General features: G+C 44.5%; 1 protein-coding gene across 5 annotated transcripts; it reads right to left on the bottom strand.

Annotated features, from left to right (window-relative positions):
* Positions 1-2,883: 2,883 nt before the first annotated feature.
* On the bottom strand, positions 2,884-59,342 carry LOC141100708 (deoxyribodipyrimidine photo-lyase-like). Of its 5 annotated transcripts, XM_073589351.1 has the most exons (12): positions 58,655-58,957; positions 58,391-58,482; positions 46,209-46,363; positions 45,552-46,021; positions 45,200-45,345; positions 44,938-45,120; positions 44,641-44,799; positions 44,140-44,338; positions 12,467-12,619; positions 9,147-9,268; positions 8,591-8,750; positions 2,884-5,098 (listed from the first exon to the last, which is right to left on the bottom strand). In XM_073589351.1, the coding sequence occupies exons 3-12, from the start codon at positions 46,331-46,333 to the stop codon at positions 4,944-4,946; spliced, it is 1,872 nt and encodes a 623-aa protein (XP_073445452.1). In that variant the 5' UTR covers positions 46,334-46,363; positions 58,391-58,482; positions 58,655-58,957; the 3' UTR covers positions 2,884-4,943. The 5 variants fall into 5 exon arrangements, with proteins under 5 accessions (XP_073445452.1, XP_073445453.1, XP_073445455.1 ...); XM_073589352.1 differs by lacking the exon at positions 46,209-46,363 and having other exon boundaries at positions 58,275-58,482; positions 58,655-58,951; XM_073589354.1 differs by lacking the exon at positions 46,209-46,363 and having other exon boundaries at positions 58,655-58,949.
* Positions 59,343-72,089: the final 12,747 nt, after the last annotated feature.

A 72,089-nucleotide genomic window follows, 5' to 3' on the forward strand; every position in this document is an offset into this window, starting at 1 on the left:
TGGCTGGACCATCATTGTAAACACACACCTGTACTTTGTATCTCCCCCACCTCATTGTAGATTGTAAGCTCTCACAAGCAGGGTCGTCTTATTTTGCTTTAATTATTGTATTGTTAATGTTGCTACTTAAGACTGTTGCTAAACTGTAAAGTGCTGCGGAATATGTTGGTGCTATATAAATATTATTATTGTTATGGGGGGACTTTATCTACCTGGATATTAACTTGGAAACTGAGACCTGCGAAACCCATAAAGGCAACAGGTTTCTGCTAATTTTTCTTGGTTATTTTTCACAATTGGTGCACAATCCAACCAGAGGAGCAGCATTTTTAGACCTAATACTATCTGATAGACCTGACAGAATAACAAATCTGCAGGTTGTCGGGCATCTAGGAAATAGCGACCACAATATTGTACAGTTTCACTTGTCTTTCGCTAGGGGCACTTGTCAGGGAGTCACAAAAACACTGAACTTTAGGAAGGCGCAAAGTTTGACCAGCTTAGAGATGCCCTTAATCTGGTTGACTGGGACAATATCCTCAGAAATAATACAGATAATGAATGGGAAATGTTTAAGAACATCCTAAATAGGCACTGTAAGGCCTGTTTCACACATCTGTTTTTCCCCATCAGTCAAAATCCGCCGTTTTAAAAAACAAACAAAAAAAAAAACGGATCTGCCATTTTTCTTGGCGGATCCGTTTTTCCCCATTGACTTGTATTAACGGCGGATCTTGACGGATGGTCATCCGTTCGATCCTTTTTTTATGGATCTGCCAAGATTTTGCCGTCCGCTGAGAGGACAGGACGGACAATGAAACGTTTATTTCCCCGGCCGGATCCGCATTTTCTATTGCGCATGCCCGGGAGAGTGATGAGTGAGTATACTCATTACTCGAGATTTCTTGAGCATGCTCGGGTGATCTCCGAGTATTTGGATGTGCTTGGAGATTTAGTTTGTCGCCATAGCTGCATGGTTTGCGGTGCTAGACAGCCTGAATACATGTGGGGATTTCCTAACAAACAGGCAACCCCCACATGTATTCAGGCTCTCTAGCAGCCACAAATCGTGCAGCTACGGCGACAAACTAAATCTCCGAGCACATCCAAATACTCGATCACCCAAGCATGCTCGGGAAATCTCGAGTAATGAGTATACTCACTCATCACTAAAGAGGATTCTTTACTGTTAGGGCAGTGAGAATCTGGAATTCCTTGCCTGAGGAGGTGGTGATGGCAAACTCAGTTGAAGGGTTCAAGAGGGGCCTGAATGTCTTCCTGGAGCGTAACAATATTGTATCTTACAATGATTAGGTTCTTTAGAAGGATGTAGATCTGGGGATTTATTCTTAACAGGATGGACAAATGTCTTTTTTCAGCCTTGCTAACTGTTACTTTATGCTTTGGGTCGGTGCAATTACAGCGATACCAGATTTATATCAGGTTTTTATATTTGGCAGCTGTCTCACACACTAAAAGCCACTTTTCATTGCAAAAAAGTTTTTGCATCACCACATTTTGAGAGCTATAATTTTTCCATATTTTGGCCCACAGAGTCATGTGAGGTCGTGTTTTGCTGGACGAGTTGACGTTTTTATTGGTACCATTTTCGGGCACATGACTTTTTTTTTTATCGCTTTCTATTCCGATTTTTGAGAGACAGAATGAACAAAAACCAGCAATTCATGAATTTTTTTTTTTGGAGGGGTTTGTGCCGTTCCGTATGTGGTAAAATTGATAAGGCAGTTTTATTCTTCAGGTCTCATTTATAACTTTTATGTTTTGGCGCTTTTACACAAAATATTTTATAGAAAAAATTATTTTGCATCGCTTTATTCTGAGAGGTACAACTTTTTTTATTTTTTCGGTGATGGTGCTGTATTGTGGCTTGTTTTTTGCGGGACAAGATGACAGTGGTACCCGGTTTGATTACATCAGTCTTCTTGATCACTTTTGTTCAGCACTATGATGATAAACAATGCATTTTTTTATGGTGTTCACTAAAGGGGTTAATTAGTAGGACAGTTTTATAGGTCAGGTCGTTCTGGAAACGGCTGTACCAAATGTGTATATTTGGTAAATATTTTTTCATACAAATTTATAGGTAAAATATATTTTAATTTGTAAAAATTTTTAAATTAAAAATCATTTTTTGCAGGCCGATCGCTTGTATAGCATGGGGATGCAAACTGTCAGCTCTGCACTGACAGAAAGTTGCTGATCATGCACTGCGCATGATTAAGCAACTTTCCTAGTTCTGGTGACTCATATGTCATGACCCTGTGTCACGCCGTGGAGTCTCTGATCCAAAGGCAGAGGGGCTGTCATCTCTCTGCCGGCTTCCAGAATGCTACAATCGTGTTCATTCACAGCATTTATAGGGTTAAAGTGCCGGATGTCAGAATCAGCTGACACCGGGAGGTGATCGCGCGACCGATAGCGTGGACGTAATATTCCGTCCCGCGTCAATAAGTACCAGGGCACGTGGACGTATTATTACTGACCATGTCGAAAAGGGGTTTACTTTTTTTTTTTTTTTTTCACTGGACCACAAATTACCTATCCACAGGATAGATTGCTAAGTGGGGAACAGACTTTGCTGATTTGTGATGCCAAGCACAGCAATCTGCGTTTTCTGGCAGACCCATAGAGAATGAATTTAGAGGCAGATAGATGCCCAATGGGATACCAGTTCCATGATCTCCTGAACAGTGTAGGTCCCAGTGGTTGGAGGCACAATGCTCAGAAAGTTATCGCCTAACCTACTGACAAGTGATTTATTTTCACTGGATAGCCCCTTTAAGGATGGGGAGGATATTTAATAAGAATTGCACATTTTACAAGCACTACAAGTTTACCAGTTTAAAGGAGGTGCGACAAACCTTTAGGTAATAAATTAAAATTTATTGAGGTTTGTAGTTCATGCTCCAATTAATTTGTAAATTCTGAAAGATAATGCATATTCATTACATCATAAACAAAAAAGGAAACCATGTATTGCAAAATCATGTTTATTGAAATGTACAAAATCCCCTTTCAGCCATAGTATTGGTAAATAGTTCCAAATGCTACATTTTAACAGTAAGGCTGGAGTCACACTGCCATAATTCTTGTGAGATAATCGCATCGCACTTCACGGACTGGCCGGCACCTCTCCTCACCTGAGCATGACAGCATAATGGATTACTATGCAGCTGTCAAGCTCAGGTCAGGAGAGGTGCCGGCCAGGGCAAGTTTTATGATGCGATTCTCACACGAGAATTATGGCAGTGTGACTCCAGCCTAAACTTGTAAATCGTAAGCTCAAAAGCTACAGCAAGCACCAGTCTTCTGTTGTGAAATTTAAACACCAGATAATTTTTAGCTCCAACATTCTGCGCTGATAACTTTCTTAAAGTGATGAGCTTTCTCTGCTCACTTCCACATCAGGAGGCGAGTGGAGCTTGTGACGCAACAGCTCCAGCTATTTACCAGCTCTCCTATTCATTTGTATGCGAGCTGGCATATTTGTAGACAAGAAATCACTGGCTCCATTCACCTTCCAATGTGGAAGAGTTCAGAGCTGGACTATCCCTAAAAAAAAAAAAAAAGTAGAATACAGATACGTTTTGAGCTACTGTAAGCTGTGAAAGACAGTTGTAGAGGCAATTGCCACCTGTGGCAGTGGCAAGGGTGAGGCTAAGTGTTAGATTTGGTGCATCTTATGGATGCGTCATTTCTGGGGCGGCTGAGAGCTGATGTTTTTAGTCTGGGAGGGGGCCAAAATCCATGGCTCCATCCTAGCCTATTAATATCAGCCCGCAGCTGTCTGCCTAGCCTTTGCTGGTTATTAATTATAGGAGGGTCCCCCATTTTAATATCCAGTAAAGGCTAAGTATACAGTTGTGAGCTGATATTAATAGCCTGGGAAGCTCCATGGGTATTACCCCCTTCCCAGGCTATAAACATCGGCCTCCAGCCGTCAGCTTTCCAACTGCTGGTTAATAAAATGTTGGGGGATCCCCATGACATTTGTATTCAGAAAAATATTCATTAATTAAAAACATGTACAGTAAGCTACACACACTGTACTAATTATATATCACTGACCGCTTTATATCTAATTCTTTGTGTATATAACTATTCTATCCTGAATTGTCACACTGTGATTTTATTGTATGTGGCTGATGAAATGTCGGATTTTCAAGGGCACGGGTGCATAAAAAAAAAAAAAAAAATTTGGGCGGCACTCACATGGCCTGAGTGCCGTGCAATTTTTTTTTTAGTCACACCCAACGACTTGCATTGGCGAGTTTCGTCCGATTAGATGAGCAGGGACTTATAGATTAACAATGGTCAGCATGCAATCCGATTTTTATTTTTTTTTTTTTAATCGGATTGATTGCACTCGTCGTTTTTCTCGCAGATGAGTATAAGCCCAAAGATACTCCATCTGTTGATTTTGTGGCTTGCTTGTTCATCAGGTGAACAAGCTTAGGGCACATTTACAATGCACGATTCCAAATAAATATTACTTTGGCAACTGTCCTCACAGGCGTGCGGCAATGTCACTCCATGTTAACTCTTTAGTGAGAGAGAACTGCTTTACAAACTGTTAAACTTTTAACTATGCAGGCCCTTTGGTGTGAATACATGAAATCCCTGAATTTTGTACTTCTATTGTCTGTAAATGCATATACCATTGTAAGAAGTGTAAAGCTTTTGTATGGAAACATCAGTTTTACCCAGTAAATATGTAACACCATGTAGAAACTGGTTATTTTGTAAAAACATACAAATATATCAAAAAGGCAGAGAAGAATAAAAAAATATTTTATAGAGACATTTTTAAAATGTAATGCCCCTGAGGTCCAGTGCTAGTAGCAGAAGAGGGCACTTGGACAGTGGTATAAGTGCAGCCCCTGATCCTGAGTACAACATGCATCACTTGACTTCTTAGGTTGCTAAGAAGTAAATTTCTTGGGGTGATAGCGCTGTTCAAACTGAGCCACGTCAAATTTCCTTTTGCATCCCGCGTAGTTCATGTAGCGAATTTTTCCAAAAACGGCTCTTTCAGCCCAACCCTGGTCATGGATTCCACAAATAGACCACATGCAACCTGTGTAAGAGAGGTACAGAGAATAGTGAGGTGTGTATCTACATATTCAGGCCATAGGGAATGTATTCTAAGAAGTCATTTATTTCACTCCTTTCCGACATAAGATGTACATGTTGGGAATTACTGAAGTACATGTATGTCACTGTGATCAGGACATCGAAGGAAGATGAAAAAAGCCAGAATCCAATTGTATGTGGCTCAATGGGCAATGTGTTTTGAAATATACAGCTTCGTCATCAGACAAACCATGGGATCCCGATGAAGAAATTGTATACTTTGAAAGACGTTGACCATTTAACCGGCATACAGTTGGATTCTGGCTTTTTTCATCTACTTCCAATGTCATCACAGGTTAACACATTGGTTTCCGGCTTTTCTCTCGATTTCTCCATTGCGTCTGCAGCCAATGGTTGTGTGAACACCATTGTGCATGTATAATCAAATTTCCAGCCAGATTAGACCCTATTGTGCTTTTTATCCTTTCCAATTTTCTCTCCATAAACTGGTCAGTGGGGCACAGAGGCTGGTAGACATTAGAGCTCCCTGCAATGTTAATCGCAGTCAGTGCCATCGATCTTGTTAACACATTAGATGCGTTGTAGATGTCTATAGAAGGGTGAACAACCTCTTTGTGGTCCAAGGGTCACAATATCAGATTGAAACAAAGCCTACGGACGCAGAAAAACCTAGAAGTTGTATTAGGAGTCACCGGTTTACATTCTAGAATGGAAGAGACCATGCATGCTGCTCTTCTACTGTACTTAAAGGATAACAGTACTTTTCAGAATAAGTTGTCTTGTGTGTGGCAGCTTTCTCCTCTGCCTGTAATCCACTAGGAGCTGGTAAGAGGAAACTAGCTGCCAACATCTCGCCTGTTCACAGCACATGAAAAGCAGGAATCTCTATATTTGGCATTTTTCTTTTTTTGACGTACAGAGACAAGTAGCAGCATAATGGAGGAAAACTATGCTGCAGTACTCAGCTATGGAGATGTAAATCAAGATCTGGGGTACTGTAAAAGACTGATTAGAATGGTCACCAATCTGTTCCTCTCCATTTTCAATGGAATTTAATGGGCTATATCATCTGACACCTGCAGTCTGTTTGGTCTAAGGGTACCGTTACACTTAAAGATGCACCAGCGATCCCGACAACGATATGACCTTTGTCAGGATCGCTGGTGCATCGCTACATGATCGCTGGTGAGCTACCAAACAGGCAGCTTCACCAGCGATCAGCACCAGCGAGGACGCTGGTATCTAAGGTAAATATCGGGTTACTAAGCGGCGCGCGTCACTTAGTTACCCGATGTGTACTTTAGAAACCTGCGTGCTCGCGCCATTTTTGGTATTCGCTGATCCCCATCACACAGTGATCTCGCTGGCAAGATCGCTGTGGTGTCACAAAATCAGTGATCTCGCTAGCGAGATCGCTGTGTGTGACGGGGCCTTAACAACCCATCTTTTAATCTGTCTTGATCAAACTGGATGATAACTTTAGGAAGCACAGGGGAAGTGAAGAAGTGTCTGATTTATTTGATGAGAAATTACAAAGTTGTTTTCTTTTTTTATTCGCTTGTACTACTGATTTCACACTTCGACAGTTCCTTTCTAATGCAAGTTGCTAAAATGTGTTTCACTCCTCCCATAAAACTAACATAGGAGCCTCATCCATATATGGCCACCAATCCGAGCCATTCTCATTTCTGTAGTCAGGAACCTCCCATTCTGCAAATATTTGGAGGTTCCAGAAATAGTGAACCATAGGAACTTGTCTATCCTTGCTCTGCCCTACACCTCACTCCGGTAAGGAATGACAGATGCCAACAGCCACAGACCAGCATTCCTATAAGCAGACTGTTGGGGGCCTCACATATAAGCATAGCAGACTCCAGATTATGCTCCCCTTGTCTATAGGATATACACTCACTGGCCACTTTATTAGGTACACCATGCTAGTAACGGGTTGGACCCCCTTTTGCCTTCAGAACTGCCTCAATTCTTCGTGGCAGAGATTCAACAAGGTGCTGGAAGCATTCCTCAGAGATTTTGGACCATATTGACATGATGGCATCACACAGTTGGCGCAGATTTGTCGGCTGCACATCCCTGATGCGAATCTCCCGTTCCACCACATCCCAAAGATGCTCTATTGGATTGAGATCTGGTGACTGAGGAGGCCATTTGAGTACAGTGAACTCATTGTCATGTTCAAGAAACCAATCTGAGATGATTCGAGCTTTATGACATGGCGCATTATCCTGCTGAAAGTAGCCATCAGATGTTGGGTACATTGTGGTCATAAAGGGATGGACATGGTCAGCAACAATACTCAGGTAGGCTGTGGCGTTGCAACGATGCTCAATTGGTACCAAGGGGCCCAAAGAGTGCCAAGAAAAAATTCCCCACACCATGACACCACCACCACCAGCCTGAACCGTTGATACAAGGCAGGATGGATCCATGCTTTCATGTTGTTTACGCCAAATTCTGACCCTACCATCCGAATGTCACAGCAGAAATCGAGACTCATCAGACCAGGCAACGTTTTTCCAATCTTCTACTGTCCAATTTCGATGAGCTTGTGCAAATTGTAGCCTCAGTTTCCTGTTCTTAGCTGAGAGGAGTGGTACCCAGTGTGGTCTTCTGCTGTTGTAGCCCATCTGCCTCAAAGTTCGACGCACTGTGCGTTCAGAGATGCTCTTCTGCCTACCTTGGTTGTAACGGGTGGCAATTTGAGTCACTGTTGCCTTTCTATCAGCTCGAACCAGTATGCCCATTCTCCTCTGACCTCTGGCATCAACAAGGCATTTCCGGCCACAGAACTGCCGCTCACTGGATTTTTTTTCTTTTTCGGACCATTCTCTGTAAACCCTAGAGATGGTTGTGCGTGAAAATCCCAGTAGATCAGCAGTTTCTGAAATACTCAGACCAGCCCTTCTGGCACCAACAATCATGTCACGTTCAAAGGCACTCAAATCACCTTTCTTCCCCATACTGATGCTCGGTTTGAACTGCAGGAGATTGTCTTGACCATGTCTACATGCCTAAATGCACTGAGTTGCCGCCATGTGATTGGCTGATTAGAAATTAAGTCTTAACACACAGTTGGACAGGTGTACCTAATAAAGTGGCCAGTGAGTGTATGTCAATGTGGAAATGACAGATACAACACACTCAGGTGATAGGCACACTTCACAGAGGTTGGATTGACACAAACCCACTAATCCTCAGAAAGAAGGGGAAAATCGCAACTGATGCGACACCTTCAGTTTCTCCCTATACACCCACACGTCTGTTCTCTGCACAGGGAACAGTGGAATGCAGGGAAAGCCAATGAACATTGATTTCCAACATTGGTGGGGATCCCACAAATGTAACCTGCTCCTTAGATATAGGACATAACATTATGAGATGAGAATATCTTTCCAAGTGACAAAACTTTGACATACATTAAGCAACACGATACATCTAGTAGTGTTTCTGTACTTGCCTACATAGCCATTTGGATCACGTCCATCCAACTCAAAGCGATCATTAAGATAAATGGCAAAACGTAAGGCTTCTTCTGGGGAACTGGTCCACTCAAGTATCTTCTTAGCCCAGTACATGCGCAAGAAGCCATGCATCTTGCCCTCATGAACCATCTGCAACTGATTCAAGGAAAGTGGGGTAAACCAAGGTTAGATCATTTTAGTCCTGAACTCATAGCCACACACATTACATTTATATATAATTTAATTGAAAATTCAGAAAGTAGCCCACGATAAAGAATTGTTATGGCATTTCACTTTAAGCCTGTTCATTATTGCCACGGATTAGATCCACTATATAACAACCTGCTTCCAGAAGACGGAGATTGGGCTGCAGAATATAATAAAACTATAATATATGAGCATAGCATAAGATTTTAAAATTAACCCGACATTTAATTTAGAATAATTTGTTCTATAAATTCTATATTTGTTCTATAAATTACAGATAAATGAACAGATTTTAAAACATCAAAATTAATTTATTTTTGACAAATGCAATCAAAAGTCCAATACCTGAGCGGCGTTCCACAGAGGATCATGAGTCTGCCCACTCTCCAGTTTCTCTAGAGTATACAGATGTGTCCGCTTGTCCTTTGCGTGATCTTTCAGAGTATTCTTGGCCCAGTCATATGCACCTTGTTAAAATCAATGTGCAGTACTTTCAACAAAAGCCTAAAACTGTACATTACTAGCAGTGACCACCTGTCTAACATCCAAATGCTGAGTTCCAAGTTTTTAACATCATTTAACAATTTTATCAAAAACTAAAGGGGGTTTCATCTTCTTATTGCTCCTAGAGGCCTTAATGGAAAGTGATGTGCACAAGCATTTCCGTACTCACCCTCCATACAGTTGAGAATCCTAGGAGTTGGGAGCATTTTCGGAGAATCCCATGAAAACGCCATTCGTTGGAATACCACTTAAAGGGGTTGTACAGACTTTTCATGAAAGTCTGCAGTCACTAGATTTGTGTGCTGTCACATAACTTCTTGGTTTCACCACTGGCAGCAGAGAATCCTCACAGCATGCGGAGCACCAAATGTGAAAATTCGCAAGCCTGAAGTCACATACAGTGACTGCAAACTTCTGTGAGAAGTCTGGACAACGCCTTTAAAGGAATCTATCACCATAATATTGCTTACTCATCCAAGGGCAAACTTATGTAGTGAGAGACATTGATCACAGCAATGTGTCACTTACTGGGCTGCTTGCTGCAGTTTTGATAAGATCACGGTTCCATCTCCTGCAGATCTACCGGTTCTTTGAATGCTGAGCCCTGTATAACCGTTAAAAGGTGCCAATTGACAGCTTTCCGTGTACACTGGGCATAGGCAGAAAGTTCCCAATCAGTGGTGAGAATGGGGTTATACAGAGCTCATGAATATGGAGGACTACATGGCAGCAGATTTACAATTGATACAAATCACTATTTTACTAGCAGGGAATTATCAACCCTACAACAAGCAGCCCAGTAAGTGATACATAGCTTGGATCAGGGACTGTCCCTACATTATGCTGCTCTCAGGTGGGGTAGCAAAAAACTGATAGATTAAAGAAACACATTTAAAGGGGTTATTTAAATGCTATTACTGATCCTGGGTTGGCATTTTGTATCTCAGAGTTGTAATCATAAGTCCAGTCCTGCTGGTGTAAATCAACAGTAGACTGACTTTTTTTTTTTTTTTTTTATAAATTTAAGAAATTTTTAATAAACAGGAAAAACAACGGAAAGAATACATAGCATCTTTTCATGTCATGTAGAACAAGTTACTATTTGCATGGCCAAATGTATTCAGAAGACAAACCGAGGTCGCTAACTAAGGGAGAGTAATAGACGTAGAGGGGGTGGAGGTTGACACGGGCGGGTAAGTTGGAGGGTGGGGTTAAGGGTTTCAGAGTGTCCTGCTTAAAATGATAATGCTGAATAAGGCCTGTTTCACACATCAGTTTTCCTGTTCAGTCTAAATCCGCTAAAATAGCGGAAAACGGATCCGCAGGCGGACTGACAGGAACGGGTGTCACCGGATCAGAGAATGCATGGATCCGCCGATGGTTTAAATTTAAAGGAACCCGCGCCGAGATATAGCAGAGTACCTGCATGATTGAGCGGCGGTCCATCGTCGCGATTTGAAGGCATAGCGCGAGAGGGTGATGTCGCGGGAGTGCTTCTCCATGTTGTAATGTCCGGGAGTCCCGTGATAAGAGGTCGCGCGATGGGAGAAATCGTCGCGCGATAATCTGCCATGTTCGGGAGTCCAGCGATAAGAGATCGCGCGATGGGAGAAATGTCGGGAGTCCCGTGATAAGAGATCGCACGTCGGGAGTCCCGCGATAAGAGATCGCGAGATGGGAGAAATGTTGGGAGTCCCGTGATAAGAGATCGCGATACGGGAGAAATGTCGGGAGTCCCGCGATAAGAGATCGCGCGACGGGAGAAATGTCAGGAGTTCCGCAATGAGAGAGAGAGGGGGAGAGAGAGAGAGATCCAGCAGCCAGACAGAATTGGGGGTTAAATATGTTTACAAACACTGAATGCCGGATCCGGACAGCGAAAAACCGTTGCAGGGTCCGTCCGGACATGTCAGCGGACGCCAAGAATCACCATCAGTCAAAATCCGCCGATAATGCAAGTCAATGGGCAAGAAAACAGATCCGCAAAGAAAAATGGTGGATCCGTTTTTTTTTGCAAAACGGCGAATTTTGACTGATGGTGACAAACGGATGTGTTAAACAGGCCTAAGAGGTTTGAGAGTGCAGTCTTTCCAACGAAGGCATAGACATGAGGAAATGATAGGATTGTAAAGGGTTATGAATTTTCATCTGGTGAATTTTCTGAAGTAATTAGCCACCGGGTCCAGGAGTCAATAAGTTTTTGAAATTAGATAATCTAAGTTTTTCATATATGCCTATTTGATTTGCTTCGTTTAACTATTCTTTACATGAAGGGGTTTCATTCTTTCCAGTGTCGTGCAATGGTTATTTTAGCGTCATTGATCAAGTGAGGAATTAGCGATTTCCTGCTTAGCAATATACTGGAGGGGTCCAAGTTGAGAAGAATAAAGACGGCTGTTATTGGTATGTATATATTAAGGACCTTTTTAATAAAATGCTTTAATATTTACCCAAAATTGTTTCATTTTTAAGCATTCTAGCCAAATGTGTGTTTGGGTACCTCTTTCTCTGTTGCATCTGCAGCTATTCCCAACACTATAGCTCCTATACGTAAACCGTCAGATTATGTTATATTGCCTATTATACAGTGTCCACTTCCTAGAATAAAAGTTAGAAATGCCAGACCCTGAATTGCGAAACTTGATTTTTCTCTAGATGTGGATGGGGTTTTGCAAAGACTGTCCCTGTGTAATTTAGTGTCATCCGCTCCAGAACAAGAGTGTCTGAACTTCTATGCAAAGGACAAAATAGTTTTAATAACTTACTTTTAGAAAGGTAAAATAGTGTTATGAAGGGATGTATACATAATAAACCTATTAATCAACTAGAAAAAAAAAAAGAAAGTTGGCATTAAGTCTTTTATGGACCATAAAATGGAAGACATAAGGACAACACAAAAAACACTTTATTCCCCAGACTCCTGAGAAATGTGTAGTTAGGGAAACATTAGGTGGCACAGAATACGGTACGACCACTTTGCAATTACTGTAAAATCCAGACATCTGATCACAGTGATGGCGTTTTTTTTATTTACGTATTATGCAGTGCTTATATTCCGCACAAGCCTGGCAGCCTGATTATTTTATGTGTCTTTAATGGAAACCCCAACACACTACATGTGGCAAAGTGATCACGGCTGGTTATCAGAAGTAAATCCGCACCTTGCACCGCGTCATAGTTTTTGTTGTAGTAACAGTAATTGTCGGCCAGCTCTCTCCTCACTACAGCTTCCTCCACAAAGCTGTCCACAGATTCCTTGTACTTGCTGCGGTACTTCTGCACCTCCAGGATAGCTCGCTGCACCGACAGCTGACCTGAGGTACAACCATAGAAATATGCATGTGATCAGTGCAGGTCCATTACTCTACATACATTTCCCAGCAGTACAGTCGTGGCCAAAACTTGAGACTCTCACATTTGTTACTTCAGTATTTTGTATCTATTAGTCAGATATTTCTATGCTTATTGCAGTACATTTATAAGCTTTTCGTAAGTTTTAACTGTTATTGAGAAATACATCAAGTTTACAAAAAGTCTCAGTGTTTTGCTCATTCATTGGGTGGTCGTCAGATGTTTACAGAGCAAGATAATCGTGGAACAAGTATTCTTCTTCTTATGTAGAACACAGTGCTTTGGATGCAGTGTAGGCGAGCTGTATCCAAAACGCTATTCCCGATTGTGGGCACGTACTCCTTACAGGACTAACACTTGCATCCACTTTTTCTCTTTCCCCCATGACGGCACCACGGAGAGAGGGATCCGCCCTCAGGGACAGGAAACCTACAGATGAAAAAAGGCGGTACCTCTCCCACAGTTGGTTTCCTGTCCCTGACGGGGAACCTACAGCACGTACCTGCAGTCGACGCAGGATGCCGGGGACCGAACCAGTCCAGTAATAGGCAGCGGGGCTCCCTGCCTCGGCTGGGTTGAGGCCTTGTGTGGGCTTCTCCCGAAGCACCACCACCGAGGTCGGCGGGCCTTGAGGGTGAGTGGAGAGGCGCAGTGAAGATCGGAGGAAGTCTGCCGATCCCAGGAAGAAGAAAAAAAAAAAAGAGGGGGTGCTGCCTCCTACAAGTAGTGGCGGCCACTAAAGGAGAGCCCCCCGCCGAGCGCCGGACTCGGAGCATTCTGTGGAGGGTGGCGGCGGCCACCGGGAGCCGCATGATAAAGGGCCTCTGCCGGACCTCGAAGTGGCCTGGGGGGTGGCTTTGGCCACCGGGAGCCGCGACATACAGGGCCTTGGAGCGGGTGGGAGACAGGGCCTCTGCAGGCGGGCGCAGGACGCCGGCACTGCGCGCTCAGCGCCCTCGTTCCACAAGGAGGGCGAGTGATCTCCGTGAATGCCAGCTCGCTAATGTGCGATTATTAATTTTCTCTTTTTCAGGGACGTAAATGCACAGCCAAATCCAAACACATGGTATCTGCTATATGCACGGAGGAGCTACCCCCTACATGGGAGAAAAAGCTCTGTGCGGCATGCATAGAGCAGACAATACAGGAGGAATCCCCTGCTTTAGACCTCAAAACACTAATAAGGACCCAGGTCAAAGACGCCCTTAAGGGCGTTAGAACCTCAAAGAAAAAACGTAGGTCCAGGCATAGATCTCCAGAGTCCAGTGTTAGTGAGTCAGGAAGTGAACTATCTGACTCGGATAATTCCTCATCCTCCCAGTCCTCTTCATCATCCTCAGAAGGGGGACACAGCTGCTTCCCCATTGAAGAAACGGACACCCTGGTAAAAGCTGTGAGGACAACTATGGGGCTGGTAGATGAATGCCCTAAGAAAACGGCCTAAGATCTAATGTTCGGTGGGCTAGAACAAAAAAAAAAGGAGGGCTTTCCCGATCAATGAGAAAATCCACTCCCTAATTAAAAGAGAATGGAAAAAGCAGGGCTGTGGAGTCGGAGTCGTGGAGTCGGAGTTAGTTTTGGTTGGAGTTGGTAGAAATGTACCGACTCCAGCTTTAAAAAAAAAAATGTATTAATATTTCATAATTGAACTTTCATATGAATTTTATAAATGTTACTCAAATATATATGCTCTATCAAACTATGAACAACAGTGATAAGCAGTTCTGCTGGAGATAGGCATTTCTTACTTCTTGTGTGTCACTGTTCTCCACTGCCCTTATCTAATCTTATACTTGGTTAACCTCATGCTGCCCCAACCCCCCCTACTTACAATGTATGAAACTGAAAGTGAAAATGGGTTGCAAATTCTTAGTAGTAAAGCTCCTCCTCTAGACTAGATCATACTAGGTGTGCGTCTTCCAAGGATCTCACAGCTGGCTGCTACTCAGAAGAGGAAGACTGTAAGAAGTATTATCCTTTCAACAAACTTTGCATCAGTTAACTGTGAGTACATGAGGAATAATAACAGTATTACTGACCACTATATCAGTTGTACGACCTGGCAATAATTTTGTACAATTGTTTTTAGGAAAAATTGTCATTTGGATTGTGAATGCAGAATTAAAAACCTGAGTGTCAAAGAAGCATCACATTAAATCAGCTGTATTTGAACATTTCACCATCACTCAAGATAGAAAACATTATGTCTGTCAGTGTATGACAAATGATCCAGACGAAAACAAATGCTGTGAAGCCAAGATGAGTGCATATTCAGGCAAAGATAAAAATGCTCCTACCAGAGCTTCTAATCTAAAGAGACATTTACAGCGCTTTCATCCAGAAGTACTGAAAGCAGTGGATGAGAAAGACTGCATCCAAACCAATGAACCAGTGCCCAGCTCTTCCAGCCAAACAAAGGAGCAGAGAACTTTGCAGCCATCAGTTGCAAGATATTTTGTCAGTGACAAAGTTACTGTGACAATGACAGTAGATACATTTAAAAAACAGATCATAGAGCTTGTTGTAAAGGATAGTGTGCCTATTTCATTATTTTCACGACCAGCTTTTATGTGTCTGAATGGGGAAATGGCCCGCAAGCTCGGTGTTTCTCTGGAGAGAGAGAGTATTAGAAAATTAGTAATCGAAGAAGCTTTTAAACAAAAGGAAGAACTTAAAAAAACTCTCAAGGGACGCTTTCTGTTTCTTAAAATGGATGCCTGCACACGTCACAGAGTGAACTATTTTGCCATCAATGTCCGATTTGTTTGTGACAAAAATGAAATAGTTACCAAGACATTGGCAGTAAAAGACACCAAAGCTCATCACACCAGTGAGTTTCTCCAGGTCTTGGTGGAAAAGGTTCTGCAAGACTATGAACTTAAAAAAGAGCAAGTTCTTTCTGTCGTAACTGACAATGCTTCAAATATAAGTACTATTAAGCTAATGAATGAGAGTAATGATGGTGACCAGCAGCTAGAAGAACATTCTGGGTCCACAGACACAGAAATGTTTGAAATAGAGGAACACAGTATTGTAACTGAGGAGCAAACTGAAGTTGCTTCAGATGAACAGCAACATGATAGTTTAGATGATCTTGTTGAAACTGTGTCAATATGTTCTTTCATTCATCACATGCGCTGTGTTGTGCATACGCTACAGCTGGCTATAAGAGACAGTCTGCAAGAAGGACATGCTGCTGCACTGATTGGCAAGGTGAGAAAATTGGCTACTGTTGCCAGAACCCCTAAAGTTGACTCAATTTTGAAGAGACGTGCTGGAAAAGGGGCAATTATTGATCAAGCCACACGATGGGGCAGTACTTAATGATTCAGCGCTTGGTTGAACTGAAAACCTTTCTTGTAGACATGGCTAACCCTCAACTGACGCTAAATGAAAGTCAGTGGAATCAGGTGACTGAGCTGGAAAAATTGCTAGAGCACCCATTTACAGTGACTAAAAACTTACAAGCAGAGGACTTAACTCCAGGTATTTTCTTAAAGGAGTGGAAGAACCTGATGTTTCGCCTGTCCCAAAGAGGAGGGATAATTGCAAGTGGCATTGCTACATCAATGAAACGGAGAGAGGAGCTACTATTACAAAATAACATTCTTTTGGCAGCTGTTTATGTAGACCAAATGCATCGGATTCTTCTAGATGATCAACAGCTAAGTAAAGGAAAAGAAGCTCTGTTTGAAATAGCAGTAAGGATGAAAGGGTTGCAGAACAGTCAGGAGGAACAAGAAGAATTTGGTCGTCCTGCCACATCTTCACCCTCATCATCAACTGATGAAGAATTTAATTTCGAAAAATATTTGGATCACAAGGACCGTGCAAAGCGTTCCCGCATAGAAGAGTCATCCCCATCAAGGAACACAGCCAGTACATTTCAGCAGAATTTTTCATGTGCACTAAAAGAAATTGAGAAATTTGACCGTTCATCAAAAATAACAGTGCAACAAGCGATTCCTCTGTATCCTGACATTGTCAGAGATGTTGCCCGAGTGGTTACTGCTTTGCCACCAACACAAGTTAGTGTAGAGAGGTTGTTCTCTGCTCTCAAAATAATTAGATCAGATTTGAGGGCATCCATGAAGGAGGATCTGACAGAGGCAATACTTTTTCTGAGGACAAATTTATAGATTTCTTCTTATTAACTGCATAAAAGTGTTTATTGCATATTTACTTACAGTTTAGAAAAGTTTATAAAAGTTATTTGCTATATTCTAATTGTATTCTAAAAAATGTAGTTTTTGCTCTAAGTGGTCTGATTACTTATATGATGGTGAGAAACTGAATAAGCACGATGTTTAATATTTTACAACAGTAAATTTGTTGTTATGAATTGGCCATTTATGAAGGCGTCGGAGCCGGAGCCGGAGTCGGAGCCTGATAAAATCCAGGAGTCGGAGTCGCAACTGTGGCTTACCGACTCCACAGCCCTGGTAAAAAGCCAGACAAAAAAGTCCAAACACCCAAGAGGAAATACCCCTTTGACGACCCGGCCTGCTCCCTATGGAGGAAAGCACCTAAATTAGACATAGCGGTTGCAAATGCTTCTAAAAAATTTGCCCTGCCCTTCGAAGACATGGGCACCCTGAAGGACCCAATGGATAAAAAAGCAGAAACTTTTTAAAAAATGCTTGGGAAGCGGCAGGAGGGGGTCTAAAGCCAGCCATAGCAGCCACGTGCACGGCACGCGCCCTAATGGTCTGGCTTGATCACTTAGATTCACAAATAAAAGGAAAAAGTCCCAAGAGAAACAATGCAAAGATCAGTTTCCGTAATGAAGGGAGCAGCTGCTTTCCTGGCAGATGCGTCAGTAGACTCGACTAGGCTGGCAGCCAGGGCAGCCGCCTTTTCGAATGCCGCAAGACGCGCCTTATGGCTGAAATGCTGGCCAGGAGACTTGCAGACAAAAAAAAATTGTGCGCAATCGCGTGCGAGGGGGAATTTTTATTTGGCCCCATGCTAGACGGCATCTTGGACAAGGCAGGGGACAAGAAAAAAATCCTTTCCCAGGTTCCCTAGTCAGGGATATAAACAGCCTTTTCGGAACAGAAGGTTCATGTGACGGAAGCCCCCATAAGGGAACAAAGAAGGGTGGGAGGATAGAAGAAATAAAAATAAAGGCTTTATGCTTAACAAACCCGACAACAAAAAGCCACAATGAAGATTATCCTACTTTCTCCAGGCCTGGGAAAAAATATCCAGGAGTTCATGGATACTAAGCATAATAAAAGGAAGGTCTGAGGCTAAAATTCAATACCCTCCCAAACAATTCTTTTGTGATAACGCCCCAAAGGACATCACACGAGCAGCTGGCTCTGCAACAAGAAATCGTGAATCTAAGGGAGAAGGACGTATTACAAGAAGTCCCCTACCAGGACAGACAGAGGCAAAGGCTTCTACTCCCCTCTCTTCCTTTGCAGGAAGCCAGACGGATCGTACAGGGTGATCATAAATCTAAAAAGACTGATCAAGTTCCTGGAAATTCAGCACTTCAAAATGGAGAAAAAATCCAAGGGTATTTACAAAGATAATGTCAGAAGTAATGGCCTACATAAGAGAGCAAAACATTCTGATCGTCCAGGTATGGGACTATCTCTTAATAGTAGGCGTCACTTTTCACCACTACAAACAATTGGACATGGTTATGAGAGCTCTACTGAGTCTAGGATAAATGCTGAATTTGCCCAAATCCAGACTTGTACCAAGTCAGGTGCAGGAGTACTTGGGGATAATAATGGACTCAACCGAACAAAAATGCTATCTTCCGCAGACGAAGATTCAAAAGATGACACTGATGGTGTCACAAATGATAGCTTCCCCAGTCACTACCCTGAGAAAAGCAATGTCTCTATTGGGGTCAATGACAGCCTGCATACCAGCAGTACAGTGGGCACAAAGCCATACTCTAGACTTACAGTGGAAAATATTAGACGCAGACGTTTCCCTACACGGGAATTTAGACAGGCAATTGGACATCTCACCAAACACAATACATTCCTTAACAACTTAACATGGTGGGTGGATCCAGTCAATCTAACCAAGGGGGTTCCTTGGGCATTACCAGCGACAAAGATCCTGACTACGGACGCAAACCCCTGGTGGTGGGGTTCACATCTAGGCAACCAGGTGGCGCAAGGGCCCTGGACTCAGGGACGTGAGTCAGCTTCCACAAATATGAAGGAGTTACTGGCAGTAAAGCTAGCTCTCGTTCATTTTCTACATTCACTTCGCTCCCAACATACAAGGGTCTTCTCAGACAACCAGGTAGTGGTAGCATACCTAAACCACCAGGGGGGCACCAGATCTCGAGCGCTGATGGAGGTAACAAAATCCATCTTTCACCTAGCAGAACACAATCTAGAATCCCTGACAGCCCTTCACATAAAAGGTTTGGAAAACCGAACAGCGGACTTCTTAAGCAGAACACGCCTAAAACAAGGGGAGTCAGAACCGGAAGTTGGAAACCTTCTGCTCGATCGATCCGCGGGGGGGGCCCAGTAGCTCTAGACGACGTCACGATTCCCTGGGATTATCATCTGGCTTACGCTTTCCCTCCAATATCTCTCATCCCCTTAGTACTGAGGAAAATACGGGGGGACAAGACAACGGTAGTGGTAATAGCGCCCTTCTGGCCACGGAGGATATGGTTCCCCTGGCTGAGAATGTGCGTAACAGATCCCTGGGTTCTACCAGAAATTCCAGACCTATCCCAGGGACCAGTGTATCACCCCCATATAAAAAAACTTACACATGACAGCTTGACTTTTGAGAGGGAACTCCTAAGCAGTAGGGGCTTCTCGTCAAACTTGGTAACCACGCTACTACAAAGTAGAAAGCCAGTAACCATTAAGGCGTACGGAAAAGTATGGAAAAAATTCATGTCAGTAACAGGCTCTGACCCAACGGGAGAAATCCCAATAGACAAAATCCTGGAATTCCTACAGAAGGGGCCGGAAAAAGGCTTAGCGACCAGCACCTTGAAAGTACAGGTGGCGGCCTTAGGAGCGTTGTATAACCATGACTTAGCCAAAAATCGGTGGCTTAGGAGATTCATGAGAGCCTCAAGTAGATCCAGGCCGATCCCCCTACACACCACACCCCCCTGGGATCTAAACCTAATGTTAAACGCACTGACCAAGTCTCCCTTCGAGCCCCTAGCGGAGTCCCCCTTAAAAATATTGTCCCTTAAGACCTCCCTCCTCGTAGCCTTAACTTCTGCCCGTCGCATTAGCGATATGCAAGCCTTGTCTGCCCACTCACTCTTCACTCAAGTACTGGGTGATAGGGTAATTCTCAAAACCGACCCGGCCTATCTCCCCAAGGTTCCATCACAGTTTCATAGGACCCAGGAGATCTCCTTACCCTCCTTCTGTTTCAATCCCAAGAACAAAACGGAAGAAGTACTGCACACTTTAGACGTAAAGAGGTGCCTGGTCCATTACTTGTTAACCACAAGGGAATTTAGGAAGAATAGGGCTCTGTTGGTCTGTTTTCAGGGTCCTCGGAAGGGACAAAAAGCATCGAAGGCCACACTGGCAAGATGGATAAGAGAGGCCATCACCCTATCCTACTCCTCTTGCGGGACGGCCATCCCAGAGGACGTAAGGGCCCATTCAACCAGGGCAGTGGCATCATCCTGGGTAGTGAAAGCCGGTGCTTCAATAGACCAGATATGTAGAGCTGCCACTAGGTCTTCCCCCTCTACATTTTTCAGACATTACCGTCTAGAGTCGACCTCCTCTTCAGATCTCACCTTTGGGAAAAGGGTTCTGGAGGCGGTGGTCCCTCCTTAGATGTACAATCTTTGTAATTCTCTTCGTGGTGCCGTCATGGGGGAAAGAGAAAATCGTTGTTACTTACCGATAACGGTATTTCTCTGATCCCATGATGGCACCCGTACATCCCCTCCCTTTTACACACAGGTGTGCACATTAGAGTTAGGTAGCTTTAGTACTTAGCCACACGGTGCCTCTATTAAGCTAAATTTGATTAATTTTGGATTTTTTTTTTATAACCATTTGAGTTGCAGCTGAAAGTTCTGTGTAATGCTCTGTAAACCAACTGATGTGGGAGAGAGGTACCGCCTTTCTCATCTGTAGGTTTCCTGTCCCTGAGGGCGGATCCCTCTCTCGTGGTGCAGTCATGGGATCAGAGAAATACCGTTATCGATAAGTAACTACAATTTTCTTCTCCGGCCATTCATTCTTCCAGATGTGCCAAATAGTCTGAAGAGGGCTTAATCAGGGACAGTAACTGTAGGAAGTACAGGGACTTGGGTAAAGTTATGAGCTCTGATGAAGCCCTAAAGTATTTAAGCTTGTGAAATAGAAAATTTGTGGGGTAGGGAATCCTCTACAAGATGCTATTCTCATGAAAAGCTGAGCATTGTGTTATATTGAGATACCATGCAAATGAGCAACAGAGTGTGTTTAGAAATACATAGTAATACTTGTACTGTTACCAAGTCAGAGACAGACACAGCCTGCAGTTTATTAACAATTCTACTTGTTGCTACTGGATACAGTCAGCAAGAGGGTCACCAACACAGAAATTTACCACATTAGTGGAACTGCACATTATGACAATAGCGTAACACTGTTATACTATTTGTACAGTGCATCTTCCACAGGCATAATATGCGCTAAACAGTCAATACAGAGAACCCAACAAACTTTTGTGTTAAAGGGTTTTTCGAACTAACAAAGTTAATTTTAATCAATAAATCTTGGAACAATAATAATTTCCACAATTGGATGTGTGTAAATAAAATGTTCCTGTGCTGAGATAATCTTATAACTGTGTCCCTGCTGTGTACTGTGTAATGGCTGTATCTTACTGTACAGGAACATGGTCTGATCATACTACAGCTCCTGGGCAGGGAAGGACACAAGAGAGTATACAGACAGGACAGCAGGGGATCACAGCTGATTCTTTTTGTAAGATAAATGTTTTATCTGCTTGTTTTAATAAAATAGCTTTACCTCAAAGAATAATTTGAGATCCCATGCTATCCAGTCTGTATATACTGTCTTTTGCTTCCCAGGAACTGTGATATGATCACACCATATCTCTGAACAGTTAAGGCCCTGTTACCCATAACGATGTCCCAGCGATCCCACCAACGATCCGACATGATGGGATCGCTGGGACATCGTTAGGCTGATTGCTCGTGAGCTGTCACATAGACAGCCCCTCAAGCGATCAGGACCAGCGAGCAAGCTGGTTACCAATGCGCGCTCTTAGATACCAGATGTTTACATTAGAAGCCAGCGTCGCTGATCGCTGGTCTCTCGCTGCCACATGCAGCAATGCGCGCTGGCCAGCGGGAGACCAGCGATCAAAAAACGGCCCAGGACGATGGAGCGCGATCAGCGATACCCGGCAGGGGGTCGGTCGCTGATCCCCGTCACACACAGCGATCTCGCTGGCGAGATTGATGTGGCGTCACAAAATCAGCGATCTCACTAGCAAGATCGCTGTGTGTGATGGGGCCTTTATACACAGCCAATACAAAAGTACACAGCAGGGGCACATTTATAAGAGTATAGGCACCGTCTCACATAACGAGATCGCTGAAACGTCACAGGTTTTGTGACGCAAAAGCGACCTCGCTACATGTGACACACAGCGGCGACCACCCCCCCGCTGGATATCTCTGATCATGCTCAAATGTCCTAGGCCATTTTTTGATCGTTGGCGTCCCGCTGGCCAGCATGCATTGCTATGTTTGACAGAGATGAGTGACCTCGTTGGTGACGCAGAACTCAGGGACGCAGGCGTGAGGTCGTCAGAATAGCTGCTGTGTGACATGGTCCCAACGACCACCAAGGTCATTATACGGATCGCTGAATCGTTGCTGTGTCTTTGAGTAGATCTGCCTGTTTGACCGCCTACTAGCGACCATGTAGCGACGCACCAGCGATCCTTACCAGGTCATATCGTTGTCGGGATCGCTGGAGCTTCACTTAATGTAATGGGACCCCATCTATCTCGGCACAGGAACATTTTTTTTTTTTTTTTAAAACACTAAATTGTGGAAATTATTTTTTTTCCAAGATGTATTCGTTAAAATGAACTTTGTTTGTGGGAAACCCCTTACTGATATCAGGCATAATAGTACACCGATGTCGGACTCCCTCCTTTTGATGTGGGCTCCGGCAGTGAGCTCACATCTTTTCCGGCACGTCAGCTGTTTCAAACAGCTGACATGTGCCTGGAATGGCAGCGGGTGGTATCGCGATCCACCTGCAGCTATTAAACCATTAAATGCTGCTGTCAAACTCTGACAGCGGCATTTAACATGCGCTTCCGGCCGTCGCGCCGGAAATCCGCCCACCGGTGACCCCCATCACGTGATCGCCGGTCACCGATGGGTTGGCATGACAACCAGGTCTCCTGGAGACCTCTGATTGTCACTGCCGGCTTGCTGTGAGCGCCGCCTAGTGGTCGGCGCTCATAGCAAGTAATTTAGCTATATATAGGCGAACTGATCATCGCCTCAATGTAGTTAAGCCGATCGCGTTATGGCAGCTTCTAGTCTCCCATGGAGACTATTGAAACATGTCAAAAGTAAAATGCTTTTAAAAAAAAAAAAAAAAAAAAAAAATTATATATATATTATATATATATATATATATATATATATATATATATATATATATATAATTTTTTTTTTTTTTTTATATATATATATATATATATATATATATATATATATATATATATAAAAAAATATATATATAAAAAGTTCAAATCACCCCCCTTTTGCCTCAAAATAAATAAAAATCAAACATACACATATTTGGTATCGTCGCATTCAGAATCGCCCTATCAATTAAAAAAAGGATTAACCTGATCGCTAAACGGTGCAGCGAGAAAAATAGTCAAAGTGCCAGAATTACGTTTTTTTTAGTCGCCGCGACATTGCATTAAAATGCAATAATGGGAGATCAAAAGATCGTATCTAGAGTTGAGCGAAACGGGTCGGTCAAATTCAAAAATAGCCGACTTTAGCTAAAGTCGGATTTCGCCGATTGAAACCCGCCCATAGCGTGAGGTCGCCGATCAGAGCGCCAAAGCCGCGTTTCAAATAACGCTTCCAGCACCTTTTCTCAACCAATGATGGAGGACGTACACTGTGGGCAACGCGATGACATGCGCAGCGGCCACCACCATCTTAGAGAAGGGCATTGAAGTGATTGGCTGGCTTTGTGTGGCGTCACAGTGGGTATAAAAGGCCGTGACCACCATCTTACTTCTGCCGATCTTACAATAGGGAGAGGTGCTGCTGCTGTTGATTCTTAATAGGGAGAGCGTTAGGCAGGGAAGAAGAAAAAAAAAAATTGCTTCTGCTGCTAGCGCTTTTCACTGTAGTTAGTGTGCAGTGAAAGGGGAGGATTTTTGATCTGTGCAGTAGCGCTGGTGGTGATTAGGCTGCCTTTTAAGGCTACCTGCTAGCTGCATTGCTGTGTGCACACTGCTGCTCAAACTGCTTTTTTCAAAGCACTCCAACTTTTATTATAGCGGTGTACGCTCCTCACACACTACCGTGTACTGGCTGGTATCACGGACAAATAGAAGCTATCTGGGTGTGACTCTGGAAAAACAAGCCGAGGAGTTTTTCCATTTTTCCAGACCTACACCTTATAGAGCTGTCCACTTTTCAAACAGTTTCGTATATCTGCTGTTTGATTATGGTCAAAACTAGACAGACAGCGTGTCAGTCCGTATAAAAAGACGGAGATTGACAATTTTCCATACAGACACCGTATAGCGGTGTACGCTCCTCACACACTACCGTGTACCGCCTTGTATCACGGACAAATACAAGCTGTGTGTGACTATGGAAAAACAAGCCGAGGAGATTTTCCATTTTTCCGGACCTACACCTTAGACAGCTGTCCGCTTTTCAAACAGTTTTGTATATCTGCTGTTTGATTACGGTCAAAACTAGACAGAGACAGCGTGTCAGTCCGTATACAAATAGACGGAGATTGACAATTTTCCATGCACACACCGTATAGAGCTGTCCGATTCTCAAATAGCATTGTATATCTGCCGTTCGCATTACAGTCACATCTATACAGAGTTAGTGTGTGTGTGTGTGTGTGACACTCTGTAAATACATATACGGAGATTGTTAGTTACACAAAAAACGTATACAGCTGTACACTTCTGATACATTTCCGCATATCTGCTTGTTGGACTACGGTCAAATACATACTGTGAGCGTCTGTGACTAACAAAATATATATGTAGATTTAATACACCTTACACAGGTGGACGCTCCTCATACAGTACCATCTCTCTGCTGGTATTTTTGGTACATTTTCCCAAACATGAGGAAGTATGGTGGAAGAGACCGCGGACGTGGGCAGGGGGGCGCAGCAGGTACTGATGTTGGTGGTGCATCGGCTGGTTCTGGCAAAAGCACAATAGCAGCTAAGGCAGGAGGAGTTGAGCCTGCGTCAGTCTGGCTCAAGAAGGCCTGTAAGGTTGCCTTTTCTGTAGGAAAACCGCTTTTAAAGCCGGAGCATCAGGAACAGGTTTTGGCGTACATTGCCGAAACAGCCACCAGCTCTATTGCCTCCTCTTCTGAACGTTTGAAACCTGCAAGCACGGAGTCGTCAATGGAGGGTTCTGGTCAGGAAAAACACCTTTCCCTGTGTCCTTCACCTCCACCACAAGTTAAGGATGCGGCAGCCCATACTTCAGAATACTCTATGGAGCTCTATTCACATACCATGCCTGGGTTATCCAGTCAAATCCTGAATTCCCCAGTCCAAGATGAATCTGACATGGAGCGCACTGATGCACAGCCACTGCTAGATGATTCTGCTGGTACATTGACCCAGAGCACTACATTGCCCTCGCAGTCTATTGAGCCAGAATCTGACCCTGATGAAACTCAGGTGCCCCTTCCCGCATACTATACCACCTTACACGGTGAGACAGAGGAAGGTAAAGAGGAACGTGCAGATGACTTTGAAGAGGAGGTGATGGATAACCCAGTTCTTGACCCGGATTGGCATCCATTGGGGGAGGAGGGTGGCGCTGGCAATAGTTCAGATAAGGAGAAGGATCCGCAGCAGGCATTGACATCGCAGCAGCGGCTATGTGGCAGGCCCGTAGGTGTCCAAAAACGTGGACCAAAAACTAAAAGAGTTGCAGGACAGCTTGGCCAGACGGTCAACTTAGCACAGCGTGCAAGGCCAGAAAATGTATACCATAGTAGGAAGAGTGCAGTGTGGCACTTCTTTCTCCAAAATCCTACTGATGAGGCAAAGGTTACCTGTAAGAAGTGCGGAAGGACCTTTAGCCGAGGTAAACAACTTAAATTTGAATACCAGTTGCATGCTTAGGCCTCTTTCACACTTCAGTTTTTTGCATCAGTTATAATCCGCCAAAAAGGCGGACAAGCGGATCCGTTCTCAACTGATGTGAACGGATGGCACAGGATCCGTTTTCAGACGGATCCTGAAAATGAAGAAATTTAAAGGAATCGCTGGCCGGGGAGAGAGAGAGAGATAGAGAGAATGAATTTTTTTTGCTTTTGTCCGGCACCCAGAAAGAAATTCGGGTTAAATCAGTGTTTGCAGGATCCGCCAGAGAAAAAAACGTTACAAGCTCCGTTTTGAAATTTTTGAGGATGATGACGGACAGCAACTTTTGGCGGATCCTCACAAAAAACGGATGCAACGGACATCAATCCGTCACAATCCGCCATTAATGCAAGTCAATGGGAAAAAAACGGATCCTCAAAAAAAAAATTGAGGATCCGTTTTTTTTCAAAACCTGGCGGATTGTGACTGATTGTAAAAAACGGAAGTGTGAAAGAGGCCTTAGACATTATCAACATGCACTTGCAAGAGTGGACGGACTACAAAACCTCAGGTAGCACATGTGCACCTTCTCCAACTGAAGGTAGCCAGCAACGCTCCATCGCTTCCCCCACTGTAAGACCACCGCCACCGTTAAGCACACCACCATCACTAAATGTGGAGGTGTTGTCGCAAGGCCAAAGCACTCAGGGAAGCACAATGGTTTTACAACACAACACTGAATCTAGGCCATCACCAACCCCCTCTCACTCCGTCCAGTCTACCGCTACTTCCCCCATATGCAGCTCTCCAGTCCAACTCACCCTACCAGACACTCTGAGTAGGACAAGAAAGTACTCATCCTCTCATCCGCATACACTATGTTTGAATGCCTACATTGCCAAACTAATCTCATTAGAGACGATGCCCTACCGTTTGGTTGAAAGCGAAGCTTTCCGTGAGCTCATGGCCTACGCTATCGCACGCTATGACCTACCCAGTCGGCACTTTTCTCGAAAAGCCATCCCTGCCCTCCACCGGCATGTGAAAGACCGCATTGTCCATGCACTTCAACAGCCAGTGAGTGGAAAGGTGCACCTCACAACAGATGCATGGACCAGTAGGCATGGCCAGGGCCGTTACGTGTCCATCACTGCGCACTGGGTTAATGTGGTGGATGCAGGCTCCACAGGGGACAGCGGTGGTGGAACAGCGCAGCCTAGCCCACGGTATAGGAAACAGTTGGCTGTAGGCTTTCGACCCTCCTCCTCCATCAGCGAAAGCTCGTCCAGAGAGCGCAGTCGCACGAGCACTCCATCCGCAGCTGGCAGTGTTGCACACGAGGTGACCTACTATCGAACAGCTAGTGGTAAGCGTCAGCAAGCTGTGTTAAAGATGAGGTCTTTGGGCGACAACAGACACGACAGCGACAAACTGAGTCATTGGCTGGGCAGTCTACATCTTGAGGCAGGCAAGGTAGTCCGTGATAACGGCTGTAATTTTGTGGCAGCCATAGCCCATGCAAAACTCACACACATACCTTGTCTGGCTCACACCTTGAACCTGGTGGTGCAGTGCTTCCTTAATAATTGTCTGGAGTTAACATCCCTGCTACATAAGGTGCGAAGACTGTGCTCGCACATCCGTCGCTCAAACGTCCACTCCACTCATATGCAGAAGCTGCAGCGATTGCTCCACCTCCCCAAGCACTGCCTAATCATAGACGTTGCAACAAGGTGGAACTCCACCCTGCACATGGTTGTGAGGCTGTGCGAACAGATGCAGGCTGTAAGGCATTTGTGGGAGGATACACGGGCAGGCAGTTTGAGGGAAGACATGGAATTGTCGGGTGTGCAGTGGTCAAAGCTGAAAGACCTCTGTAAAGTCCTTCAGTGTTTTGAGGAATGCACACGGCTGGTAAGCGCAGACAACGCCATCATAAGCATCAGCATCCCACTTATGCGTCTGCTCATGCAAAGTTTGACGGACATTAAGGATCAGGCGTCTGCAGCGGAGGAGGAGGGAAGCCTTGATGACAGTCAGCCATTGTCTGGTCAGGGAACTGTCCTGGACGAGGTGGAGGAAGATGAGGGGGATGATTATTTTGGGCAGGAGGATGCTTCTCAGGAGGCAAGAGAACATGTGGGTGTGCCAAGGTCAGGTACAGTGTTTTTGCGTGACTGTAGGGATGTGGATTTGCCAGAAAGTGCTCCTCCACCCAGCAGTGGCAGTGCAGCATCAACACCTGGAACATTGGCCCACATGTGCGATTATGCCTTGTGGATCCTAAAAATGGACCCCTGCATTGCCAAAATGATGAGGGATGACGACTACTGGCTGGCCAGTGTCTTCGTTCCATGCTACAAAGAAAAATTACACAACATCATGCCACAGGAGAACCTAGAGATAATATTGGCTAACAAACAAGCAACTCGGGTAAACCGGTTGTTTGAGGCTTTCCCAGCACACAGCAGCGGTGCTGGTTCTCCCACGAGCCGTAGTGGGCACAATGGAAGAGGTGTTCGTGGTGCACACAGCCGAAGTGGCGTTGGAGAAAGGGTTTTAATGACAATGTTGTGGAATCATTTCTCAAGTACCGCTCACACGACTGCATCGATTAAAAGTGATAGGAGACAGCAGTTGTCAACTATGGTTACAAACTACTTCTCCTCCCATATCGATGTTCTCCCTCACAGGTCATTCCCCTTTGACTATTGGGCCTCTAAAGTGGACACCTGGCCTTAATTGGCACAATATGCCTTACAGGAGTTCGCTTGCCCTGCTGCTAGTGTGTTATCTGAAAGAGTCTTCTGTGCTGCTGGATCAATCCTGACAGAAAAAAGGACACGTCTGTCGACCCAAAATGTTGATGATCTAACCTTCATTAAAATGAACCATGCATGGGTTTCAAAGGATTTTGTCCCACCTTCCCCTGATGACACATAGGGTGACAGAAAACTGCCTCACTTTTGTCCTTCTCTTTCTCGGACTTGCCCAATTCCACCCTTTGAAGCAGCTGAATGTCCAGCCAACACATCAACATATGCCATTTTTTTTAAACCACCCTAACTGGGCTGCCCCCCCCTCCCCCAAGGGCTGGGGGTCAACACCTGGCACACCCGGGAAAGTGCTGTTGCTCTGAACAGGTGGATGGGCCCACTGATGGCCGACGGCACTGGCACAGGGCCCCTCATAGTACAATCTTGTGTCTGATGGTGGGGGGGCCCACTTGCCACCAGCGTACTATCAGGGGCCCTGTGCAAGTACCGTCGACCACGAGTGTGCCCCCCCACTTGGTCATGGCCACAGCACTTGCAAGTAGCAATACTTATCTCTCCCTGCTCCACCGCTGTGTAGTCTGGGCAGTTAAATCCTTCACAGGGACAGCCACTAGAAATTTGGGTTATTGATCGGGGATGGTAAAGATGTAGCTATGGCCTGTCCTGCTGGCCTCTACCTTCAGATGATCAATGGCTACCATTTGTAATGGACGTCAACTTACAAGCGGATGCAGTGGTGCTTTATGATCACCTTTCAGAGTTGTGATAGTCACAGACGTGTGACATTCCTGCCATTTTTCAATGTCTCCTCTCATGCCAATCCAATAGAATCACCTACGGCCTGTGCGTTCTGTCTTTTGCACTCGAAAATGACCAGACACATCATGATAGGCACTGAGGACCATGTCTACATCTCTCCCTGTGATCACAATTTGATGGAGACGAGTAACGGTGATGTGATCCACGCTACTGCGATAAAGCAATCCTTTCTTCACAAGGAACCTTTTTTGCTGTCTCCACAGACACAGTAATTGAGGGTCTGCATCGTCTCTGCAACATCTACCGGGAGGTTTTCCCGCGATGAGTAATTCCCAAATTTCTGCTAACACTCGACTTTCCGTCTGTACTTGTATCCATGTAGTTTCCCGTAGCGGAGAGTCTGGACTGGCTTACTGAGATTAAAATATATACGAAGAAGTACCACAACACTGTATACTGTTGTACGCTTCAACTACCTTTCCCTTTTCTACTTTTTAAATTCTGGTGTAATACATAGTGAGCCTGTGAGTGTGTGTCTGACGCCGGAAGTATAGACGGAAATTTACAAATATCCCTAGACTGGATACACCTGCTATGTGCGGATACAAAATTTGGAACAAAAGGTACTGTATTACGGTATCATCCATAGTGAGTGAGCGTGTGGTTTACGCCTTCTATATATACGGTGAATCGGAGATACCAATTTTTACCCTATACAGCTTGTATCTTGTTATACAGTACCTTTGTTCGAAATTTAGTATTACTGTCAAATCCATACTGAGTAAGCGTCTGAGAGTGACTACGGGACTATGTTTCCGGAGATTTCAATTGTAGCCTATAATATATATACTTGCCATCTTGTTATCCAGTACCTCTTTTACAACATTTTTTATTATGGTCAAACCCAGACTGAGTGAGCGTCTGAGGGTGACTCCAGAAATACTGTATATACCGAGATTTCAAATTTGGCCAACACAGTATATAGCTGTACGCTTCTGATACAGTAACCTTTTTAGCTATTTAGATTCTGGTGTAATCAATAATGAGCCTGTGAACGTCTGTCTGTTACTCCGGCAATATATTAGGAGCTTTAAGATTACCCCAACACTGTATACAGCTGTACGCTTGTGTTACATTACCCATTTACAGCTTTTCATATTCTTGTGTAATCCATACTGGGCCTGAGAGCGTTTGTGTCTGCCTCCTGAAATGTATACAGAGATTCAGAATGTTTACACTATACTATATATACCTTGTATCTGGTGATACTGTACCCTTTTTCAACTTTTTATTTTATTGGGTAATCCATACTGAGCCTGTGAGCGTCTGTGTATGAATCAAGAAATATATATGGAGATTTACTGTTATCCCTAGACTGTATAGAGCTGTACGCTTCTGATACAGTATCATATCTGCTGGTATTTTGGGTCCATTTTCCAAAACATGAAGTATGGTGGAAGAGGACGCGGACGTGGGCGGCCACCTGGTACTGATGGTGGTGCATCTGCGGGTAGTGCCAAAAACACAATAGCAGCTAAGGCAGGAGGTGTTAAGCCTGCGTCATGGTGTAGCTCTGGAAGGCCTGTAAGGCTCCGTTTCCTGGGAGTAGGTAGACTGCTTTTAAAGCCGGAGCATCAGGAACTGTTTTTGGCTTACATTGCTGAAACAGCCTCCAGCTCTATCGCCTCCTCTTCTGAAGTTTAACAAAATGCAAGCACTGAGTCGTAACTGCAGGCTTCTGGTCAGGAGCAACCCCTTTCCTTGTGTCCTTCACCCACAGCAAAAGTGAAGGATGCGGCAGCACACACTTCAGATTACTCCATAGAGCTCTTTTCACATACCATGCCTAGGTTAATTAAAAATGGGGAAAAGAAAAGTGAACATATAATCCCTATAAAAACAACTTTTATTTCATAAAGTTATAAAAACCACCCGTTCCCAGTGAAATATTGGCAAACGCCACAATATAGACCTAAACTGAGATGCTGCAAGGCGCTACAATGAACTCAACTGATACCTTCCTGTCCGTGGAGGTTGGCACCCTAAGGATCCCGATTTTTTGGCACCCCCACTCAGCGAGGACTATCCCTTACTGCCCTGTCAGTCCCTGCTAACACCGGTATGAAAACAATGACTGATAGTATGGAGATGAATAATAAGAGTGCCCTAGAGCTCATGCAAAAATCAAATAAGACAAATAAGCAAAAAAAATACCTCATCATGACATCAAGATCCACCATATCAGAAAACAGTGCCTTAGCAATGAGGCATATATACGAGATACTCCGGTTGCCCGACATATGAATGCTGTTCATAATGGTCGCCTGAACGAGATCACTTTCAACATGATAGAACTAATAAAGCCCAGGGTGAGGGGAGGGAATTTGGATAAAATCATCTTGAGGCGGGAATGTGAATGGATATTTCGTCTACAATCCCTTTCCCCAGATGGGATGAACGAGTGTATGTCTTATACCTGTTTCATTTAATATATAATATTCATCATCATCTGGTTTGTTAAATGTTCCGGTTCAAATATATGGGGGAGCATAATGGCGTGTCTTAACACGTTTTGTTACGTGTACCATATCGTTGGTTTGATTAATATATCATGTATTACTTTAATATTAATTTATACTTTATGTTCCACGTATATTCCATTCTTGAAATTCATTATGTGGATCTGCATGACAGGCCCTATGTATAGGTTACATTGAATAGTTCTTTGACGCGCTTTTGAGGTGTTATATTGCGCTATACAGAGGAAATGTGTGTGAATACAGAGTTTGATTTCTGATTTTATGAGCATGCGCCGTTTTGATCTGCTACATCGCGGCCATCTTGGTTCCTGGCCTCTGTTTACCATACTGCGCTATATATATGACGCGCTCCAGGACTTGATCAGCGCGAGTATCGCGCGCAATGGCTAGGATAGGAGCATGCGCAGTCCTGATTGGCTGTATATCGCGGCCATTTTGGTTTCTGGCCTCACACTCCATGGCTGGCTCCCGGGCATGCGCAATTGACCGGTGATGTTCACTGGAAACCGGAAGCTGTCGCGGCCATGTTTGTTTGTGTTCCTCATTGGAGCGCACGCGGGGACCCGACGGCATGGAGGTCTGGTGTGCATATGTGAGTGACAAATTGCGACACCTGTGGAATTAACCACATGTACAGTTTCTTGTGATGTGAACGCTTGATTGTGTGGGCGTTACTCATTTGAGTAGTGATCTGGGGCTATATAAGGCTGGCCTCTCTGACCCTCGGTGCAATCTCATCCTGGTATCTGACATGATGGACACTCTTTACATCTGTTATGCCTCCTGATGAACCGCTGGTGCGGGGAAACTCGTTGAGGTGACTCCACAAATAAGTGGCCACTTTCTTATCTTGTATATATGCCTCATTGCTAAGGCACTGTTTTCTAATATGGTGGATCTTGATGTCATAATGTGGTATTTTTTGGCTTATTTGTCTGGGATTTTTGCATGAGCTCCAGGGCACTCTTATTATTCAGCTCTATACTATCAGTCATTGTTTTCATACCTGTGTTACCAGGGACTGACAGGGTAGCAAGGGATAGTCCTCACTGAGTGGGGGCGCAAAAAAAAAAAAAAAAAAAAAAAAAAAAAAAAAAAAAATCGGGATCCTTTGGGTGCCAACCTCCACGGACAGGAAGGTATCAGTTGAGTTTATTGTAGGGCCTTGCAGCATCTCAGTTTAGGTCTATATTGTGGCATTTGCCAATATTTCACTGGGAACGGGTGGTTTTTATAACTATATGAAATAAAAGTTGTTTTTATAGGGATTATATGTTCACTTTTGGTATTGCCAACTCCTACAATATTGGATTCTTTTTTACTAAGTTGAAATATATTGACATGGCCAGCTTTTTGTCTACCCCCATCAATGCAGACTTTTGGGCACAGGACGCGAACCAGGTTTTTTACACTAACCCTATTATTATGCATTTATATAGCGCCATTTATTCCATGGCGCTTTACATGTGAAAAGTGGAAATCTAGACAAGCATAACGTGTGTAAGACAAGGGACACACAAGTACATAAGGAGAGGGGACCCTGCCCGCGAGAGCTCACAGTCTACAGGGATGGGTGAGGATACAGTAGGAGAGGGTAGAGCAGGTCGTGCGGTGGTTCAGTAGACCGAGGATCATTGCAGGCTGTAGGCTTGTCGGAACAGGTGGGTCTTGATGTTCTTCTTGAAGGTTTCCGTTGATGGTGATAGTCTGATGTGTTGCGGCAGAGAGTTCCAGAATATGGGGGAAGCACAGGAGAAGTCTTGTATGTGGTTGTGGGAAGAGATCTTGAGATGAGCGAAGGTTGCGTGCGGGTAGGTATCTAGAGACCATGTCACAGATGTATGGAGGAGACAGGTTGTGGATGGCTTTGTATGTCATGGTTGGGGTTTTGAATTGGAGCCTCTGTGCAATAGGAAGCCAGTGAAGGGTCTGGCATAGGGCGGAGGCTCGGGAATAGCAGGGAGACAGGTGAAGTAGTCGGGCAGCAGAGTGTAGGATGGACTGGAGCGGAGCCAGAGTGCTAGAAGGGAGGCCAGAGAGTAAGAGGTTGCAGTAGTCGAGGCGGGAGATAAGAGCATGCACTAGTGTTTTTGTGGTTGAGGAATGAGCGGATCTGGGAAATATTTTTGAATTTGAGGCGGCAGGAGGAGGCGAGAGCTTGGATATGTGGTTTGAAAGAGTGCAGAGTCGAGGATCACCCCAAGGCACCGAGCGTGCGGGACTGGGGAAAGAGAGCAGCCATTGACATTGATGGATAGGTCTGGTGGAGGGGTAGAGTGAGATGGGGGAAAGATGATGAATTCTGTTTTGTCCATGTTCAGTTTGAGCAAGCGAGCAGAGAAGAAGGCTGAGATAGCAGACAGACAGTGTGGGATTTCAGTCAGTAAGGAGGCGAGGTTGGGTCCAGATAGGTAGATCTGCGTGTCATCGGCATAGAGGTGATACTGCAAACCGTGGGATTCTATGAGCTGTCCCAAGCCAAAGGTGTAGATGGAGAACAGTAGGGGTCCTAGGACAGAGCCTTGAGGAACACCAACAGACGGGGGCGAGGTGAGGAGGTGGTGTGTGAGAGGGAGACACTAAATGTTCGGTCTGTTAGGTATGATGAGATCCAGGATAGGGCCAAGTCTGTGATGCCAAGAGAGGAGAGAGTCTGTAGCAGGAGGGAATGGTCTACGGTGTCAAAGGCAGAGGACAGGTCCAGGAGGAGGACAGAGTAGTGTCGCTTGCTCTTGGCGGTTAGTAAGTCGTTGGTGACTTTAATTAGGGCAGTTTCAGTTGAGTGATGCGGTCGGAAGCCAGATTGTAACCGGTCAAAGAGGGAAAAGGAGAAGTGGGAGGACAGTTCAAGATATACATGCTGTTCCAGTAGTTTTGAGGCGTAAGGGAGAAGAGATATCGGGCGATAGTTAGACACAGGGGATGGATCAAGGGAGGGCTTTTTAAGGATGGGTGTGATTGAGGCATGTTTGAAGGATGAGGGAAAGACACCATTTGTAAGTGAAAGGTTGAAGAGGTGTGTTAGAGATGGGATGAAGACTGTGGCCAAGTTAGGGATGAGGTGAGATGGGAGTGGGTCGAGGGCATAAGTGGTGAAGTGTGATCTTGACAGAAGGATGGAGAGCTGATCTTCTGTCATGGTGGAGAAGCTGGCTTTTGCAGAACAGGACTGAGCGGCTAAGATTGGCATTGGGGGCTGTGGGCCAAAGTTTTGTCTGATCGTGTCGATCGTCTGCTTAAAGAAGGAGGCAAAGTCTTCAGCAGAAATGAGAGGAGAGGGAGGAGATGCTGTGGGACGGAGTAGAGAATTGAAAGTGTTGAAGAGCTGTTTAGGGTTGTGAGAGAGGGAGGATATGAGGGATGCGAAGTAAGTTTGTTTTGCGGCAGAGAGTGTGGACTTAAAGCTGGCAAGGGACTGCTTGTATGCTCTGAAGTGCTCAGTAGAATGGGTTCTCTTCCATCTCCGCTCAGCGGCCCTGGAAAGCCGCCTCAGCTCTTTGGTCAGGCTGGTCAGCCAGGGCTGCCTGTTGATTGTTCGAGTTTTGCTCTGCATGAGGGGGGCAGCCGAATCAAGTGTTGCTGTTATTGTGGTGATATAAAAAGTGGCAGCAGCATCTGTGTCATGAAGGGAAGCTATGTCTGTGAGAGGGAGAAGGGACAGTGATTGTAAATTGAGGTGTTTGAAATTCCTGCGAGGGTGAGCATGTTTATGGAGCGGGGGTTGAGCAGTAGGAGAGGAGAGGGAAGAGAATGTCAGTAGGTTGTGGTCAGACAGGGGGAGGGGTGAGTTAGTGAGATTAGTGAGGGAACAGAGACGGGTGAAGATAAGGTCCAGCATGTGACCATCTTTGTGAGTGGCCGCAGAAGACCATTGAGGCCGAGGGAAGCCGTGAGCGATAGAAGTTTAGAGGCAGCCGGGGTGGAAGTGTCAATGGGGATGTTGAAGTCGCCCATGATGATGGTGGGGATGTCAGTAGAAAGGAAATGGAGTAGCCAGGTGGAGATGGCTAGTTCTGGGGGACGGTAGATGACAGCCAGTTGAAGGTTGGAGGGGGGAAAAGATACGGACGGCGTGCACCTTGAACGAGGGAAGAGTAGCGGAGGGTGGCAGAGGAATTGGGGTAAAGGAGCAGGTCTCAGACAGGAGCAAGCCAGCTCCTCCACCACGTTTGTTGCTGGGGCGAGGGGTGTGAGAGAGATGGAATCCGCCATAGGAAAGCGCAGCTGGAGAGGCTGTGTCAGAGGGAGTGAGCCAGGTTTCAGTGATGGCAAGGAAGGAGAGTTTGATGGTGATAAAGAGGTCATGGATAAATGATAGCTTGTTGCAAACAGAGCATGCGTTCCATAAGGCGCCAGGTAAGAGGAGTGGGAGAGTGGGGGCTGGATGAATAGGTATGAGGTTGTCATGGTTGCAAAAACTTGTAGAGGATCGTGGCAGAGTGTTAGAAATGAGTGTGGGGATGTGTTGAGGAGGGCCAGGATTAGGGCATACGTCGCCAGAAATGAGTAGTAGACAGAGCATTAGAAGGTGGGAGCAGGATAGGATATGATGTGGCCGTGTGTGTCTGGAGAAAAAGGATTGTATGTGGAGGAACAGTTGTGACGAAGAGGTGAGATGGCTGGGAAGGATGGAGGGGGGAAATGACAAGTTCCTTACTGGGTTGAGGGATTGCAGGAGTTAGGGAGAAATAGAGTAGTATGGGGGTGATAGTAAAAAGAAGGTGAAACATTGTTGAGGTGTTGTAGTTCGTTACCTTACAGTCAATTCCAGTCCAATTCTTGTCTAATTCAGAGTACTTAGAAATATGTACTTTGAGATATGGATTTTTTTTTGCAGACAGTACAGAAAACCCTTCTTTGAAAACTGTGTTCAAGGAACTCTATTTGGTCTATAAAGAAAATATTAAGTCTTGGTGGGAAATACGGGGCCTAGAGAACTATATTAAAAATAGTATAGTACCCAAGGGCCTGCACATAAATATACAACCCTTACCTAGAACTGTAAACCCACACCTATTGTCAGCTTGGACAAAAGTGTCGATTTAATCATCTATTCGGTTTAAGCAACTTCTTCTTATTGAGAAGTTGTTTGAGGACTCTACAAAAAGACTAAACAGGTTGATTGAAAAAGTACAAAAACTTAAATCTGACCCTGAGTTTGTTAAAAGAGAAACTAGCCTTCAAACATCAGTGGAAAAGTTTCAGATAAATCTGAAGGATAGGAAGCATTCTCAATTTACCCGGGACCTCGCTGAGTTTAAGGACAATAGAGCGTACGAGTATCAAGGGGGTTATTCTACAGAAGTGTCTTCTTCAGATATTGATACCTCTGATACTGAACGCACTGATAACTCCAATACACTTAGGGGAAGAGGGGAGCATAACAGAACGAGATGGCGCCTACACAGAAATCAATACAGGCAAAGGGGTGCCGGGAGGGGTGCTTACCAATCACCCTCTGGGCCCTTCTCTTCAGTGCAACCATCTTTTTTGGACAAGGGTCCAACAGTTGGGTACGATCTGAGGAAAAGACCGTAATAAATCAAGGTCAAATTTAATTTATCATCATGTGTTATCTGGGGATGAGTATTGTGTTCTTCAGAAGGGATTAAATTTTGTACCTACGAATGTTTTTAATTGTTTCAATTGGGTTAAAGACATTAATCTTTTTGGACGCAACCTAAAATGGAAGCTTTTTTTTCAAACAGCATGATCGGGAACAGTGTCTCCTGTTGGGGCATTCTGAGGAGGAACTGGAGGGTCTGGAAGCTCTAACTGGTCTCCTGAGGGAGAATGATCAACAGCGGGAAATAGGCCCGTTTTGCCACATTGAGAAATAGGAGCACTAGAATGCCACCCATTAAGGAGGTAACAAGTATAGACATTTTCACCAAAATGGTGGAGGAGGATCTACGGAAAATTCCACATATTGATCCACATGGCCAGTCAAATCTTACATCTGGTGAAAAACTGGCCCTGGAGAAACTTGAAAAAAATGCTAACATCATTATAAAAGCCTCAGATAAGGGTGGTAATCTAGTGCTCATGGATCATGATAAATATCGAGGGATGTGTTACTCCCTTTTAAATCATAGGGACACATATGAAATCTTGGGTAGAGATCCGACTGAGGAATTCAAGGGTGAATTACTGTCAATCCTGAATGGAGCGAGAGATGATAAATTAATCTCTGATAATGAATTTCACTTTTTGATGTCAAATTCACCGGTTATAGCAACCTTCTATTCTCTGCCCAAGATACATAAGGGGCTAGAACCACTGAAGGGTCGTCCTATTGTCTCGGGAATTGATTCCCTGACCCAGAACAGTGGTATCTATTTGGATAAGATCTTGAGACCCTTTGTGACTTCATTACCTTCATATGTGCGTGACACATCACATCTATTGAGTCTCCTCGATGGGGTTACGATTGAGAAGGATATGCTGTTGGCATCTATTGATGTAGAGGCGCTAAATAGTTCTATCCCACATGACTGTGGTTTGAAAGCTGTGAACCATTTTTTACAGACGAGAGCAGTGGAGTGTTGGGCACAATCAATTTGGCATCAAGTTGCTCACATTTGTCCTAACGCGGAATTACTTCCTCTGACTCAAAGTACTTCCACCAGCTCAGGGGGACTGCGATGGGGAGTCCATGTGCCCCGTCGTATGCAAATGTCTTCCTGGGCTGGTGGGAGGAAACCTTTATCTTTGGGGAGGAAGAGGAATGGTGGAACCCATATATTAGCCTCTGGGCCAGATATATTGATGACATTTTGATTTTTTGGTCAGGCTCAGAGGCTGATTTCCACCGTTTCATTGACAGTATTAACATCAACTCCATTGGTCTTAATTTTACATCTGAGTGTCAGACCACAACCATCAATTTTTTGGACCTAACTATATTGAAGAGACCTGACGGCAGTATTGGTACATGCACTTTCAGGAAGCCAACTGCGACGAATAGTCTGTTGAGATGGACGAGTCATCATCCAGTTCCACTCAAGAGGGGGATACCAAAGGGCCAGTTTCTCAGAGTAGGAGAAACTGCTCCGATCTTGGTACCTTCAGGAAACAGGCTAGTGACCTCTATGATAGATTCAGAATAAGGGGTTATCCTGCGCATGTTCTAAAAGGGCCACGGGATGAGGCTTTTCAGGTTGAGAGATACTCCCTCTTCCAGAAGAAAGAGATACGGAATGTAGCTAATGAAAATCTGGTGAGGCTGATTGGCACGTATGATGGACAGTCGGATAGAGTTATCAAGAAACATTGGGGGATACTCTTGGCTGATCCTAACCTGAGAGGTCTTCTCTCACAAAAACCTAGTGTCACTTATAGAAAGGGAAGGTCAATAGGAGATCGCCTGGTACACAGCCTGTATCAGAAACCGGTTAGAACGGGTACTTGGCTGGATAGAAAACCTTTGGGTTTCTTTAGATGTGGCAACTGCACCAGATGTAACACAATGAATCAGTGTAAAACATTCACGAGTGCAACGAATGGAAGAGTCTTCTGCCTTAAGAGATTTTGGGAATTGTAGATTAACAGGTCTAGTCTATAAAGCGACATGCACATGGACTATGTGGGTAAAACCACTAGAGAGCTGAGATTGAGAGTGGGCGAACATTTGGGCGACATTAAAAATAAATGAGATACTCCGGTTGCCCGACATATGAATGCTGTTCATAATGGTCGCCTGAACGAGATCACTTTCAACATGATAGAACTAATAAAGCCCAGGGTGAGGGGAGGGAATTTGGATAAAATCATCTTGAGGCGGGAATGTGAATGGATATTTCGTCTACAATCCCTTTCCCCAGATGGGATGAACGAGTGTATGTCTTATACCCGTTTCATTTAATATATAATATTCAATATCATCTGGTTTGTTAACTGTTCCGGTTCAAATATATGGGGGGAGCATAATGGCGTGTCTTAACACGTTTTGTTACGTGTACCATATCGTTGGTTTGATTAATATATCATGCATTACTTTCTTTAATATTAATTTATACTTTATCTATGTTCCACGTATATTCCATTCTTGAAATTCATTATGTGGATCTGCATGACAGGCCCTATGTATATGTTACATTGAATGGTGCTTTGTCGCGCTTTTGAGGTGTTATATTGCGCTATACAGAGGAAATGTGTGTGAATACAGCGTTTGATTTATGATTTTATGAGCATGCGCCGTTTTGATCTACTACATCGCGGCCTTCTTGGTTCCTGGCCTCTGTTTACCATGCTGCGCTATACATATGACGCGCTCCAGGACTTGATCAGCGCGAGTATCGCGTGCAATGGCTAGGATAGGAGCATGCGCAGTCCTGATTGGCTGTATATCGCGGCCATTTTGGTCTCTGGCCTCACACTCCATGGCTGGCTCCCGGGCATACGCAATTGACCGGTGATGTTCACTGGAAACCGGAAGCTGTCGCGGCCATGTTTGTTTGCGTTCCTCATTGGAGCGCACGCGGGGACCCGATGGCATGGAAGTCTGGTATGCACATGTGAGTGACAAATTGCGACTCCTGTTGAATTAACCACATGTACAGTTTCTTGTGATGTGAACGCTTGATTGTGTGGGCGTTACTCATTTGAGTAGTGATCTGGGGCTATATAAGGCTGGCCTCTCTGACCCTCGGTGTCATCTCATTCTGGTATCTGACATGATGGACACTCTTTACATCTGTTATGCCTCCTGATGAACCGCTGGTGCGGGGAAACGCGTTGAGGTGACTCCACAAATGATAAGTGGCCACTTTCTTATCTTGAATATATGCCTCATTGCTAAGGCACTGTTTTCTAATATGGTGAATCTTGATGTGGTATTTTTTTGGCTTATTTGTCTGGGATTTTTGCATGAGCTCTAGGGCACTCTTATTATTCATCTCTATACTATCAGTCATTGTTTTCATACCTGTGTTACCAGGGACTGACAGGGCAGCAAGGGATAGTCCTCGCTGAGTGGGGGCGCCAAAAAATCGGGATCCTTAGGGTGCCAACCTCCACGGACAGGAAGGTATCAGTTGAGTTTATTGTAGGGCCTTGCAGCATCTCAGTTTAGGTCTATATTGTGGTATTTGCCAATATTTCACTGGGAACAGGTGGTTTTTATAACTATATGAAATAAAAGTTGTTTTTATAGGGATTTCTAATATTGGATTCTTTTTACTAATTAAAAATGGGGCCCATCATATACTGGAGCATTCCAAATGGGGGACATCAGACACTGGAGCAGCATTTACGGGGCCCATTATACACTGGAGCATTAGAAATGGGGCCCATTAAATATGGAGCATTATTAGGGCCCATCATCCATGAGGCCCATCATATACTCGAGCATTTTGTGGAGCTCATCATATACTGTATGGAACATTATATGTGACCAATTATTCTGTATGGAGAAAAATATGGGGCTCATTATTCTGTATGGCGCACAATGTGGTGGCCATAATACTGTATGGAGTAATATACTGTCCTTTTTTTGAGCTATTGTACAATTTAAAACAGATCAGTCATGTCATATAAGCAGTGAAGTATTTGTCATTCTACTATACCTATATTTCTGTGCCGTATCGGAGCATCATGAGTTGTGGTATGTGTTAAAGGGGCGCACTGACACTCTTTGGCCCAGGGCACACAAAAACCTGCAGCCAGCCCTACCCCCCCAACAACTTTAGCCAAATAAGCCCGTTTTCAATGTGTAACTTATTATGAAGTAAATTAAGGTTGACAAGCTTCAGTAATAAGAATTGATGTTTTTGGCATTGAAATGGGCACTGTAGGAGTGTTTACTGTCCTCCACTCAATGCCGACTTTGCTTCCCCATTGACTTGCATTGGGTTTCGTGTTTCAGTCGGCCTCCGACTTTTCCCTATTGTCGGCCGATTTCGTTCGACCCGACTTTTGCGAAAGTCGGGTTTCATGAAACCCGATGCGACCCTAAAAGAGGCAAAGTCGCTCATCTCTAAATCGTATCTGCACCGAAATAGTATCAATAAAAGCAAAAAATAAGTCCTCACCCAACCCGTGAGCACGAAAAACAGATGCTACGGGTCTCGTAAAATGGCACAATTTTTTTTTTTTTTTTTTTTTTTTACAAAGTTTGTAATATTTTTTCACCACTTAGATAGAAAACAACCTAAACATGTTTGGTGTCTATGGACTCGTAATGACCTGGAGAATCATAATGGTAGGTCTGTTTTAGAATTTAGTGAACCTAGTAAAAAAGCCAAAACAAAAAACAAGTGTGGGACTGCACTTTTACCTCACTTGACATTTTTTTCCGGTTTTCTAGTACACGACATGGTAAAACCAATGGTGGCGTTCAAAAGCACAACTTGTCCCGCAAAAACAAGCCCTCACATGTCCATATTGATGGAAAAATAAAAAGTTATGGCTCTGGGAAGAAAGGGAGCGAAAAATAAAAACGAAAAGAGCTCGGGGCGGGGTTAAAGGAAAATCTTGTCACATGGACGTGTGACCGCTGCAGCCAGTTACTGCCTGCAGTGTTCTCATGCCATCCCCCATTGCTAAAAGATAACTATAAGAAAGGGGGCAAATTGTTACTATATGGGAGAACTCTTACTGTAGGGAACAAAGAAGGTTTTATTATGCTGATGAAGAGAGGGCCATATTACTCTAAGGTATTTACTGTCAGACACAAAAAGGGGTACTATGTCTATGGGGCACCATGTTAGTAAGGGGGGGGATATACTGGGAGGACACAAACTCAGGCACAAAAGTACTTTGTGATGGCCACAATGAAGGAAATATTACTGTATTATATACAGTAGAGGAATTAGTACTGTGTATGTGGCATCAAGAGAAAAATAAGGGGAAGCAGAAGGATGGGGCGTTGCGCTCAGACAGGGATCATGGATGGTAATCTTTGCTTGGACAGTGAAGGTATCAGTAAAGCAGAGAAAGTGCCTCCTGTAAATCACTGAATCTGTGCACTATTTAGAGGTATGCTATCAAACACAAAACTGAGCTGCTCTATCTAAGGGTACGGTTACACTAAGGCCTGTTTCACATTTCCGTTTTGACGCAAGTCAAAATCCGTCAGTTTTAGAAAAAAAGGATCCGCCCCTTTTTGGCGGATCCGTTTTTTCCCCCATAGACTTACATTAGCGGCGAATTTTGACTGATGGTCGTCCGTCACATCCGTGTTTTTGACGGATCCATCCAAATTGTAGCGGCTCCCAGGCGGAGGGGACGGACTCTGAAACGTTTTTTGAGCGACGGTCCACTATTTTCTATTGCGCATGCCCGCCAGATTTGCAACCCTGAATAGTGTTCCGAAAGGCCATGAAATCTCTCTCTCTCTACAGCGGTTCCTTTAAATTTCTTCCAATACCCGTCTGCAGCGGATCAGACCTAAAAACGGATCCTGTAGCATCCGTTTGGCCCACAACGGAAATGTATCCGTTTTTGTCACCTCTGTAGGATTCTGACTGACAAAAAAAAAAAGACGGAAATGTGAAACAGGCCTAAGCGACGCACCAGCGATTCCGACAACGATACGACCTGGTTAGGATCGCTGGTGCGTCGCTAAATGGTCACTAGTAAGCTGTCAAACAGGCAGATCTCTTCGACGCAGCGACGATCCGTATAACGACCTCGGCGGTCGTTGGGACCTTGTCACAAAGCAGCTGTTCTGACGACTCCGGCCTGCGTCACTGAGTTCTGAGTCTCCAATGAGGTTGCTCGTTGGCGTCAAACACAGTGATGCATGCTGGCCAGCGGGACACCAGTGATAAAAAAAAATGGCCCAGGACATTCGAGCACGATCAGCGACATCGCAGAGGGGGCCCGGTCGCCGCTATGTGTCACACGTAGTAAGATCGCTGTTGCGTCACAAAATCGGTGACGCAACAGCGATCTCGCTAACGATCTCGCTATGTGAGACGGGGCCTTAACCCTGTTGCATTATCAAAGTATTCCTGCAGATATGTGGTCTCTGATATACATTCTTTATTTGGGATCTTATAAGAACACTAGCAATGCCCCTGCTGTAAAATGGCAATAATAGAAGAAAACACAATCTTTTTTTAAAATAACTCACCAAAATGAAACCATGGAGACAGGTTGCTGAGAGCTTGACAGTTCGGATTGTTTCTGTCAGAGTTAAAAGATTTCAGCCGTTCCGATATAAATGAGTGGAGCATGCTCATTGCCGCCTTGGAACCTGGTTTTGCCCATTCTACTTCCTTAACTGTACGATCTACTTCCAAGCTGGCATAGCACTTATCCCAGTCTATAGGCTGGAGAAGAATGACCGGTAAGGAATATAGACATAATTAATACTTCCTAACCCTTATTGATCTGTATTGAGTACACAATTTATCAATAAAAGAGGAGAAAAGGTTATCATTATCTATTCTGGTATATTTCACAAAAAGTAGAGAAAATGCCATGTTGCAACTGGGGTTGAAATTTTTTTTTTTTTAGTGACATTGAATGGAATGAGGAAAGTAAGAAATACCACCTCCTGCCGAATACAAGAATTAAGTGTCCCTTGGTGCACTGGTTATTTCTTAGTGAACCTCCGGACATCAATACTAACCTCAGCCACCAGTTTGGAGTTGTATGGATGAGTAATGACTGGAGGGAAATCAGTAAGGAACTGAGAGAGCTGGTCATGGATTTTTCTCCGAATGGTACGAGCTCCATACTCCTGTTTATTGGAAGCAACCCAGCAGGGGACAATATTATGGGCATCCACCTGGAAATGAACCAGAGTCCTTATATGTACAACTACTAGGGTGGGTTCACACATTACATCTCTGATAAATTGTTTGACCATTATTTTTTTTTTTTAAATGCATTTATCACTACATCTGTAAAACAATTTTTTTTTTACCTGCACAAGAGGAACATCTTTCGGTAAACGTTCAGAGACATCTGACACCCACTGCAAGGGGACGCGCAGAGGTGCAAAGTCAGTCACCACCCCACCAATGCTATGTTCTTTCACAAAACTTGGGAGCACATCCTTTGCATATCCAATAAGCAAATGGAAGGGAATGTTGAGACTTTTACAATTCTGAAACAAAGATAATCTGGATGATTATGATGTCCACCATATTTGAAGTCCCCCTTACCCGTGTTACTTTTAGTCATACCTCAGCCACTTCTTGCAGCCCCTTCAGCATGAAGCCATAGTGTCGTATGGTGGCTTCTAAGAACTTTGGAACTAAACAGAAGACAACATGCAGTGGGAGCTTTTGCTTCAGGGCCAGGCGCTGAGCATACAGAAAGGCCCAGTTATCTGAAAAGTGGGATACAAGTAGAAATTGTCAGTGTCTTCTAGAACTTCTCAAGTTAGGAAGAATTTAAGACTTTAAAGGGAGAGGTGTCCACACTAAGAAAAATACTGAGCAGATATTCATAACAACCCATGAGATGGATGCGGTCATTTCTCAAGTCTTCTAAAAATAAGATCTAATGGTTGCTACAGAGAATCAATAAATGTACCTTCAACTCTCTGATCCCTGGACATCCAGTACACTATGCCCAGGGCATCATCTTTCAGGTCCGACTCTAGAGACACCAACCGTACCCTCTTCTTGTTAAATTTAAAGTCAGACACAGAGTTAGCAACACCTAAGCGAGACTTCTTCACTGCCTCTAGCAGATCTCCATCTGCATTAACACCTTTTTTCTCTTGTGTTTTCCTCTTCTTGGCATCGCTATCTGAGGTCTCACTGTTACTTGCACCAGCTATTACTTTAGACTTGCTCTTATTTTCTTGGGGTTTTCTTTTTCCTTGATTTTTAGATGCAGCAATTGATTTGGTCTTGCAGTCATCTTCCTGGCTGGCACCAGATTTCTCGCTTTCACGCCCTTCCCTTTTTCCCTTTGGAGCCTTTGCCTTCTGAGACATGGTTCGGATTTTTGTCAAGGGAAGTAGAAGATGCCAATAGCGCGAAAACAGTTTGGCTTTTCTAGTAGAAAATGAAAAAAAAAAAACAAACAAAAAACACATTCGTTTAAAGGGAACCTGTCACCAGTTTTGGCCGATATTAGCTACAGCCATCACCTTTCAGGGCTGATATACAGCAATATATTACGTTGTAGATAAACCCCCAACCCGACCTGTAAGAGAAGAAAAATATTTTTTGTTATACTCACCTGCGGGCGGGCCGGTCGGTGTCTCTCTTCTTAGTCCGGCGCCTCCGTTCTTCTTGCGATGCCGTCCTCCTTCTTGCTTTGTGTGCATGATGCGTCCCTGCGTCATCCACACAGGCTCCCGGCATCGTGCTTCTGCGCAGGCGTACCTCTCTGTCCTGTTGAGGGCAGAACAAAGTCCTGCAGTGTGAAGGTGCCGGGAAAGGTCAAAGAGCTCTGTAGGGCGGCATCTCAAAAAAATGGGAGGTGCCTGACCAAGAAGAGTGACACCCCCAGACCGGACCGCCCTGCAGGCAAGTATAATAAAAGTTATATTTCTTCTCTTACAGGTCGGGTTGGGGCAGATATACAGCATTATAGAATGCTGTATATCAGTCCTGAAAGGTGATGGCCGTAACTCGTATCGGCCAAACCTGGTGACAGGTTCCCTTTAACTAGTACCTGGGCAGAGAGTTTCATCATATCGATTTAGTACATGTATGACTGGCAGGTCCAGACAAAAAAATCCTGAGAAGTCTTCTAGACCAGAATGAATGGCTGCTGAAATTAATAGATGGCCTACAATTATAACAGGATGCCATAAGGAGTGGCATTTCTGCACTGGCTCCCCCCCATCTATAACATGGGTCCTAACAGTGTGGCCCCCTGAGATCAACTAGTCAGATTCAGCAGATCAAACAGGACAAAGATAATCTCCTGGAACCGTGTCACCAGCAATATCACATAATACTGGAAAAAGTCTTTACAAGGTAGATAGTAGAACTGCTCCCATACTCTTGTCAGGAACTGTTGATATGGTTAGCTCCTGGTTATAACCTAATAAGTCCAGTGCACAGTTTGCAGTTTTGATGTGGCACTCTTAGTCATGAGAAACAACCATTAGGAGAAATATAAGTAATATACATGTAGGGCCACATTCCCAGGTGAAGAAGCCCTGCACAATAGTAATCTGCTGTTTATTGTTACACGTTTTTCAAGCTTCCCATAGTCAGCATGGAGCAGCAGTGCCAGTCCATTGGAGGAGTATTCAGTTTTTTTTCCCATTATTTTCATTTTCCCACCACCCTTGGTCCATTATTAGGAATGTGTTTTTGAGTAGAGGTCAAACCCTTTAACAAGGCTTTTGGTCGTTACACCAGACATATGCCTCTGATGGCACAAGCAGCGCTGCAGATCAGACTCCATATATTCAAAAAGTATTGTGATTGTTAGCTTTATGGCATATCAAACTGACAGGCAGAGAATGAGGAGTTGCATAACCAACTTAGCAGAAGTCAGCATCAAAGAGTAGAAGGAAGTGAAATCGTGCTAATGTGCCAGCTTCTAAAGATGTACGGGGGTCCTGGGACAGATCCAGCCAATCATTTATCACAAATCCATACCTTGTCAGAAAACCCTTTAGGGCTCATACACATTTGTGAAAAAAAAAAGGTACGATATCAGGACAGAAAAAAACGGACGAGTGCCATGTGTTTATTATGCGAGTACAATCTGATCTTTGACACCTAGCATCCGATTTACATCAGAATGCAATGTTATTTTAACATGAGGTTTTACATAGAGCAATTCTCTAAGTCATTTACACATCATTTTCAAACGAAATATTCTCCAAAACACATACATACTGAGAAAAAAAAATTGCAGATGAGATACTGTAACCCATTAACCCCTTCCTTACCAATGACGGAATAGTACGTCATCGGTAAGGATTCCCGCTTTGAGGTGGACTGCGGCGGTGAGCCCACCTCAAAGCCGCGACGTCAGCTGTTATGAACAGCTGACATGTGCCCGCAATAGGCGCGAGCGGAATCGCCATCTGCCCACGCCTATTAACTAGTTAAATCCCGCTGTCAAAGTTGACAGCGGGCATTTAAATAGCATTTCCGGTCGCCGGGCCGGAAATGAGCTCATCGCCGACCGCCGTCAAGTGATCAGGGGTCGGCGTCAAATTGCCTGGACAACCACAGGTCTCATAGAGACCTCTATGGTTGTTCCAGGCTGATGGCTTTCAGCGCCGCCCGGTGGTCGGCGCTCAAAGCACAGCAGTAAATCTGCTAACATACGGACGATCTGCTCATCGCCCATATGTAGCAGAGCCGATCGGGTTGTGCATGCTTCTAGCCTCCCATGGAGGCTATTGAAGCATGCCAAAAGTAAAAAAAAAAAAAAAACCTAAAAGTTCAAATCACCCCCCTTTCGCCCCAATCAAAATAAAACAATAAATACAAAAAAAAAAAAAAAAAAAAAAAAAAATCACACATACACATATTAGGTATCGCCGTGTTCAGAATCGCCCGATCTATCAATAAAATAAAAGCATTAACCCGATCGCTAAACGGCATAGCGAGAAAAAAAAATTCAAAATGCCAGAATTACGTTTTTTTGGTCGCCGCGACATTGCATTAAAATGCAATAACCGGCGATTAAAAGAACATATTTGCACAAAAGTGGTATCATTGAAAACGTCCGCTCGGCATGCAAAAAATAAGCCCTCATCCGACCCCAGGTCACAAAAAATGGAGATGTTACGGGTCTCAGAAAATTGGTTAATTTTTTTATTCATTTTTTTTTTTTTTTTTTAGCAAACTTTGGAATTTTTTTCACCACTTAGATAAAAGAGAACATAGACATGTTTGGTATCTATGAACTCATAATGACCTGGAGAATCATAATGGCAGGTTAGATTTAGCATCTAGTGAACCTAGCAAAAAAGCCAAACAAAAAACAAGTGTGGGACTGCACTTTTTTTTTTGCAATTTCACCGTACTTGGAATTTTTTCCCCGTTTTCGAGTACACGACATGGTAAAATCAATGGTGTCGTTCAAAAGTACAACTCGTCCCGCAAAAACAAGCCCTCACATGGTCATATTGACGGAAAAATAAAAAAGTTATGGCTCTGGAAAGAAGGGGAGCGAAATTCTTGCAAATGAATATGAGCCCATAGAGGGAACCTGTCACCATGAAGGCACCATATTACAGAGCAGGAAACGCTGAGTAGACTGATATATAGTTTTATGCGAAAAAGATTCTGGATTATCTGCGCTTCCATCATTTAGGCTATGTGCCCACGTATGCAGAAAATTTCTGCATGAAAACCGGACTCCTTCCCAGAAAACGCAAGGTTTTTTCCGCTTTTTTTGCGCGTTTTCCGCACGTTTTTTGCGCAAAAAACACGCGTTTTTATGCATTTTTTTCCGCGCGTCCCAAGTCTCATACAAAATAGCTAAAAACGCGGACTTTTCCACAAAATTAATGAGCATGCTGCTTTTTTTTACCGCGATGCGTTTTTTTCACGGAAAAAAACGCATCAATATACACAAAAAGTGCAAAATGCATTAAAATGATGCTTTTTTTAACCCCTTAACGACCGCCGATACGCCTTTTAACGGCGGTAATTAAGGGTACTTAAACCACAGCGCCGTTAATTCACGGCGCTGTGATTTAAGTGAATAGCGCCCCCCAGTGTCGGATTTTCTCCGGGGTCTCGGCTGCCAGGGGTAGCCGAGACCCCAGAGAACATGAATCGGTCGGTTTTTACCGACCCCCGCTTTTGCGATCGCCGTTATTAACCCTATAACGTCGACCGCAAAAAAAAAAAAAAAGCCGCGATTTTACATTTAATTTCTCTTTCCTCTGATGTGATCGCACATCAGAGGATAGAGAAATAGGGTCCCCGATCCCCCCGGTACCTCTCCCTTGTCCTCCGTCCCCTCCCGGTGGTCCCGCGCCCGCCGGCGTCATCCGATGGGCGCCGCCATCTTGAAAATGGCGGGCGCATGCGCAGTGCGCCCGCCGGGAATCTGCTGGCTCCGGCTGGCAGATTCCATTCATTATTTTGATCACTATGATAAACGATCATAGTGATCAAAATAATAAAAATAGTACATAACCCCCCCGTTTATCACCCCCTTATATAGGCACACATAATGAAATAAAAAAAATATTTTTTTTTTCAGTTTTCCATAAGGGTTAGGGTTAGGCTAGGGTTAGGTTAGGGTTAGGCTAGGGTTAGGGTTAGGCTAGGGTTAGGGCTAGGGATAGGGCTAGGGTTAGGGCTAGGGTTAGGGCTAGGGTTGGGGTTAAGGGCGAACTAGGATTAGGGTTAGGATTAGGGTTGGGATTAGGGTTAGGGGTGTGTTGGGGTTAGGGTTGGAGCAAGAATTGAGGGGTTTCCACTATTTACCAACTTTGGGGGTCTAAAAATTGGGGTCTAAAAAAATCACTTTTGTGGAAATAAAAAAGACTTTTTATTTTCACGGCTCTGCGTTTATAAACTTCTGTGACGCGCTTGGGGGTTCAAAGTGCTCACCACACATCTAGATAAGTTCCTTAGGGGGTCTAATTTCCAAAATGGGGTCACTTGTGGGGGGTTTCCACTGTTTAGGCCCATCAGGGGCTCTGCAAACGCAACATGATGCCCGCAGACCATTCCATCAAAGTCTGCATTCCAAAATGGCACTCCTTCCCTTCCAATCTCTCCCATGCACCCAAACAGTGGTTCCTCCCCACATATGGGGTATCAGCGTACTCAGGACAAATCGCATAACAACTGTGGGGGTATGATTTCTCCTGTTACCCTTGTAAAAATAAAAATTTGGGGGCGAAAAGATCATTTTTGTGGAAAAAAAAAAATGGATTTCTTATTTTCACGGCTCTACATTATAAACTTCTGTGAAGCACTTGAAGGTTCAAAGTGCTCACCACACATCTAGATAAGTTCCTTAATGGGTCTAGTTTCCAAAATGGGGTCACTTGTTGGAGTTTTCCACTGTTTAGGCACATTAAGGGCTCTCCGAACGCAACATGGCATCCGATCTTAATTCCAGCCAATTCTGCGTTGAAAAAGTCAAACGGTGCTCCATCCCTTGCGAGCTCTGCCGTGTGCTGAAAAAGGGGTTTACCCCCACATATGGGGTATCGGCGTATTCAGGAGAAATTGTACAACAAATTTTGTGGTTCATTTTCTCTTTTAACACTTGTGAAAATAAAAAAAATTGGTTCTGAAGTAATTTTTTTTCCAAAAAAAAGTTAAATGTTAATTTTTTCCATCCACATTGCTTTCGTTCCTGTGAAGCACTTAAAGGGTTAATAAACTTCTTGAATGTGGTTTTGAGCACCTTGAGGGGTCTAGTTTTTAGAATGGTGCCACTTTTGGGTATTTTCTGTCATGTACACCCCTCAAAATGACTTTAAATATGATGTGGTCCCTAAAAAAAAAATGGCTTTGTAAATTTTGTTGTAAAAATGAGAAATCGCTGGTCAACTTTTAACCCTTATAACTTCCTAACAAAAAAAAATTTTGCATCCAAAATTGTGCTGATGTAAAGTAGACATGTGGGAAATGTTATTTATTAAGAAATTTATATGACACATCTCTCTGATTTAAGGGCATAAAAATTTAAAGTTTTAAAATTGCAAAATTTTAAATTTTTTTGCCATATTTCTGTTTTTTTCATAAACACAAGACTTATCGAAGAAATTTTACCACTAACATGAAGTACAATATGTCACGAAAAAACAATCTCAGAATCAGCAGGATCCATTAAAGCGTTCCAGAGTTATAACCTCTTAAAGGGACAGTGGTCAGAATTGTAAAAATTGGCCTGGTCATTAAGCTGCAAACTGGCTCTGTCACTAAGGGGTTAAGTGATTTTTAAGCGTTTTTGCCAGTAAAAACGCAAAAAAAGCTTGCGTGGGCAGTAGGGTGACCACAAAAAAATCGATGTCGGAATTTTGTCCGTCTGGACCCCACAAAACGATTCCCCTTTCCAGATATTGAGAGAGCCAAAATTTGAGCTCGATCAAACGACGTTAACCCGTGCCGCTCGTCGCTCAAAGTTTGAAAAAATCCAAATTGAGGTATTTTAAGATTTAGGTATTTTGCATAGTCTGTTAGACTATAAAGAATGTGACAACAACATTGCAGAAATAGCCCTGACCAAATTTTCGAACCATTTGTGGTATTTGAATGCAGAGTTGGTGGGATTATCGTTTTTTGATCCCACCATTACAGACAATGAAAAGTTGTTAATGGCTAATAAATTGCTCAGTAGCACAGATGAACCATCAGAGCACGCTAGGGTTGAAAATCCAAAAGTTAGGAAAGAAAAATTAAAAGAGGTAGGAAGTAACCGACTTTAACGACCTTCTGACAAAAGATGAAGAACAAAAGCAATATGTCCTGCAAGTTGTAAGCAAATGCCGAGCATTATATTCTGACGTTTCAAAAACTACTTTAACAAAAGCTCTAGAATAGATTAGATAACTATGTAAAATTATCAACTCATGTAGGTTAGCGTGCTCTGATGGTTCATCTGTGCTACTGAGCAATTTATTAGCCATTAACAACTTTTCATTGTCTGTAAATACCTCAATTTGGATTTTTTCAAACTTTGAGCGACGAGCGGCACGGGTTAACGTCGTTTGATCGAGCTGAAAGTTTGGCTATCTCAATATCTGGAAAGGGGAATAGTTTTGTGGGGTCCAGACGAACAAGATTCCGACATTTTTTCCCCCCCATATGAGATCCGGTCACCCTAGTGGGCACACAGTCTTAACCTCTTCCCGACCGCCCACAGTAGATAAACGTTGGCGCTTGCTGGGCTTTGTGCAGCGCCGACGTTTATCTACTGTCGGCGGTTTTGTGCCCCCCGGGACCCCCACATACCTTACAACGCGGGGATCCCGATGCACAATGCATGCTGGGACCCCCGACGTCATCGAGACCTGATTGGTTCAGGTCCCGATGACGTCAGTGTCACAGCAGCCAATGGGAGCGATCGCTGGGAAAGCTGCTTGTTTCCCGGCGATCTCACTCATTGTAACGCGGCTTCTCCCTCTGATCTAACACTGACAGCTGATCAGAGGTGAAGGAGCGTTACTGTGTGACTAGATCGCTGCCTGGCACAGCTGTGCCAGGCAGCAATCTTGTCACACAGTAACGCTGCTTCACCTCTGATCATCTGTCAGTGTGAGATCAGAGGAGAAGTCGCGTTATTATGTGCCAGGCAGCGATCTTGTCACATAGTAACGCTGCTTCACCTCTGATCATCTGTCAGTGTGAGATCAGAGGAGAAGTGTTGTTACTATGAGTCAGATCGCAGGGCAGCGATCTTGTGACAAAAAAAAAAAAAGCAGGTACACGGGCTAGGGTTAGGGCTGGGATTAAGGTTATGGGTGTGTTGGTGTTAGGTTTGTGGTTAGGGTTATGGTTAGGGATGAGATTAGGGTTAGGGGTGTGTTGGGGGTTTCCACTGTTTAGGTACATCAGGGGCTCTGTAAATGCAATATGACGCCGGCAGACCATTCCATCAAAGTCTGCATTTCAGAACGTCACTACTTCCCTTCCGAGTCCCACCGTGTGCCCAAACAGTAGTTTTCTCCCACATATGGGGTACCAGCGTACTCAGGACTAAAGACAAATTGGACAACAACTCTTAGGGTCCAATTTCTCCTGTTACCCTTGTGAAAATAAAAATTGGGGGCTAAAAGATCATTTTTGTGGAAAAAAAAATGATTTTTTTATTTTCACGCCTCTACATTATAAACTTTAGTGAAACACTTGGGGGTTCAAAGTGCTCACCACACATCTAGATAAGTTCCTTGGGGGGGTCTAGTTTCCAAAATGGGGTCACCTGTGGGGGGTTTCCACTGTTTAGGTACATCAGGGGCTCTGCAAACGCGACATGACACCCGCAGACCATTCCATCAAAGTCTGCATTTCAGAACGTCACTACTTCCCTTCCGAGCCCCACCGTGTGCCCAAACAGTAGTTTTCTCCCACATATGGGGTACCAACGTACTCAGGACAAATTGGACAACAACTTTTGGGGTCCAATTTCTCCTGTTACTCTTAGGAAAATAAAAATTGGAGGCTAAAAGATCATTTTTGTGGAAAAAAAAATGATTTTTTTTATTTTCACGGCTCTACATTATAAACTTTAGTGAAACACTTGGGGGGGTGCTCACCACACATCTAGATAAGTCCCTTGGGGGGGGTCTAATTTCCAAAATGGGGTCACTTGTGGGGGGTTTCCACTGTTTAGGTACATCAGGGGCTCTCCAAATGCGACATGGCATCCGATCTCAATTCCAGCCAATTCTGCATTGAAAAAGTCAAACGGCACTCCTTCCGTTCTGAGCTCTGCCGTGTGCTCAAACAGTGGTTTAGCCCCACATACGGGGTATTGGCGTATTCGAGAGAAATTGCACAAAAAATTTTGTGGTTCATTTTCTCTTTTTACACTTGTGAAAATAAAAAAAAATGGTTTTGAAGTAAAATGTTTGTGAAAAAAAGTTAAATGTTTATTTTTTCCTTCCATATTCCATTCATTCATGTGAAGCACCTGAAGGGTTAATAAACTTCTTGAATGTGGTTTTGAGTACATTGAGAGGTGCAGTTTTTAGAATGGTGTCAATTTTGGGTATTTTCTGTCATATTGACCCCTCAAACTCACTTCAAATGTGAGGTGGTCCCTAAAAAAAATGGTGTTGCAAATTTTGTTGTAAAAATGAGAAATCGCTGGTCAACTTTTAACCCTTATAACTTCCTAAAAAAAAAAAATTATGTTTCCAAAAATGTGCAGATGTAAAGTAGACATGTGGGAAATGTTATTTATGAACTATTTTGTGCGATATCACTCTCTGATTTAAGGGCATAAAAATTAAAAGTTTGAAAATTGCAAAATTTTCTAAATTTTTGCCAAATTTTGATTTTTTTAACAAATAAGTGCAGATCATATCTAAAAATTTTTACCACCATCATGAAGTACAATATGTCATGAGAAAACAATGTCAGAATCAATAGGATCCGTTGAAGCGTTCTAGAGTTATGACCTCATAAAGTGACACTGGTCAGAATTGAAAAAATTGGCCCGGTCACGAAGGCAAAAACAGGCTCGGGTGCGAAGGGGTTAAACCTCTGCTCTTTCCGAGATGTTCAATCCAGCAGGCGTTCCTATCAGTGACTGACATTCACCACTGTATGAATTCTTCTACAAAGACAGCTGTCAATCACTAGTAGGACCGCCCGATGGACCAAAAATCCCAGAAAGAGCAGAGGTTTAAAGCACATTTCAGTGTTTTGTTTTTTTTTTATTTCAGGGCTGGAGTGGTGCCGATAATGTAAGTTCCCTGATATTATACTCATCAGCTGCTGTTTTCAGCTGTTCCCAGCGCCTTTCTGTTCCCATGCCACCATCTTGTGACCACAGCTTCTGACTGACCAGAAGTCAAAGGTGATGGCCGCAAGCTCTCAATGTAAGTCTATGGGTGACTTGTTCTGGTTCTCATAAGACTTACCGTATATACTCGAATATAAGCAGAGATTTTCAGCCCATTTTTTTGGCTGAAAGTCCCCCTCTCGACTTATATTCGAGTCATATACACCAGGGGGTCGGAGGGGGGGGGGGTCGGGGGTGTCAGGTCATACTTACCCGTCCTGGCACTGTCTCTTCAGCCCCCAGCTTCTCTGCGATCTCCCTTCCTTCCTTCAGTGGTCACGTGTTACCGCTCATTAAAACTCATGAATATGCGCATATTCATGAGTTTTAATGAGCGGTACCACGTGACCGCTAAAGGCAGGAGGGGAGATCGCGGAGAAGCTGGGGGCTGAAGAGACAGCGCCAGGACGGGTAAGTATAGCGATACTCACCTGTCCTGGGTCCATGGCTGCTTGCTGCTGTCTGGCACGTCATCTGTCAGTGACGTTCAGACAGCAGAGGGCACAGTGACGTGGTTAGTGTGCGCCGCGCCCCCTGCAGTCTGAACGTCACTGACAGATGACGTGCCAGACAGCAGCAAGCAGCCATGGACCCAGGACAGGTGAGTATCTCAGATGCCACTAGTGACACTGGCACCTGACACCCAGCGACGGAGAGGTGAGTATGTCATTTTTTTTTTATTTTTAAATGCAGCGGCAGCACATGGGGGCATAATCTATGGAGCATCTTATGAGGGCAGCATATAGGGGCATAATCTATGGAGCTTCTTATGGGGGCAGCATATAGGGGCATAATCTATGGAGCATCTTATGGGGGCAGCATATAGGGGCATAATCTATGGAGCATCTTATGGGGGCAGCATATGGGGGAATAATCTATGGAGCATCTTATGGGGGCAGCATATGGGGGAATAATCTATGGAGCATTTTATGGGAGCAGCATATAGGGGCATAATCTATGGAGCATCTTATGAGGGCAGCATATAGGGGCATAATCTATGGAGCATCTTATGAGGGCAGCATATAGGGGCATAATCTATGGAGCATCTTATGAGGGCAGCATATAGGGGCATAATCTATGGAGCATCTTATGAGGGCAGCATATAGGGGCATAATCTATGGAGCTTCTTATGGGGCAGCATATAGGGGCATAATCTATGGAGCTTCTTATGGGGGCAGCATATAGGGGTATAATCTATGGAGCATCTTATGGGAGCAGCATATAGGGGCATAATCTATGGAGCATCTTATGGGAGCAGCATATAGGGGCATAATCTATGGAGCATCTTATGGGAGCAGCATATAGGGGCATAATCTATGGAGCATCTTATGAGGGCAGCATATAGGGGCATAATCTATGGAGATTCTTATAGGGGCATAATCTATGGAGCATCTTATGGGGGCAGCATATGGGGGAATAATCTATGCAGCATCTTATGGGGGCATAATCTATGGAGCATCTTATGGGAGCAACATATGGGGGTATAATCTATGGAGCATCTTATGGGAGCAGCAAATGGGGGCATAATCTATGGAGCATCTTATGGGGGCAGCATATAGGGGCATAATCTATGGAGCATCTTATGGGGGCAGCATATGGGGGAATAATCTATGGAGCATCTTATGGGGGCAGCATATGGGGGAATAATCTATGGAGCATCTTATGGGAGCAGCATATGGGGCATAATCTATGGAGCATCTTATGGGAGCAGCATATGGGGGCATAATCTATGGAACATCTTATGGGAGCAGCATATGGGGGAATAATCTATGGAACATCATATAGGGGCATAATCTATGCAGCATCTTATGGGGGCATAATCTATGGAGCATCTTATGGGAGCAGCATATGGGGGCATAATCTATGGAGCATCTTATGGTGGCATAATGTATGGAGCTTCTTATGGGGGCAGCATATGAGGGAATAATCTATGGCGCATTTTATGGGGGCATAATCTATGGAGCATCTTTTCCACCCTAGGCTTATACTTGAGTCAATAAGTTTTCCCAGTTTTTTGTGGCAAAATTAGGGGGGGGGGGGGGTCGGCTTATACTCGAGTATATACGGTACATTGAGAAGTGACTAGTGATGAGTGAGCATGCTCGGATAAGGTGTTGTCTGAGTGTGCTTGAGTGCTCATCAAGTGTCTTCAGCGTGTTCAAATACTATGTTCGAGTTGTCATGACTATGTCTCACAGCTGTTCGACAGTCCTTGCATGTGTTGCAGCTGTCTATCAGCCGGCGTGACTCGAACAGTTTTTGAGTATGCCAAAAACACTTGATTAGCACTTGAGCATGTACATATAACACCTTATGCTAGTACGCTCGCTCATCACTAGTGACGTCTGGCTCACCCAGCAAACGCTGGAGCCATCCAACAGGTCACAATCTCCAGAAGAAAGACTGGAGGGTCGCCAAGAGATGAAGAAGGCATCTAGCACAGATACAACCAGGGGTAGGAACCTTAGATTAGTGTCACTACTCTAGTACTGCAACAAAAAAAAATAAACGCTAAAGGGAACCTGTTACGATAAAAAAATGCTATTAACCTGCAGATATAGGGTTAAGGCCAGGTTCACATTGAGTTTAACCAGCCCTTTCAACGCATAGTGTTGACGGGCTGGTTAAACGGTATAGCATAACGCGATCGCATTATGCTATACCTGCTAGCGCAGATGTGTCATCTGTGCTGGCGGTGACGGAGCCTCAGATGCTGCAGCCTGTGTCCGAGGCGCCGTCACTGAATGACGGCACATCGCGAGCGTATTTCTATGCAGCCACACACTCCGGTCCCGAGTATTGATGCAAGTGTGACCCCGGCCTTACACTGAAGGTTTTCTCACAAACCTATACATCAGTCCGCTCCCGCTGCTCTATACGGGGCTGCAGACTGGACGGCACTTCTGGTGACCGGCTCCCTTTGAGGCCATCCCTCCTGCCCGTACAGGTACGTCCGGCATTACCTGGGCTATCAGTTGCACCGGGGTCAGGCGGACGTCACTGGATGGACCCTCAGCCTCTGGTGTCACTAAGGTCCCAGCCACTGACAGCAGGCCTGAAAACAACACACAAAGTCTATTAGACAGACCTTACCACAAGACAGGAGACTGCGGCCGTCTACACCCAGCCGGCGGCAGAGGAGGCTGCCATGGATGTAGTGACACTGCGGAGCCCTGCAGTAATAGGCTCGCAGCCGTGAGCTCCTCTCTCCCGTCCCCGGTATTTACCGTCCGCTCTGCTCCGCCTTGTGTAACATTCACACGGCCGCGCCACAGCGGCAGCACCTTACATAACGCGAAGGCTAGGGGGCTTTCAGGATGACGTCCTGCGCGCACATTTCCGGAAAATGATGGGCGGACAGCGACACCTGCTGACGCAGGGGAGAAGCGGCTGATGAGGAGACTGCGAAGTTGCAGGGCGGCATAGGCAGATTGGCAGCTCAGATCACTGGCAGCAGACTCAGGGCTTGTGTAGCGTTCACACTGCCACCCTATCATGGAACAGACAATCACGCTAGCATTGATTTAAACATACCCTTACCGACGCATGGGGCCTGGTGAGCAGGACCCCTCTCTTCTGTTCACCGGGCCCCAGTGGCAGGATCCTGCAAGTTCATTTTAAATCTATATTTAACAGCCATTAGCCAATCGCACACCAGCAGCACTTTTTTTTCATAAAGCCTCACAATGGGGTCGGAATGGAGAGACAGAGAGGATGGGCAAGGGAGGGCTTCTTGAGCATGGGGAAATTACAGAAATGGAGCAAAACTGAGTACCTTGTCATAGCTTATTTGTCACCGGGTTACTGCAATGGAGGGGAGTCAGAAGACCGCAGTGTCTGGTCGCACCGTCTATGCTGAGAAGAAGCACTTCTCCAGTGTATTAAGCGTGTTTGTTTCTTCCAGCAGAACGGGTTAGTCGGCCATATTGGAAAGCTCCTACACTCAGCTGTGCTCGGTTAGCCATTCTTTTTCCCTATAATGTCTGTGCTCGAATACCAAGTCATTGTCAATTAGCAATAGCTACACTGATCTTGGCGTGGGAAAAGCTGGTGTTGTGAAGGAGTGGTGTTTACCCACGTCCAGGAGGACCAGGCTGCGCTGATAGTCTCAACTATTAAGATTATCCTGCCTTACAGCAGCATTCCGACCATTTGATTACTGACGTTATCAGTGAATAACATAAAAAGCGCCCTCCTTCAAGCTACTTTCAAACATACTAGCACGTAACTGATGAAGGTCTATATTGACCGAAACGTTTTCTGGTACTACAATAAAGTGCCTCACCAAGCATCACGTTGAGTGCCAGGTTTTCATTTTATCATATATGGTTTGGGAACCTAGCTTGGCAGCACTACAGTAGTGCACACGGTGTTTTCTACTAGGTGTTGTGAAGGAGTGCTGGAGGAATATATTAGCGACTGTTGCCTAGTTTGTACGCTTAGAAATTCCTTATTCTTTCCCGTTTTACTTTCTTCCCCCTCCCTACACACCCTGGTGAATACCTCTGTCATATGTAAGTGTATATTTTGTGTGTGTGTAGATTCCAGTTTACCCTTGTCTGTGTCACCCTGTCTATCGGGTTGGTGCACAGTAGCACCCCCTCTTCCCTGGGAAGGGGACAGACGAAGAGCTGTTGTACAGTCATGGCCAAAAGTTTTGAGAATGACACAAATATTAATTTTTACAAAGTCTACTGCTTCATTTTTTCTAATGGCAATTTGCATATACTCCAGAATGTTATAAAGAGTGATCAGCTTAACAGCAATTACTTGCAAAGTCAATATTTGCCTAGAAAATTAACTTTATCCCCCAAAACACATTTCAACATCATTGCAGCCCTGCCTTAAAAGCACCAGCTAACATCATTTCAGTGATTGCTCCATTAACACAGATGTGGGTGTTGATGAGGACAGGGCTGGAGATCAATCTGTCATGATTAAGTAAGAATGACACCACTGGACACTTTAAAAGGAGGCTGGTGCTTGGCATCATTGTTTCTCTTCTGTTAACCATGGTTATCTCTAAAGAAACACGTGCAGTCATCATTGCACTGCACAAAAATGGCCTAACAGGAAAGAGTATCGCAGCTAGAAAGATTGCACCTCAGTCAACAATTTATCGCATCATCAAGAACTTCAAGGAGAAAGGTTCCCTTGTTGCCAAAAAGGCTCCAGGGCGCCCAAGAAAGACCACCAAGCGCCAGGACCGTCTCTTAAAAGTGTTTCAGCTGCGGATCGGGCTACCAGCAGTGCAGAGCTTGCTCAGGAATGGCAGCAGGCAGGTGTGAGTGCATCTGCACGCACTGTGAGGCGGAGACTCTTAGAGCAAGGCCTGGTCTCAAGGAGGGCAGCAAAGAAGCCACTTCTCTCCAGGAAAAACATCATGGACAGACTGATATTCTGCAAGAGGTACAGGGAGTGGACTGCTGAGGACTGGGGTAAAGTCATTTTCTCTGATGAATCCCCTTTTCGATTGTTTGGGACATCTGGAAAACGGCTTATTCGGAGAAGACCAGGTGAGCGCTACCACCAGTCTTGTCTCATGCCAACTGTCAAGCATCCTGAAACCATTCATGTGTGGGGTTGCTTCCCAGCCAAGGGAATGGGCTCTCTCTCAGTCTTGCCTAAAAACACAGCCATGAATAAAGAATGGTACCAGAATGTCCTCCAAGAGCAACTTCTCCCAACCGTCCAAGAGCAGTTTGGCGATCAACAATGCCTTTTTCAACATGATGGAGCACCTTGCCATAAAGCAAAGGTGATAACTAAATGGCTTAGGGAACAAAACATAGAGATTTTGGGACCATAGCCTGGAAACTTCCCAGATCTTAATCCCATTGAGAACTTGCGGTCAATCATCAAGAGACGGGTGGACAAACAAAAACCTTCAAATTCAGACAAAATTAAAGCATTGATTTTGCAAGAATGGACTGCTATCAGTCAGGATTTGATCCAGAAGTTGATTGAGAGCATCCCAGGGAGAATTGCTGAGGTCCTGAAGAAGAAGGGTCAACACTGCAGATATTGACTTGCTGCATTAACTCATTCTAACTGTCAATATAACCTTTTGTTACTCATAATATGATTGCAATTATATTTCTGTATGTGATAAAAACATCTGACAAACACACATAAAAACCAGAGGGCAGCAGATCATGTGAAAATATAATATTTGTGTCATTCTCAAAACTTTTGGCCATGACTGTAAGAGATAAGGTAAGGGCGGAGGCCCCGGCATCTTCACCATCTGAAGCATCCAAGAGAACAGGGCGAGCTAAGGTGCCCCCTAGTGTTAGGGCCAGGAAAGATGCCCCCTTGGTCCCAGGTCACTCGTCAGTTGAATCGTGACTATTCCTCTTGGAATTTTACGTAATTCTTAAGTTACCATCTTAACAAACAATTCTATTTCCGAGTAGAGGCCAAGAGGTGGAAACTTTTTGGATTTCACAGCCACAAACTTACTTGTCGTTGATGGTGGTTGATGGAGTTCTTCTAGAGTAGCAATAGACTCTCGTTCTTCAGTTGTGCAGGTTCCGTCCCGTGTTTTTTCATGTAATTTCTTTAGGACCAGATTACTTACAAAAAGATGCGAGTCTTTTAGTGCTATAAAGAAATTAAAAGGTGCTGTGGGGGGAAAATTAGCCCTAGACTAAGAACATCAACTTGTTCTTTGGATAAAACAATGTCTGAGAGATTTATGACCCGAATCTTGGAGGAATCAGTAATGGATCTCAGGTTCCGCTGACATGTAGAGAAATTCCTGTGGCCGCCTCTGTATTTACCGCTAACTGGAAAATAATGTCTCTCAGTATCTCCCTCATGCGCTTTCAATGGAAGAAATGGAGGAATTAGAGGACATTCTTGTGGGGCATTTGGTTGTGGCCATCTGTTCACATTATTAGTCAGGAAGTCTAAGGGGATGTACACACGTTGCGGATTCGTCTGCAACATTGCTGTGTACATCTTTCGTTCTGTGACGTCTTTTATCCGCTTCACAGTTCAGAAACCCTGAGGCTATGTGCACACGGAGTTTTTTGGCTCTGCGGATTTTGTAGTAAAAACCACAGATACATCCGCAGGACTAAAGTCCTGCGGTTTATCTGCGGATTTGCCTGCGGTTTTGCCCTGCAGTTTCACACCTCATAATGGATGAGGTGTGAAACCGCAGCGTTTCTGCACAAAAGAATTGACATGCTGCGGATTGTAAACCGCGCGGAAAAATCCGCAGCATGTGCACAGCGTTTTCCAGTTTACCATTGAAAACAATTGTACTGTACAACACACCTAAATCTGCTGCGGACCCGCAGCTGCAGAAACGCTGCGGATCCGCGGCAGAATCCGCACCGTGTGCACATACCCTCAAGCAGTTAAAGAAGCGACATTCTCATGAAGCCACCTGATATCTATACTTAAAAGTACAGAGTAAAAGACATTGGTGGCAGAGCCGCTACGGGAAAATGAACGCCATGTGCGCTCGTACACTTAAAGAGGTTTTCAGGCCAAGGTTAATCTTCAGTCACTGTAACTTGCTAATTCTTAACAGTGTGTACTTTCCTCAGTGTTGGGATTTGGCTCTACTTGCAGTCTGATCGGTCATCACATGATCGATCATATGCAATTTGCATTCTTGTAGTCACAAACCGGCAACATTTTCTCCCTGCATCTCTCAATACTTTAACATTGACATTCAGAGAAGCAGGAATACTAGCTAGTTGGCACGTGATCACCAATTGAATGGCAAGCAGAGCTGAATCCTAACATGTATCACATGGCAGTACCATAATATATAGTACATGATGAAAATTAGCCCTGCCCTGAAAATCCTTTATTGAAAATGTATTGATGTTGTATACTTCAAGGTTGGCCCTCAGAATAAAGTCCTCTGGTGGGCCCAGTTTTCGCAAGAATGATACTGCTTACAAATATAGAATATTTTTACCAAATATCTGTGCAGTATAATAGCATACAAGCAGGGCTGGTTTTAGGCAAAGTGGGGCCCTAGGCAAAGTTTAAAATGGGGCCGCAAATGCTAACATATTGCACATCACAGAAGCATTTCGGTTGTATTTACATGCGCTGAGTTCAGGCCGCTAAATGAGTGTGATCGACAACATTGAAGAAGTCGTTCAACACTTGTTTCCCGGCCTCTTTCCGTCTGAGAAAGAATGATGGGAACAGAGCGATCACTAATGGATCACTAAGGGTGTGTGCACACGTTGCAGTTTTTGCTGCGGATCCGCAACGGATTTGCCCCTGCGGATCCGCAGCAGTTTCCATGCGGTTTACAGTACCATGTAAACCTATGGAAAACCAAATCCGCCGTGCATATGCTGCGGAAAATTCCACGAAGATTTGCTGCGGTTTATTTTCCGCAGCATGTAACATCTTTTTTGCGGAACCGCAGCTGCAGTGTATGTTCCTGGACATACAAATCAATCAATCTCTCTCTCATCCGCACTGACAAACCGCACTAGAACCTGCATCAAATCCGCTGTACACATGCTAGGAATCCGCAGGAAAAAGGCATCTGTTTTACCCTGCGGTTTCTGCCAAGAGATATGGATTCTCTGCAGAAAAAGCCGCAGACTAATCCGCAACGTGTGCACACACCCTAACGGATCACCATACAGTATCATGTTATCAGCAGCACATCTACAGTTTACACCCCATAGTCCTCCATATAATATAATCAGCCCCATAGTTCTCCATATAGTATAATACACTCCTGATAGACCTCCATATATTAAAATACACTGCTCAGTCCTCCATATAGTATAATACACTCCTCATAGTTCTCCATAGAGTATAATGCACCCATGTAGTACAATTCACTTCCCATAGCATAATGCACCCCATAGTTCTTCATATAATGTATTCCCCATAGTCCTCGATACAGTATAATGCAGCCCACATAGAGTATAATGCAGCCACCCCATAGAGCATAATGCAGCCACCCCATAGAGCATAATGCAGCCACCCCACAGAGCATAATGCAGTCCCGCCATACAATATAATGTAACCTCCATAGAATATAATGGAGCCCCCCTCTTATAGTATAATGCAGCCACCCCTTAGAGAATAATGCAGCTACCCCAGAGTATAATGCAGCCACTCCACAGAAAATAATGTAACTCCCCCATAGAATATAATGCAGCCCCACCCCCCATATAGTATAATGCAGCCCCTCCATAGAATATATGGCAACCCCCTCATAGGATATAATGCAGTCCCTTATATAGTATAATGTAGCCCCTCCATAGAATACAATGTAGCCCTCCTCATATAGTATAATGCAGCCCCCATCGAATATAATAAATATAATGTAGCCCCAAATAGAATATAATACAGCCCACCTCCCCATAGAATATAATGTAGCCCCCCATATTATATAACACAGCCTCCCCCTATAGAATATAATGTAAAATGTACCCTCCATGGTATATAACACAGCCGCATAGCTTATAGCCCAGCACCACATGGTATATACCCCAGCCCACCATGGTATACAGCCCAGCCCACCATGGTATACAGCCCAAACCAGCATGGTATATAGCCCCCCCAGAATGGTATAATACAGCCCAGCATGGTATATAGCCCCCCAGAAAGGTATAATACAGCCCAGCATGGTATAGTACAGCCCAGCATAGTATATAGCCCTCCCAGAATGGAATAATACAGCCCAGGATGGTATAATACAGCCCAGCATGGTATATAGCCCCCCCCAGAATGGTGTAATATAGCCCAGCACGGTATAATACGGCCCAGCATGGTATATAGCCACCCCAGCATGGTATGATACAGCCGAGCATGGTATAATACAGCCCAGCATGGTATATAACCCCCCAGAATGGTGTAATACAGCCCAACATAGTATATAGCCCCCCAGCATGGTATGATACAGCCGAGCATGGTATATTGTCCCACCTGCATGGTATGGTACAGCCGAGCATGGTATATAGTCCCCCCCAGAGTGGCCCCACAGTCCAGTACTCACACTGATTTAAAAAAAACAAAACTCTCCTCACCTTCACCTCGTGCCTGCGCTGCTGGCTGCTCCTGTCTCCTCCTGCTCTGTCTGGCACACAGTGAGAGCGTGATGACATCATCGCGCTCCCGCTGTGTCAGAGGCAGAGCGGGGAATGATGGGAGAGGGAGCGTCAGCTGACGCTCTCTCCTCCATCACTGCCTCCTTCAGTGCGGCAGCGGTGGCGGGTGTCGGCGCTTGGGGCATGTGGGCCCCCCTGCCTCACAGGGGCCCCATAGCGGCTGTGTGATGTGCCGCTGGCTGGGGGCCCCTGGAGGAGCGGGGGCCCTAGGCAGCTGCCTGGTCTGCCTGCCCCTAACGCCGGCCCTGCATACAAGTAAAGCACAGTTTTTTCACAAATAGTGAACTTTGTTGTAAACATATTGTTTAATTCTGAAAAATTAAGTTTGATGACATATCTGTAGGAAATAGAGTGAATGTCTGATAGCTAGACTTCAGAGGACAGGTCATAGTACATAGGCTGCAATTGTGGACATGAAGAATTGTCAATTGTATAAAATGAAGGTTATTATTACACCAACGCATTTCACAAACGGATTTGCGCCTTTTTCAAGATAAAAAACAAATGTCATATGCATTATACTATAGAGGCCTATAAGGAGTGCATTATACTATATGGAGGCCTATGGGGAGTGCATTATACTATATTGAGGACCATCTTGTGCATTATACTATATGGAGGCTATCTAGGGGACCATCAGTTTGGAGATTACAGTGAGGGGGCCATCAAACAGTTTAGGGGCTACTAAGGGATCAGTATACTGTGTGGGTGGTAATATACAGTTAGGGGGCATTATACTGTCCATAAGAGAGCATCATACTGTGGAGAGGGGAGCTGTACAGGGGGAGACTTGGGACATTATTAAATGTAAAGTGGGCACTTATTGATAGGGCTGGTGGAACGCACCAAATTATAAATAATAGTAGGTGCGTTCGCAGTCCGGGGTCCACCGTTCAGAGGTGGTACACTGCTGCTAGGTAATGGCGGAAGAATAGGGCGGCGTGAAAACAGTCACAGGTGGGTTACGTCACCCAGTGTGAACAGGAGCGAAATCTGTTGACTCACAGAGCCGCACAGCTGCTGAACGCAAATACTGGAGTCTGTTTACCTCACAGAGCCCGGCCAAAAGGCGCACAGAAAGCGGCCACAGAACTCTACCCCAAGGACAAGGGGTTAGAGTTCCTCTAGGCCCTATGAGTGCACGGCGTCGTTGCTGCGAACGCCGGTATAGACGCTGGCTACGGAGTGTGGAGCACGTGCATTGTGGCGTGCCGAGTCACTGGTGGGGACTAATGCCTGACTCCGACTCTGCCCTACCTACACCTAAGCCTGGGCGCTAGCAGGCTAGGCTGCACAACACATGCGTACCAAGGGTAGGGGTTTCATAATGAGTCAGTCACCAGAGACATTCATATGTGCATACTTCACTCACTCCTCATAGTCTGAAAATACAGTGTATCCTAGCGCATGGCCGAGCGGCCATGCGAACCTTTTATAGCCGCGAGTGTCCGGGACCTTCCTGGCTTCTTGGATAGGCCAATCCGAACAGGAGCAGGACCTGAGCACGTGACCTTCGATCTCCAATGGGAGATCGCTCAACGGGCATGCTCAGTGGCCCGACATGAGGACTTAGTCCCTGGAGAATCTCGCTGCTGAGCAGCCTGCATTGCCAAAGCTGTGCCAGAGGTAGCAGCAGCAAGCAAGCAAACCCATGGAGGTGGTCTGGGCAGAGCTCCGGGACCGACGAGTTTGCTGAACAACCTCCTCTGCGGCTGGGGAGGAATGGGAGACCGCCGGGAGCAGGGCTTGGGATTCCCGCTGTGCAGCAACAGGAACCCGACGCCTAACATTTATTGTAGTAGAGGAACTCAGGTTACCGTGATTGTCAAAGGGGCTCACACAGAGCATTATTACTTTCTAGGGGGCAAAATGTGGCCACTGTTTTCTAGAACACTTGCACAGGCATTACTATATTCTAGAGGTTTGTTTTATTAGCTAGAGGGCACACAGGGCACATACTGGCAGCAGCGGCTCAGTATTGGGATATCAGCAGGATAAAGGTGGTTTCACATTAGCGCTTTTTAAGCGCACGCACGGCCGGGGGTAGCTCCGCCCCCGAGCCGGCTCTCTGCCCGGCGTGCCCGCCCCTTGCTTGTAGCGCCGCCTCCTAGCGGACAGCGGCGCCTGCGATCGGCGCACCCTATCTTTAGCATAGGGTGCACAGATCGTGCGCAGGCCGTGCGCTAGTTGCGCTTTGACCTGCGCTGCGCACTTTTGACGGTGCGCCGTGCGCGCCAAAATCGAACTTTTCGGATTTTGGCGCGCACGGCGCACCGTCAAAAGTGCGCAGCGCAGGTCAAAGCGCAACTAGCGCACGGCCTGCGCACGATCTGCGCACCCTATGCTAAAGATAGGGTGCGCCGATCGCAGGCGCCGCTGTCCGCTAGGAGGCGGCGCTACAAGCAAGGGGCGGGCACGCCGGGCAGAGAGGCGGCTCGGGGGCGGAGCTACCCCCGGCCGTGCGTGCGCTTAAAAAGCGCTAATGTGAAACCAGCCTTTCTTGTAATCTCTGCAGCCGAGTCCTGGCTGAAAGAAGTTGTCATGTTGGTCTGGGCCAGATGGAAAAGACGGGAAATGTGATCGATTTCATCAGAAAGAGCATCAATAGTAAGTCACCATCTGTAACTGTACTGTAATCACGTATATGTTCCGTAGAACTGGTATTTACCACTGACCATATGACTTTAACCCCTTAACGACTTGAGGCATTTTTGGTTTTGCATTTTCATTTTTTTTTGCTCCCCTTCTTCCCATTTTTTAATTTTTGGTCAAAATGGCCATGTGAGGGCTTTTTTTTTTTTTTTTTTTTTTATACGATGTTCACTAAATGCTAAAACTGACCTGCCATTATGATTTTTCAGGTCATTACGAGTTCACAGGTCTAGGTTTTTTTTTATTTAAGTGGTGAAAAAAAATCCAAAGTTTGTTGGAAAAAAAAATGGTGCAATTTCCGATACCCATAGCGTCTCCATTTTCCGTGATCTCGGGTTGGACAAAAGCTTATTCTTTGCATGCTGAAGTGACGTTTTTAATTATACCATTTTGGTGCAGATACGATCTTTTGATCGCCTGTTATTGCATTTTAATGCAATCTTGCGGTGACTAAAAAAAGTAATTCTGGCTTTTTAAATTTTTTTTTTGCTACATAGTTTAGCAATCGGGTTAATTCATTTTTATATTGATAGATCGGGCGATTCTGAATGCGGCGATACCAATTATGTGTATGTTTGATTTTTGTTATTATTTTATTTTGGGGCGAAAGGGAGTTGATTTGAACTTTTATTTTTTTTAATTTTTTTTTCAATATTTTTAGAAACATTTTTTTTTTCTTTTTACTTTTGGCATGCTTCAATAGTCTCCATGGGAGACTAGAAGCTGCCATAGCTCTATCGACCCTGCTACATACAGGCGATGATCAGATCTCCTGTATGTAGCAAAATTTCTGACTTGCTATGAGCGCCGACCACCAGGCAGCGCTCATAGCAATCCAGCATTGACAAACATAGAGGTCTGCAGAAGACCTCCGATTGTCATGCCGTCCCATTGGTGACCCGCAATCTTGTGAAGGGGGTCACCAATGGGCGGATTTCCGGCTCGATTGCTGGAAGCGCACTCGTGGCTGTTCCAGGCACATGTCAGCTGTTCCAAACAGCTGACATGTGCCGGGAAAGATGTAAGTTCACCGCCGGAGCCCACATCAAAGGGAGGGAGTCCGACATCGTCGTACTATTACGTCTGATGTCCGAAAGGGGTTAATATCAATGTTGGTCTTTGTATAGAGATTATTTTCAGCAACAGCGTGGCCATCTGCTGAGGTTTTCCTACATCCACTATTAGGGTGCGTCACCCAGTGGTAATCAAGGTTACCTGGTTAGGGGCCCACTCAGAAGTTTTGTCACTCCTGAACCAAAACCCTAGCTACGCCTCTGTTTAGGATATTAACTATTCCGAGGTCCTACTGATATTTGTGTATCTGATGGAATTATCTAATCAGAAATTATCTATGGATAAGAAACAGATTTTTTTTTGCTTTTTCTAATAGTAAACACCTTGGCTGAGAATTCATTGTATTACAATTTAATGAAGTCCCACTAGATCTAACTTGAGCTGCTTTCCGCTTTAGTGTCAGGTCCTCTGCCCCAGGGTCAGGGCAGGTTTAGTTTCTCAAATTACACTTCAGAGGAGACAATGAGAATGAACTTGTTAAACATTTGGAATGAAACTGCGTATATAGTAAACATGATCTGTCCAGAAGATTATTACTGAACAACTAGTAGCTGGTATCTTGTAATGTGTCTTTACAAGTATTTTCTGCCTCTTTCTTTTATTTAATGTGTGCAATAAAAAAAGAAATAGAGCATACTCTCTCCTAGATCCCTCACCGTTCCTCTGTCCTGATGGATCTCTCACTTAGGCCCCTTTCACACATCAGCTTTTTTGCTATCAGGCTGGAGTCAGACACAACGTATAAAAATACGGACCGTATTTTACTGTCGTAATACGCAGAAATGTTCCCTGAACAGTGATCCATATATCATCCGTTGTCAAGGTGTGGCGCCGTTTTTTTGCACATGTAAACATCCGTATGCCGATATTTTCTCCCCGGCTTGCAAAATGGACATATAATGGATCCCAATGACAGGTTAAAACACAAACGAAAGAATAGATATAGACACATAGAATACATACAGTCATATGTAAAAGTTTGGGCACCCCTATTAATGTTAACCTTTTTTCTTTATAAAAATTTTGGTTTTTGCAACAGCTATTTCAGTTTCATATATCTAATAACTGATGGACTCAGTTATATTTCTGGATTCAAATGAGGTTTATTGTACTAACAGAAAATGTGCAATCTGCATTTTAACAAAATTTGACCGGTGCAAAAGTATGGGCACCTCAACATAAAAGTGACATTAATATTTCGTAGATCCTCCTTTTGCAAAAATAACAGCCTCTAGTCGCTTCCTGTAGCTATTAATGAGTTCCTGGATCCTGGATGAAGGTATTTGTGACCATTCCTGTTTACAAAACAATTCCAGTTCAGTTAAGCTTGATGGTCACCTACCATGGACAGCCCGCTTCAAATCATCCCACAGATGTTCAATGATATTCAGGTCTGGGGACTGGGATGGCCATTCCAGAACATTGTAATTGTTCCTCTGCATGAATGCCTGAGTAGATTTGGAGCGGTGTTTTGAATCATTGTCTTGCTGAAATATCCATCCCCTGCGTAACTTCAACTTCGTCACTGATACTTGCATATTATTGTCAAGAATCTGCTGATACTGAGTTGAATCCATGCGACCCTCAACTTTAACAAGATTCCTGGTGCCGGCATTGGCCACACAGCCCCAAAGCATGATGGAACCTCCATCAAATTTTACTGTGGGTAGCAAGTGTTTTTCTTGGAATGCTGTGTTTTTTAGCCTCCATGCATAACGCCTTTTTGTATGCCCAAACAACTCAATCTTTGTTTCATCAGTCCACAGGACCTTCTTCCAAAATGTAACTGACTTGCCCAAATGTGCTTTTGCATACCTCAGGCGACTCTGTTTGTGGCGTGCTTGCAGAAACGGCATCTTTTGCATCACTCTCCCATACAGCTTCTCCTTGTGCAAAGTGCTCTGTATTGTTGACCGATGCACAGTGACACCATCTGCAGCAAGATGATGCTGCAGGTCTTTGGAGGTGGTCTGTGGATTGTCCTTGACTGTTCTCACCATTCTTCATCTCTGCCTTTCTGATATTTTTCTTGGCCTGCCACTTCTGGGCTTAACAAGAACTGTACCTGTGTTCTTTCATTTCCTTACTATGTTCCTCACAGTGGAAACTGACAGGCTAAATCTCTGAGACAACTTTTTGTATCCTTCCCCTGAAAAGCTATGCTGAGTAATCTTTGTTTTCAGATCATTTGAGAGTTGTTTGGAGGAGCCCATGATGCCACTCTTCTATTATACTTATGTATGGTATAAGGACTTCAATGGCGTAGGGCAATGACGGCAGAGACACGCTTAGTGAAGCAAGTGATTTATATATAATTGTGCACAATAAACGTGGAAATACGCAACGGGTTCAGAGCACAGACATACAGCAGCACATAGCAAAAGGTTCAGCAAGGATGGTAAGTTATTAAGAGTCACTGAGTACGGAATATAACTGGGTATTGCAGGCAAAGTCCAGAGTATAACAAATGTCCAGCAGGATAATGTTCAGCGGGCACCGGGTAACAGCTACTAACCAGTATAGCAAACAGAAGTCCAGTTGTAGCGAGCCTCTGGTATGATGAGTCCGGTGGAGATCCAGTAAGGGGACCTTCAGTGGGCACAAACACTAACCGGGTACGGTAGCCAGAAGTCCAGCGGTATCCAGAGGTCCAGAGAGGTGAAGTTTCAAGCAGGAAGCAGGGTTGTTCCAGAGTCACAAGATCTGGGAGAGTGGCAGGGCAGGAGCACAACAGGAATCAATATACTCAAGCGATTTGCTTGTGCTTAGGGGTGGGTTTTTATGCAGCTGGGGAGGAAGTGATGTAAACGAAAACTCCATCTTAACTAAG

Source organism: Dendrobates tinctorius, unplaced genomic scaffold (assembly GCF_039654945.1).
Source record: "Dendrobates tinctorius isolate UK_male_01 unplaced genomic scaffold, ASM3965494v1 ptg000107l, whole genome shotgun sequence".
Taxonomy (NCBI): Eukaryota; Metazoa; Chordata; class Amphibia; order Anura; family Dendrobatidae; genus Dendrobates; species Dendrobates tinctorius.

Excerpts from the sequence above, each read along its gene's own strand:
- LOC141100708 (XM_073589351.1), bottom strand. The coding sequence starts at position 46,333 with ATGCCGGGAGCCTGTGTGGATGACGCAGGGACGCATCATGCACACAAA. Across the intron at positions 12,620-44,139 it reads GTCTCCATGGTTTCATTTTG|GTCAGCTGTCGGTGCAGCGA; the intron begins GTGAGTTATTTT and ends GTTGTACCTCAG. Across the intron at positions 5,099-8,590 it reads TGATCCAAATGGCTATGTAG|GTTGCATGTGGTCTATTTGT; the intron begins GCAAGTACAGAA and ends TCTCTTACACAG.